General features: G+C 41.9%; 1 protein-coding gene and 1 long non-coding RNA gene across 10 annotated transcripts in view; both read right to left on the bottom strand.

Moving 5' to 3' along the window:
• Positions 1 to 8,370, bottom strand: part of GRID2 (glutamate ionotropic receptor delta type subunit 2) — a 1,020,962-nt gene extending 1,012,592 nt beyond the window's left edge. For all 6 annotated transcript variants that reach the window (XM_039542696.1, XM_039542702.1, XM_039542703.1 and 3 more), the window contains exon 1: positions 8,019 to 8,370. In XM_039542696.1, coding sequence (XP_039398630.1) covers positions 8,019 to 8,046 — 28 coding nt within the window. In that variant the 5' untranslated portion in view covers positions 8,047 to 8,370. The remainder of the gene's footprint in view (positions 1 to 8,018) is intronic.
• A 35,753-nt stretch (positions 8,371 to 44,123) lies between these two features.
• LOC120405783 lies at positions 44,124 to 60,384 on the bottom strand. 4 transcript variants are annotated; one of them, XR_005598864.1, is made up of 4 exons: positions 60,263 to 60,384; positions 59,295 to 59,498; positions 56,107 to 56,154; positions 44,124 to 44,507 (listed from the first exon to the last, which is right to left on the bottom strand). It is a non-coding gene; the product is annotated as an uncharacterized LOC120405783 (long non-coding RNA). The 4 variants fall into 4 exon arrangements; XR_005598865.1 differs by lacking the exon at positions 44,124 to 44,507 and adding an exon at positions 52,525 to 52,737; XR_005598866.1 differs by lacking the exon at positions 56,107 to 56,154.
• Between the last annotated feature and the right edge of the window lie 11,705 nt (positions 60,385 to 72,089).

The following is a 72,089-nucleotide window of genomic DNA, read 5'->3' as shown; positions in this document are numbered from 1 at the left end:
ACACTCTCAAAAACATATTCCATCCTTAACTATAGCAGAAAACCTTAAGAAAAAAATATTGTATTAAATCATATCAAAAACATTTGCAACCAGGCAATGTCTTGACTGCAGTTGGAAAGCAGCAAATTGCCTCAGGATTTATTGTTTGTTGGGATTTTACACACGCAAACATGCCCCAAGTGCAATTTAATCACTAAATGTCTGCAGGATCAGGGCCTACCACAGGTACCTAACTTTATGCATATGAGTAATCTCATTTAAGCTGAGAAATTGCTCATGAGCGGTAAGTTAAGTACATGAATATATCTTTGCAGGATGCAGCCCATCTATAGCATCCACTATTGCTATTAATTTTATATTAAGCCCCTGGTAGGATTTCATGGAGTCTTTTCATTTTCAAGGTCAAAACTGACTGGGACAAGATTTTTTTTTTTGGAATGGGGGTCTTTTTGGATAGAAGGGGCTTAAAGCTTAGAACAGGATGTCAGCGTTGAGAGTTTTACTAATTAGGAACATCACAAACACACTGGGAAAAACATCTTTATCAACTCTGGGTAAAATTCCTAGGTCCAGTTTAGTGTCACGCTATTTACACTATGTGCCCCTGTTACCAATAAGGCTAATGGCATTTTGGGCTGTATAAGTAGGGGCATTGCCAGCAGATCGAGGGACGTGATCGTTCCCCTCTATTTGGCATTGGTGAGGCCTCATCTGGAGTACTGTGTCCAGTTTTGGGCCCCACACTACAAAAAGGTTGTGGAAAAATTGGAAAGAATCCAGTGGAGCACAACAAAAATTATTAGGGGGGCTGGAGCACATGACTTATGAGGAGAGGCTGAGGGAACTGAGGTTGTTTAGTCTGCAGAAGAGAAGACTGAGGGGGGATTTGATAGCTGCTTTCAACTACCTGAATGGGGGTCCCAAAGAGGATGGATCTAGACTGTTCTCAGTGGTATCTGATGACAGAACAAGGAGTAATGGTCTCAAGTTGCAGTGGGGGAGGTTTAGGTTGGATATTAGGAAAAACTTTTTAACTAGAAGGGTGGTGAAGCACTGGAATGAGTTACCTAAGGAGGTGGTGAAATCTCATTCCTTAGGAGTTTTTAAGGTCAGTCTTGACAAAGCCCTGGTTGGGATGAGTTAGTTGGGGATTGGTCCTGCTTTGAGCAGGGGGTTAGATTAGATGACCTCCAGAGGTCCCTTCTAACCCTGATAGTCCATAATTCTAATTAGAGAGAAGAGTCTGGTTTCAAGCTCTCCCTGAGAAGGAGGTGGCAGTTGTGCATTCACCAAGGAGGATGATCCTTATAAAAGGCTACCAAAATTTGGATACAAAAGTCAGCTCATTAAACACGTTACACATGTAGGGAAACAGTCAATCAGCAGAAAAACAATGAATTTTAAAAAATCAATTAAGGAACTAAACAAGCCTAATCGAGTTTCTTCTTTTATCAAGGTATGTGTAAAATGAGAACTATTTCAGTACCAAAATCAAAATTTTAATAGAATGGATGTGAGAATTGGAATTATCCCAGCCCTACTAGAATCATATGTACCAGATGACTCCTATTCTACACATTAGAAAATGGGCTTAAAAAAAAAAGTGGGATCTGGGAGGACTTATCAAAGAAACAGGAAAAAATTTCAGAATATCTGACTTAAAGAAAAAATCCCCCAGAAACAGAAAGACTTGAACTACAATATAGTGATCTTTATTCCCTCCCGCCCCCAATTGGGGACCGAGTACACAAGCATAAAGAATGGAGGTGTTCCCTATTAAATAATGGACTACAATTCAGCACAATTAGTAAGTGCCTCTATTTTAACCAGTGAAAGTCGGAATCCAGTGTACTGTTAAAGAGTATCTGTTGTGGGATGCCAAGTATAAATCTATTGTTAAATCAGAGAGAAAGACAACTTTGTTTCTTGGCGACTCCAAGAGACAGTGTTTAAATTCCATTTCTGTTTCAGTAAAGGGAAGGGTTTAATTAAATGCCATTGTGCATCCATAAAAAAAAAAAAAACTTTTGGGGATTGTGGATACTGACCATTCATCTTTCACTGAAAAGTATACACCACACTAAGTCTAACAGGTTAGACAGTAGCATCTCTTTAAGCCCCAATCTTGCAAATTCACATGCATGAGTGGACCCTAGCATGTGTATGGAAGCCCACTGACAAGTTACGGAGGCCTCCTGCGCATGGACAGCTGCTTTTACCCACACAGATTTGATTTCAGTATTTGGGCCTTAGGCAGCTATCAAGCCCAAAAGAAAGGCCATTTAAGCCATTTAAGCACCAGAAGGCTGCATAAGCCAACTGTATATCCAGATGAGTTTCTTGCTGTTTGCCTAACATGAATTGTTAATAGGAGTTCTGAAAATGAGCACCCCATCTCTGAATAGTTCTATCACAGAGAGAAACCCTGTCCCACTGTCATGACACCATATATGGAATTAGTGTACATTAGATAGAAGGTGTGAACTACACAAAAACTACAGCTCAACAGCTTCCACACAGCTCCTGTGTCAAATTTGTCCCCTTTATTTACCAAGCACCACATCTTGTGTAAAGTTTATAGTTCACTCACAGACATCTAGTAGCTGAATAATATACTATATGTAGGCCTGGTTGGAAAAAAAAAATAGAAACCCATTTTCACAAATCATCACCAAAAGAAACTAACACTTCCTTTCACAATGGAAAAAAGGTAATGAAAAAGTGGTTGGAAAAATCACTATCCCCTTTTTAACATTGCCTCCCAATTTTCTTGAGATTTTTCAAAAATGTTGATCAACAACATTGAGAAAAAATGAAAAATTTCCACAAATTCTCCCTTTCCACCCCCAGTCAAACACACCTTTGATTCAATTTTCCACCCTCTGTAACTGAATAGCCACATTACACCCAAGCATCCGCAGGTTAAAAAAAAAAAAAGACATCAGGCAGAAAGTGTAACTAGAGTACTTATGCAAGGAGACGACCAGGAGAACAATCCATGGAAGGGTGCTCTGTGGTAACAAAGTTCCACGAGATCCCCTCTTACAGTCCTTAGACTTTCAGAAGTCGAGTTTGCCTGTCCCGTACCGGAAGTAGTCAGAAGGCCCATCCCCCAAACCTGAAGAAATTCCTAGGCAGCCCCAGGAGACCAGTACTGCGCCCATGGACATCCTGTGCTCCAACACCAACTCTGGCCCTAGCACATCCCCCCCTCCCCCCCATTACAATGGCAGTGAGACTTTCGGTGACTGCAGCTTCTCCTGGAACACTTGGGGGAATGCTCCATGAGAAACAAAATCTGGGGCTCTATCAACTTATCTGGGACATCTCCAAGGAGACAGGGAGTTGGGGGATAAAGCGCATCACCAAGCGTGCCCCAGTCCACCTGTCAGGTATATCATTAAAGCTGAGATCATGTGTGACTAAAACTGCACACTAGAAATCTTAAAAATGTGAAAAAGCACTTGCACTCAGAGTCTACTTGGAGTAGTCTTGAGGGAAGGAGAGAGAACAGTATTATGGCAGTAGCTAATCTTCACCATCTACTGTGTAGTAAGAAGGTGAACAGTACGGGGATGGTCCCCTCTGTGTACAGTTCTAGGATGATGTAGGCCATTCTGAGGCCATGTTTACAGATTCTAGAGCAACTAGCTGGAATATTCTTACTGTGTGTACACGAGAAAAATAATGACCTTCTATGAAGATACTGAAATTAGGTACTTTATTTCATTTGTGTTGAGTACAGTTGATTCAAAAAGCTCAAGTAAAAAAAATTAGTAATAGTAACAGAACAGAAGAGAATAACTTGTCAGGCAAGTTATTTTATCTGGCTATTTATATGGTTTGGATATGAAGCCTCATGCAACCAATTTTTTTTGAAAAAAAGCACTTTTCCAAAGCATGCATCTAGCAAAACTTAAGGTCAAAATCCTCCTATCTGGTCACAGTAATTTACAAGATGACTAGGCTATCACTGAGGCAATTCTTTCATGTCTAGTTTTCTGGCAAACATTCATTTTTAAGATTTTTAGTGTGAAGTTTTAGTCACACATGATCTCAGCTTTAATTTTAATATATATATTAATGAAGTTCCCAGTCTTCTTTATGATGAAGAGTGTGGTATAAAACATGGGTGAAATAAGTAACAAACCTGTAATCTGAAAGAATAGTAGTGTTCTGAATTAGAGAGATCATCTGTCAATTAGGGGTCATTACATGGTTTGTTCTTCCCTCCTCTCCCCATTTAAAAAAAAAAAAAAAAAAAAAGGTAAGAAAGGTCTTTTCCTCTAGATTTGTTTCTCTGCAAAGTCAGGTAAGGCTAGATTGGCTAAATTATTCCTAGAGGTCAGTTTGTCCCAACAGGAATATTGCTCCCTGACACTTCTGAGAATCCACATTCTGATACTAATCCAATGTCCTGGAGACATTTTAGCAACTTGTCTGGATGAATCAAGTCATCTCCACAATGTTTTGTTCATTTTCAGTCAGTCAATCTAATTTCTCTCGGTTGAACTTTTCATTAGTTTAAAGCTCCCAACATGTACCTTGAATTCTCAATTTAAGATTTCATCCTGGCATTTAAAAAAAAAAAATCACTGGTTGGTAATTCTACCCAGTTCTCATATAGGGATTGTTTAGTCTCAAAGTTGTGCATCTAGATTTGAACGCCACAAAATATTAATTCCATGTCTAATTGCTGGTTGTTAGATTTGTTAGTCAACATTTTAAATAAATAGCTATCCCATTAGATCATCTCCTCCTTAATAGCAAGTTGTGCTTTACAAGTTGTGCCTCATTATTACAGAGATTTGGAAAATTGCACTTTAGACAGATGTGAACAGTATAGAGTAGAGCATTTTTGAATTGCATTTGGTCTCTGAATTGGAGAGTTGGGAGGCATACAAAACCACAGAAACTCACTTGAACAACAGAACTAAACTTCATTGCAATAGAACAGTCATTCATGGTAACTTCTCCAGATGAATCCTTAACTTGCCTGGGCAGAATTCTTCTCTTTCTGTACAACTTTCCCCAACTTTGATTTGCCCTGAACCCTCCTTATATTGGACTTCTCTGCATGGCTCACGGTTTAGCCAATAAAGGGAAAGTCCCCTAATTATGATGAAAAATATACATGTCCTGACTAGCCTCTATTCACTCCTCCTTTCTTCCCATCAGCTTTCCTGCCCCCAACATATTCTCATACAGTATTGCCCAGAATAGCCTTGTGGCTCACCAGATAGCAACCACAAGGAATTGCTCCCCTGATGGTCTAGTTTGGATCTATACCTACCATTTTAATTTCCCCTTTTAAACAATGTTAAGCGGAGTATTTAGTTCAAAATCCTCAAGAGTGGTGGGTTTTAGGACATACCCCTCCACTTTGCACCTCACGGAGGAATAGCCTAGCCTGCTGGCTTCTGTGTAAGGAGAGTAGGTGCCCAACTCAGGCTTTGTGAATCCCTCTGGTTTTCTGAGTGTCTGCATTCCTTTGGGATTCTAGCCTTTTGGTATTTCTTACTAATGCTGAGTATTTGTATGGGAAAGATCCTGTAGCTTTTATTCAGGCAAATCACCCAAACACAGAATTGGTCCAATACCCTATTACATGGAGAGTCATTCTTGATTTACACTGACATCATGATGATAGCAACTAGGCATCAAGGTCCCATTGCACTTGGCACCATGCAGACAAGTGAAAAAGAAGACAGTCACTGCCCCACAAAATTTAAAAAAAAAAAAAAAAAGATAAGAAATCAGAAATCCGGGCCAGGAGACACACTGTAGTATACCATATAGTCACCAAATACAATCTAAAAATATATATAAGTTAAAAGGTAAAGCACACAACTTGCTAGCACATTTAGAAGTCTTATTAGAAAGTTATTTTTCAGCAGAATAACTAATCTCACTCTTAAATGCAATTTGCATACTCCACTACACTGAAAATATTCTCAACTTTTGTGTCAGTTAAAAACAGAGTTTCACTGAATCTTAGCTAACTGAGAGTTCCATTGTATTTTATAACAATTCTGAACCAATTTGACCATGCACTGAGTCACCATTTCCCCCCACAAATTCCAGTGATTTCTGTAGTTTGTCCATCTAGTGTCAGTTTTCTGTGAATAAGCGATGGAAAAAAACAATACTTTTTTATTGTACTGTATATAATATTTCAGATGGCTCTAATATCAGGGTAAGAACACAGAGTGTGCGTTCTCTCACCCCCTCCCAAACCTGAACACTGAGAACAACCTGCTTTAAACAGATCTAGTAGTCTCTCGTCACCCCTTTCCTTTCTTTCTCATTCAATCCATTTTAAATACATGATAATGTCAAATGAACTATACTTTAGAAGTCAGAGAATGAATATGCGTAAATCCTATACTTCTCCTTCCTTGTCTGTCAACCTTCAAATGATACTTCTCCGCATTATGGAGGATTTCCCTCACACACTGACACTACTGAACTTTAAGCACAAACAATGCCTATTCCAATGGTTTAAAATATACATAGCTTTTAAAAAGCACACACACACAGCATTGCCAGAACTACTGGTCAGATACAGGTTCAAAACATCTCAGGATATGACGATGGGCTCAGTTTATAGTTATTTTATTATTTTTCATACCTGGGAACATAAGAAACATGTTTCTATGAAACTGTAGACTCTTGTAGAAAATAAAGGACAACATAATGTAACATTCTTTCCAGATTCACGATCAGGCCTTTGAAACAACCAAAGTAAAATCTGCCAAAGAATCCAGCCTAATTTTCAGTACAGGGCGTGTGGGAACAGGACATTGGGAGATTATCTAGTGCTGTGGGAATGTTCATGCACTGCAAACTTAATCATTACTGTAGTACAGACTTGATCAATAAAGCTCCAGAGTTACAGACCTCCCTATTGTGCATCTTGATTTAAGAAGCCACCTAATAGTCAGGAACATTTAGAGATAGACCAAGAGAGTTACATTATCATCATGGTACAAAGGTATTTAGCCCTTGCTGAATGGGGGTTGAGATTTGAGATAAGAGATGTTAAATCAGCACACATTGGGTTATACATGACTACTGTAACACTTCAGTCAACAAAACATCTGCTGAGACTTAACTTTTTCTGTGATTTCCATGGTATTTAAGTAATTTACCTGCAATTCTTGGGGTTTTTTTGGGGGGGGTGGAGGAGTTAACATTTATGTTGTAATAACAGCTTAGATTTCTTGCGGTAGTGACTTTGGCTCAAAGAAATTCCAGGCCTTATGGGCTGATCCACCTATTATAGACCATCCAACAAGCTCTCAGAGCTGGATCTTAAACATAATGGTACTTCTTGAAAAAAAGTGACTATATAAACAGCTTTGTGAGGCTCCCTATCTACTGTGCTTCACTGACTTCCACATAAAATATTTAGTTTGTTTAAAACAAAAACAAAACAAAACAGCTGTATAAACTCTCCCTGAGCTCTGACAGTCAAACGGACCTTCTTTCCATTGCACACTTACTACAAGTTACAGAAAGTCTGCAGGCCAAATTATGCAGCTAACTTCACTTGTGCAACCCCTTTGCCTTCAGATTATGCCCTCAGCAACACCTGTACACCCGCATTAGTCTTAAGTGGGTTTGCACAGGTATCACAGAGGGAGTAAGTTTGAAGAGAATGGGGTTGCACAGCAGAAGCTGAAAGTATTAACAGGCCTGCACATCTTCTATTACTCGTGATGATATATCAAAGCCCAGAATAAACTTGTACAGATAGATGCAAGTTTTTATTATTTGCAAACTGAGCACATTTGCTGTAGAAAGAAATGAATGATATATAATGAATATAGAATCCCACTATACAATATACCCTTTTAGGGTAGTAGTCAACTTTTAAAAATGTCACTCTGCTAATGTTCCTGGCAGAAATGTTGTTAGGTTTTTATTCAGCATGAACTGAAGCCCTGCAATACTCTATCAACATTTTCCATCAACAATAAAACAATGGACCTCTGTCACAGGGGTGCATCACTCACCGCTAGTTTGGCACCTCCTCCGGGTCATTCTGGGAATTAGCTCTCAAGGCCGACACCCTGTGTGCAATTTGCATACTGTCACTCAGACTCTTGTCTACAGCTTCTCTCCCTCCTGGGCCTGCAGCATCCTCTTTGTGACTCAGCCCTTCAGCTAGGTTATTCAGTGTTCCCCCTTCCAGGGTACAGTCTGTCAGCAGGCCTAGGCAGTCTTCTCATTCATTGCCTCCTGTCTTAGCTATGCCCTTGGTGGCTGGTAGGGCAACTCAGGCTCACCCTCTTCTCTAAGTTCCAGTCCAGGGACCCTTAGCTCAGCAGTTCTGGGCTTCCTCTCTCTGTCCTCACTCTGCTTCCCAATCATCCTGGTTACTCCTTCCCCCAACTTCTCTGGAAGTACCAACTGCCTCCACCAAGGGAAAAACTGCAGACTTCCCCCCCCCCAGCAGCCCCCAAACACTCCTTCCTCTTCTCAGGGAGTGACTGCCTTTTTCCAGCAACTACCTAATCTGTAGCCCACTACCTGGTTTGATAGACCCCACCTCTTCCTGCACAGGTAAGCCTCTCTGCAATTAGCTGCCTCCAGCCTAAAGTTCCCCTGTTTGCAGCCTAATTAGCTGATTGGGTCCACCTGCTTTAACTACTTCTTGCAGGGCCTGTGTGGGGAGCTCAATCCCATCACAGTCTCCATGTCCAAACACTTTTCTTCTTAGGCGCAAGCACAGTTTATGTCAGGGCTGCCCAGAGGATTCAGGGGGCCTGGGGCAAAGTAATTTCAGGGGCCCCCTTTCATAAAAAAAGTTGCAATACTATATTCCTATGGGGGCCCCTGCAGGGCGGGGGGCAAATTGCCCCATTTGCCCCTCCCCCCCGGCAACCCTAGTTTATGTAAACAAATGTGAACATAGCTTTGTGCTGGGCATGTTGGTGAACAAAACTTGCTTTAAAGAGTTTAGAGAGGACCATGCTTGCATTGAGTTGGAACTGTTTTCAAACACAGCTCTCACTAGTTCTGACAAAGGATGAGATTTGCTGTAGGGCTTGTGCTCCGAAACACTTCAATGCTTATTGAAAATCTCACACAGACCCTTATTGATGAAATCTATGGCCCAGAATGAGACAAATGAAAAAAGTGGTCAAGCAGAGCAGTCTATCAACTCATTCCTCTGCTCAAAGGGATTAGAATGTAGCTTCAGCGGCTCTGTTACCAACCTTTCACCAAAGTGTGTACCATCAACACTGAATCTCAACACCCAGCTGAGATATCTGACTGTGACTTGCTGGAGTCTTTCCTGGCAGACTTCATGTCAGAATTAAAAGAAGCATCAGGGGAGGTTAGGGAAGCTTTTAGGTGCTCACTCTGATCTGACAGCTCACAGCAACATCTAGGCACAGATCTCCTAGTTAAGCCAGTCCTGAAACACTCAGCATCAAAACAAAACAGAAGTCATATCTGGCTGCAAGGGATATTTTACAACTGCATTTGGAAGCATATCTTCAAGCCACAGTGCTGCTTCCTCTGACTTTGATAAGGGAGAGCAAAAATATACAGATAACAATCCAGAAATAAGCAGAAAAGGTTGGCAGAGTTCATTTAGATGAACCAAGGGTCAGCAAGATACTGCCAACTTCACCCAGAGCATTCAGTAACTACACATTTAAAAAAATTAAACAGAAAGGCTCCCTTTGGAAAGGATGAATTCTCCTCAGGCAATGAAGAGAGAGTGAGACCACAGCTCTGATACAACAGTAGTTGATGTCAGCATAACCTCAATAGAAAGTGTTTTCACCACTAGTGATAAGAAAGGAACTGACACCAATCGGGATCACTATGGTTCTTCAGCTGGTGTGGCCTGAAGTACCCAAGTGGAGCCAATTACGATAGAACTCCAAGGTATAGAAACTCTTGCCAGTCAATGTCATGCTAGACGTATGGCCACTGTAGTGTTAATCTGTTGTAACTGGTGAATTTTTATTTACTGAATTTGCCCTTTGTCATAACTTGTCAAACTTTTTTTTTCTGATTTCTTTTGTCTTTCAGCAGTTCACAGCAAGTGTTGGAATACGTGTTGAGTATGGAGGTTGGTACATAGCAGGTTGGGATTCTTATCACAGAGGACACTGGGTGTGTAAAGTTGTTTGGGGTGGTTCAAGAGGGATTAGCAGCTGGGATGGAAGTCAGGGTCTGATCTTTTATTAGAGCTGGGTTAGCTTAGTTTACTGTGGCAAAGTCCCGTCTCAGTCTCCCCAGCCTCTGCTGTTTTTAGCTCTGGTGAGACCATGCAGGGGTATGCAGCCCCCTTTAGGACTCAGGAAGTCTTGTCTTCTTCTCCTCTCACCTAATTAAATTTATTTTTTTTCCTGCCTTGTGGGAGAGCATCCTGCCACTCTGCTGGGAAGGCTTGCTGCTCCAATACTCCTGGTAGCCAGGCTCTCTCTCTCTCCTTCCCCCCCCTCCCCCCAGGCAGGGTTTAAGTTTAAAGGGTCTCAGGCAGCTCAAGTTGTAACCAGCTGATCCTAGTTACCTCAGGTAGCTCCCTCAGCTATTTCTATTTTTGCTGAACCCTGCTGCTTGTGTGACCTGTGCCTGCCTCTCTCAGTTGGGAGGAGGGCCTTTTTTTACTCTCCTGGGACTGACTCCCCCTGTCTGTCATTACATAGTCTCTCTCTTCCACTATTAAAGCAAAATTAATATTCAACACTCACAAGTTGCCTTTTGTCCCTAGCTTATTTTAAGGATTTGAAAAGTAAATCAAGTAGAGAAATACTATTATTGTATTATAACATAAGCTATATTTGCTTTAGAAAAAACTCACCTGTCATGGCAAGCTGTGACAAAACTTCCATTCAAATCAGATAAAACCAGTGTTAAAAATCCTGTCATGCATCTTTAAGGTTGGTAGCTGATGTTACTTGAATAATAATTTCTCCTGGAAGGCTCTACTGGAGTTATATTAATTATTATACATAAAAAAACCTGAGTTAAAAGAATGTTATTAATGTTGTAAAGTCAAGCACGCAAAAGTTAGGAAATGTCAGAATTAAGGTTGCATTATATTACAGTCTTCAATTATATCACAACATGCTATTTCCACCTCCCCCCAATCCCTGCCTCATTCAGTACAGAGGATGGATGGTGCTCACTTAATGAACAGCTATTCAGTATTTTGTTTTCTCCTCATTATTCAATATGTGACCTTATTTGCTGCACATGATTCAAACGCTGCGCCAAAGACATATTTGTTCATTTCCTCATAGCATTTTTATGATATTCATCACTACAGTAGCTGAGTGTTTCACAAACATTAGTGAATTTATTTTCACAGCACATTGTTATCCCCATTTTACAGATGGGGTACAGACACATTAAGGTCAAAAGTTTTGGGTGTCCAATTTGAGACACCTAGGGTCTGATTTTTCAGGAGCACTTAGCATTACATAGCACTTTATATATTCAAAGCACAGCTCCCAGTGACTTAGTTGCAGCTGAATACTCAACACTTTTGCCAATCAGACTCTGGGTCTCCAGTCAGACACCCAGAAGATGAGGAACACAGAAGTGGTGAGCACTTGTGAGACATTTTGTTTAAGTGACTTGACTACAATCACAAAGGAACACTGTAGCAGAGGCAGGGATAGCATCCAATTCTCCAGAACAGCATTCCACTGCTTTAATCATGAGACCATCCTTTCTCTTCCTGCAAACTCCTGCCTGTTTCACAGAAAACTCCAGGAAACAGGCAGCCTTGCCTCCTGTTTCTCTTGCTTTCCTCAAGGGGCTCCTGCAGGAGCATGCAACCCTTCTTCCAGCTCCTTCAGAGCCCCCTGATCTATCCACACTCCATCCATGGCCCCATAAAGTTGCAAGATCTCCTCATCAATCTCCAGGTGTTGGCCAAGATGGTTATCCTTCACATCAGGAGGGAGAAACTGGACCGGGTGGAGGGGTATTCTGGAACTATGGGGTCTATTTCAACAATTTTTCAACAACATTTATCAACATTATGAAGGCATTCCACGCCAACTCAAAATGCTGCATTCAAATGGAAAATGGATTGAGTAACCCATTCAGCATCAAAACAGGTGTAAGGGAGGGATATGTCCTGTCTCCTTTTTTGTTTATGCTGGTCATCAACTATGGATTAAAACAATGAGACAGTGATACATATGGCTTAAAATGGAACAATTCAAAGCTATTTGATCTAGACTTTACTGACGACATTACTCTTAACAAAGAAGATGCCAACGGACTGCAGAAATGCACAAACCAAGTAAAAGAAGTAATGGAGAAGGTAAGTTTGAGATACAATTCAATGACATGTAAAGTCATGTTAATGGGGACTACAGGGGCAGACATCAAAATTGAATAAGAGAAACTGGAGAAGGTGGACAATTTTACGTATCTTGGAAGTACCATCAGCCAAGATGGTACCAGTTCTGAGGAAATAAGAAGAATCAGGAAGGCAAATGCTGTTTGAGTCTTCCAAATGCATCTGGCAACTCAAAAAAATCTCCCTCAAGACAAAACTGTTGCAATTGTTATCACCATCACAACATATAGCAGTGAGACATGGCAACTTACCAAGAAAGATACGCAAAAGCTGGATGCATTTCATCACAAACGTCTGAGAAGAATATTGGGAATAATGTAAAGAGATAGGAAGACGGATGAAGAAGTCAGAAAAATTACTGGACAAGGCACCCTCTCACAAATAATCTACAAAGGAAGACATCAATTGCTGGGACATGTTCTGAGAATGGAAAAAGAATGCTTACCAAATACCACCCTTGAATGTAAGCCAGAAAATGCAAGAAGAAATAGAGGAAGACCACGAATAACATGGAAATGAACAGTTCTGAATGACACCAATCACCTCCACATGAAATGGGAAGATTTGGAGAGAAGGGCAGTTGACAGACAAGGATGACAAATGTGGGTAGCCCAATGTGCAGCAAAGCATGGGATGGTCTAAGTTCCACTCATGTCTCCTGGCAGCATTCCTCTGGGCAATGGCCACTGAATCCTTGGATTAGTCACGTGGGGCTGGCTCATGCCAGCTGATTCAGACTCATGAGGCTCAGGCTAGGGGGCTGTTTAATTGTGGTATAGATGTTCAGACTCTAGGACCCTGCGAGGTGGGAAGGTCCCAGAGCTCAGGCTGCAGCCTGAGTCCAAATGTGTACACCGCTATTAAACAGCCAGTTAGTCCAAGCCCTGCGAGCCTGAGTCAGCTGGCATGGGCCAGCTATGTTGTCCCCTTCCGGTTAATTCATTTCCAGCCTTTGATCTCACTCCCACCCCTGTTTTCTCCTTTGTTGTCCCTGTCAAGGTTTCTTTCCCCACTTTGAACTTTAGAGTACAAATGTGGGGACCTGCATGGACACTTCTAAGCTTAATTTACTAGCTTAGATCTGGTAAAGCTGCCACCAGCCAGAATTTCAGTGTCTGGCACACTTCTGTCCCCCCAAAACCTTACCCTCCCTGGGCTGCCTTGAGGGACTTCACCAATTCCCTGGTGAACATGGATCCAACCCCTTGGATCTTAAAACAAGGAGAAATTAACCATCCCCCCACCAATTCCTGGTGAGTCTAGATCCAATCCCCCTTGGATCTTAAAACAAGGAAAAATCAACCAGGTTCTTAAAAAGAAAGCTTTTAATTAAAGAAAGAAAAGGTAAAAATGATCTCTGTAAAATCAGGATGGAAAATGCTTTACAGGGTACTTAGATTTGTATAGCCCAGAGAAAACCCCCTCTAGCCTCAGGTTCAAAGTTACAGCAAACAGAGGTAAAAATCCTTCCAGCAAAAAGAAACATTCACAAGCTGAAAAAACAAACATAAGACTAATCCGCCTTGCCTGGCTATTACTTACAATTTTGAAACATGAAAGACTGATTCAGAAAGATTTGGAGAGCCTGGATGTACGTCTGGTCCCTCTTAGTCCCAAGAGCAAACAACAACAAAACAAAAAGCACAAACAAAGACTTCCCTCCACCAAGATTTGAAAGTATCTTGTCCCCTCATTTAGTTTTTGAAGAGATAGGATCTGTGTGTTTCCAATAGTACACACCTTCCAACCCCCTCTGTGGCCCCACAAAGACACAGGACCCCCTCCTACTTCCTCCTGGTGCTGGCTAAGATGAACACCCATCACTCCTGGAGGAGGAAGCTGAACAGTGGAGTACTCTGCAATTGTGGGTCCTATTTCTACTCCCTCATCTGATAACACCTCCAAGGCAGGTTTATTTTGGGCAATGTCCATTGACTCTTTAGATGCCTTTGAGGAGTGGTGGGTGCTGTCCAGGATTCTCTTTTGGTGTCCGTCTCTGACTCTCCTTTTTTACCTTTGACTACACTTCCATTACTGTTTTCTCCTTCATTGTCCCCAGGACTCTCTTATGGTCTAGGCTTAGTGTTTCCTCTCTCTTAGTTGAAGGCGTGGACCTTTAGTCTTGGGGGGACTTCAACCCACCTATCCCAGTCCTGCAAATAATAAGCACCTTCCAACTTCTGCCAAACAATGAACAGGGAGCTGACAGGCACCAGCTTTCTTCACTATACAACCCCGATTCATCTCCAGAGCGAGTCAATTCTACACACTGAATGAGGCAAGGATTCTGTGGAAAAAAATAGCATAAGATCATGTAATTAAAGCCTGTATTTGAGTATTTGACTTTGCAGACTTAGTGTTCTCTTAATGTAGTTTGTATAATTTCCTAGGTTTTAAAAATCAAACTGAGAAGAAAAAAAAGAGTTCTATACTATGGAATTATATTGACATCCACATGGTTTATCAGCAAGGATGGAACCTTTAGATCCACCCCATAGAACTCTGAACTTTTGATCTAATGGAATAACTGATATAAGTAGTTGGTTGTCATCTTCTATGTGGGCCGGTACTAGAGGGAGATGAGAAAAGGACTTTGCCACTTGGGTTCACAGATATGTGCTGACAGCAGACGAATGAGATAAGACTCATGAAACATAACTTCCATTCTAGACTCTGAAGGGGGATCTTCCCTAGTGAGCATAGACTCTTCTGTGGGACCCCCGCCCCACAAGCTTGATCCCTTCTGCCCTATCCCCTGCAAACTGTCCCTGTCCCTGTGCTGTCGTTTCTCCACTTCTGGTTCCTTGGCCTAGTCCCATTCTCTACTCCTCAGGCTTTACATCCAAGTCCACGCCTTCTTGCTTAGCCAGTCCCAGTCTCCCTCTCTGGGCTCAATGTCTGAATTCCCCAATTCACAGTCCCGTCCCCCTTCACGCCCAATACCTGTCTCCTTGCTCAGCCAGGCCCTGTTCCTTCAGCTCAGCTCTTCATGTGATCCATCTCCTCTCTAAACACCCAGTCCCAGTCCTCCCCAAACCCGTTCTTTCTGCGTGCAGAAAGTGGTGATGCAATGCCCTGGCACAAGTGAATATCTTGTGCCTTCTCTACTCTCTTGTGCTGGCATGCAGGACAGGCCACAATCTAGCTCAAAATACTGCCAAAGAAATGGCACAACTGATGGACAGTCTCACTGTCAAACAATGGTGCTCTAAAAGGGATTAATAATTTGAAAATAAATATCCTTCGCAGGTTTCTGGGACAGGTAAAAATTAGCAATTGTTTGTTAGGAAATCAGAGATATGATTTCCTATCTCATCAAGTCCCTCTGTGACTCCATTCACAGCAGAGTGAGAGGAAAATTCCACAGTCCATTTGATATTTTTGCATGAACTTTGTTGCGTCGCAGTACCTCTCAGGCGGGCACGGACAAAGCCCAGCAATCAATGTGATTGGTAGCAAAGTCATTTATTTCTCTCCAGCATGCTCTTATATACAATTATGGCAAGCAATCAAGCAGTTGTTAATTGGTTAATAAAGTACACACAGGCACAGCTGTAACTTCATACGGTAATTATCATCCTGTACAACTTTCTGATTTATTATCCTGTTTACTGCCTACTTGGTAGCTGAGAACCAGCCCAAGGCCACTTAGCCTCTAACATACCCAAACATACCCATGTGCCAAAATTCCCACAATTCCCCCCTTCTCTTAAAATCAAAAAAAAAAAAGGAGAAAAGGCATTAGCAGTACATTCCCAACTTATAAAATCAATACTACAATCTACACAAGCCAAAACAAAAAGGCAAATAAAAACATCAGCTGCCTAACTAAACCGTAACAATATCTTCCCCTACTTTTACCTATTACTTCCCTCCTCCAGGTAGCCAGGAGGATTCTGCCAATGTCACAACAACGGCGGCCACACAAATAGCAAAAATACAAAAGGCAAGCAGCAAAAATACACAGCATCCCTCTGTTCTTGTGACCACACTACTGTAACTTTCCACCAAAGCAGGATAGGGAAAATGCAACCCCACATCCACATCTCCCCCTCTATTCCAAAACACACAAAAAGGCGCATGCAAAACAAAGCAAAAAAAAATTAATAACAGGGCTCATCTATAACCATGCAATTCATAACATACAACACCAACAACATCAAACACAACAAACATAAATTAACAAAAATAAAACAAATAAATAATGTAAATTCTGCAGGGTTCCCCCATTCTCTATTGTACACCAACCTGTGACAAATTTCTATTACCAATCCATCCCTCATGTGTCAGGTGATCAAGCTGACACTGAGGGGGGGGGGGGTCCTAGCAAAAAAAAACCAGCATAAACCACATAAACATCTTAACAACACCACAACAATTCTGGCCAGAAAACAAACACCACAAACAAACATAAAACATAAAACATAAATTTAAACTCCATAATAACTGCATGGTACATTAAATACTATACAGCTAACATCAATTCTCTTAAATATCTAAAAAACAAAAACACATATACCCCTACTGGGCAATCAATCATTACTTAAAATACACAAATACCCTTATTAATTTCAGGCAAAACAGGGGAATTACTTCATCAATTAAATCATTTACAGTAATACAACTGCATTTTGGCTTGCTTCTAAATTTAAAGCTATTCACAGCTAAAATTTCTTACTTTTAAATTCTGCTATTAAACACTGAAGAAAAACATCACCACTTATATGCCCTTAAGCCTAATACAATTTCAATTACATAGCACTATATACATTCTTAGCTAATGCAACAAAATTGTTCATAACCAAACAATTGCAAACTAATCTCTTTGCCTAAATTTATTTACAAACATTTCAAAAACACCAAAAACTTTACTCTTTAGCATCTTTACAAAATTCAACTGCTGTTCCCTCTAGCAATCACAGAGTTAACTTTTTACTCTGCCTTAAATTACTCGCTTGTATTCCAACAACCACCTGTCTCAACTAAATCACCATTCTAAATATCCTCTTGAATATTTAAAATTCTCAAGCTTGTGCTTAATAACCTTTTCTCTCCACTACACCCTCAAAGGTTTCCAACCTGCTTTCTAATCTCTTTATTTATTGCCTGCCCGTCTGGGCCCGATCCTTTTTTCCTTTCCAAGTTCTCTGTCTATTGCCTGCCTGCCTGGGCCCGATCCGTATTTCCTCTTGCTAAACCGTTCCTTTCATGGACACTAACCTATCCCACTATCAATTTAGCTATGAGGGTGTACCTTATAACTAGCCCCCACCCTTCTGGTCTCTTCTGTGAACAATTATCTGTACTTTCCCACCGTGGGGGCTACATTCTCATGCATATAACTTTAATGACAACATCTGCATTCAGCCTATCTATTATAATATTGGCTACATCTAATATCAAACAATCATACAACTGCCAATAATCAGCACATAACACAAAATTTACAAAAATCTAATAAGGCTAACAAAAGCACTTAACATAAAGGTACTAGAATCACATAAATTCAAAGCCATTCTTCCAAATTACCTAAATTTATGCCTAATAACACCCCAAAGCCATCCTCCTAAATTACCTAGATTTATGCCTAATAACACCATAAACTCCCCCCCTTTGAGAATACTCAACAAACCTTTGGCTGAGTTTTCTCAAACTCTGAAAACAAAAAACAATTAAGCTCTAGAAAATTGGGGTTAGTAAGGCGGGGGGGGGGGTAATATCATATACAATCCAATTAGGGAGGGCAACACAGGCTAAAAATTTTATCCAAAACACAGGACGCAGCCTGTAAAATAAACCCCAAAATCCAATCAATACCACATTTTTCAGCAGGAGTCCCAAATTTCTTCCTGCTAGTGTACAATTCTTCGTTTCTTCACCAGGGTCAGTTCTCAATGTCCTTTTAGTCAGGAATTTCTGGACTTTGGTAATATCAATAATGTGAGCGTTTTTTCTTCTTTTCCACCACCGTCGTGGTTCAGCTTCTACGGGGAAAATTACCAAAACATTATTCTGTAGTGGTTTTGCTTCTTGGAGTTGGTTTTGCTTCTTTCAAAAAAAAAAATCCAATAACACAATGGGGGCTGCAGCGGACAAGGGAGAGGTTAGCCAGTACATCACCTTGTCCTTTTTTCCTGCTGTTTAGAAGCACAATGGAGCTAAATAAGAAAAAATAGGCCAATCATCAGTAGTAGAATCCTCCTGATGTAAAGGGGTCTTTTTGCAGTAAAAATCATGGGTCCAAGCAGTCAGTCTCCTGGTTCCAGGGCTGCTAGGATCTTTGGGCAGCTCTTCCATACCTGTGAGAAGAGACAGCTAACACATTCCGTTAGTGCCTGGCAGGGTTTTGCAGCTCTCATTAGCTTTTTTGGGCCCAGTCAAGCCCCTGTGTCTAGGCTATCCGCCAAATCTTAGCTGTGAGAATGAGCTGTCTTCAACTCATTCTGTTCTTTTTCCTTCCCTGCTTGGCTTCTTTTAATCTGTGAATCCTGTGTCAGAACACCCAGCTGTTGCTGCTCATACCGGAAAAGCATAACGGTTTTCCCGGCATTGTCCCAGGCTTAGACCAGCCAGCGTAGGACGCCTTCTCCAGGCTCCTGCCAAAACAACTTACTTGCTTGTAGGTCCGAATGACCTCCGGGGCCACGGCACGAGCCTCTGCCTGCACCTCCTCTTCGTATGCCCAAAGGGCGGCTCCAGCTCCCCTCTTTCCACGATGATGCTGGAAGACCTTGCATTTGATCTAACTTATTATTAATGGCCTGCAGCTGTTGACATTTTCTTATAAAAGGCATTAAACTGGGTAAACTGAATAGGCGTAGTCAAATTGGGATAGACCTGTGATGGCACGTGTCTTACCCGAGCCTCCTTTGTTTCCAGGTCCCGTGGACACGGCATGGCTTGGGAGGGGGTGCATACGGCAAAGCTGTTTTCATAGGCTCGGACCGTAGCAGGATTAGTTAGAGCGGGGCCGAGGGCCACATTGGAGGGTAATGGAACCATGACAGGGGCAACATTATCCAGGTCGGAAGCCAAAGGTATCACCGTGTCCTCGCCACCGAAAAACTCCCTGGCTCCAACCGGCAACACAGAAGGCATTTCAGGCGTTAGGCGGAAAAGCTTAGAAAGGGCCGCCTGCACTCCTGCCTCGGCCACGAGAGTTTTTACTATCTTCTTTGTCTTATTCCATACTGGACTCAGGGAAAAGGCTTCCTCATCGCCCTGAGCCACCGACTTCCAAAGCTTGGAGCCTCCACACAGTTTTATTAAAAATTGTACTAAAGGTTCCCTTCTCTGTCCCCACCACAGCAGGCGGGATAACGTATCAGAGGGGAGCTTTTCTCCCTGCCGCTTCATAATGTGCAATAAAGGCTTCTGTGTTATCTTTTCTTCCGCTGATGCAGCGGTTCCCATGTTAGCCGCTCTGTCCTTCTCCGCCGCGACTTATAGCCGCCCTTCTCCTCCACGACTTATAGCCGCCGCTTTCCTCCGTGACTTATAGCCGCCCTTCTCCTCCGCGACTTATAGCCGCCGCTTATAGCCTTCTCCCCGCGGCTTATAGCCGCTCTCCTCAGGGCTCAGGTGCGCGCTTCCAGCACTCCCCGCCGCAGCTCCTCCGCCTGGAACAGGTCACCGACACTAGGCCTCCGACACTATCATCATTCGATTCGAATCACGTCGGGGTCACCATTTGTTGCGTCGCAGTACCTCTCAGGCGGGCACGGACAAAGCCCAGCAATCAATGTGATTGGTAGCAAAGTCATTTATTTCTCTCCAGCATGCTCTTATATACAATTATGGCAAGCAATCAAGCAGTTGTTAATTGGTTAATAAAGTACACACAGGCACAGCTGTAACTTCATAGGGTAATTATCATCCTGTACAACTTTCTGATTTATTATCCTGTTTACTGCCTACTTGGCAGCTGAGAACCAGCCCAAGGCCACTTAGCCTCTAACATACCCAAACATACCCATGTGCCAAATTCCCACAGAACGTGGTTTATATTCTCTGTTTAAACATTGCACTAACAAAGCTCTTCCCAGTGATGTTCCTTGTTTTGTTAGAGGAAGAAAGTAAAAAATGAAGCTGTTGGTTGGTTGAGTATGTTATCTTATTGTGATACTATACTATATTAATTACTAGGATAACTGCACCTATGCATTTGCTGGAATGTGTGGCTATTAATCACAAAGCACAGAAAGATATCAAATAACTAAACATCAGATGGATTATTCTTGTTTTTGACAATGCCATTATAGCTACGGATAGTATCGGTGACTATTGCTTCATCTATCTGTATATAAACTATTAAATTAAAGGTGAATCTGCATTTCTTCACATATATTCCATAGAGTTCTCTCTCCTTCAGAGACCAGTCAGTCACAGTACTGACTGGGGCCAGCATTGTTTAGTTTGAGAAGTCAAATGTCAGTCACAATCACACATGTAGACCCTACTGTTGCAGGGCCCAAATCTGCATGCTATACATTTCAAATGGGATTTACATATATTCAGCAATTGGTAGAACCAATCCTTTAAAAGCCAAACTCATGTCTATGGACAGTAAAGATTCCATGTCACTGCGTACTTTCATAAAAATAGGAGTTTGCTCAGTGATGCTAATATTATAATTCCATTCAAAAGCTATATTAATAAACCTATTTTCTTAACTACGACAGGGGGAAAAATCTAACATTCAAATCACTAGATTTTGCAATATTTCCTTTCTTCTCAGCAACTGTCTTTTACATTGTAAATGCCTCAGGGAAGGGACTCTTTACTTTTGTGTATTGTTAGTGATAAACAAATAATTTAAGGTTATATGGTTGAGCACTTTTAGCAGCATTCTGGATATTATTGTTTCACTCTTTTATACATTAGCTGCCTTCTTATTCTTCAGTAGATTTTGATTGACAGACTTTTTCTGTCTAAAGTATGTCTTTCAATAATTCAGTCAGTGACCATAGCTGTACATTTGCTTTTCAACCTTCCTAAAGTGCAGTTCAGGAGTACATACATTAACTGTGAAGATAAGTTCAGGTATCATATGCCAGAAAATTCTCATTTTCATTCTGTGGGTGAGTTTCACAAGAAGGACTTAGGTTCAGAGTTACAACGCCCAACTTTTAGGCACTCTGCTGCCAAACAGAACAGTCCCTATGCAACATGTGGGAAGACTTAGGCATCTAAAAAGGGATTCACAGAAACAAGCACCCTCAGAGGGGAGCCGCCTAAGGTAGCTAGCCCTGCCACTCCAAGGGCATTAGGCATCTAAATCTCAGCCAGAGGGATGCACCCCTCTCCACTCGAGATCCACAGCCTTGATCCCTCTCCTGGAGTTAGGTCCATAAGTCAGGTCAGGCCTTTTTCAAGAAAAACTGAGGTGGTGGTATTGGTACCCCATTCCCTTATACCAGTAGCCCAGTGGTTAGAACACTTACCCCAGATGTAGGAGCCCCAGATTCAAATCCCCACCTTTTCCTGATGTCTACTGGATCAGGCTCTGCAGGAAAGATAGGTCGGGAATGCCTAATTTGTGAATCCCACTGTGGCTAGCCGTGAATTAGGAACAGAGATGTTTGGTGGTGTCAGGACTGAGTCAACTGTGGGCATGCCCAGCAGCTGAAATGTAGGCACCTAGGGAGTACTTTACAAATGGAAACTTAGCTGCCTAAGCAATTAAGGCACCTGCAGAGTTAGGCAATAGCTGAGCAGGGGATTTGACAATTTAAGTTTTGGATTTAGGTGCCTAACCTGGCAGTTAAGTGCTTAAATCTCCCTTGTGAATACCTCTGTTTTCATAATAAATCTGTAATTGATTAAGAGTTGTTCACTGTGTATTTTTCTATGTAAATAATGTTAGTAGATTCTGTCTGATAGACACAAAGCAGTACATAGTACGACAAGATGCTACAATGACTGTCTAAGAAAAAACTTGTGAGATTATAAATGCATTATTTGAGAAATAGTGTTTAACTAAAGACTGTATTATAATGCATATGCATAATAATGCAACACATTCAACTTTAAGAACTTCAAAGGCAGGAAATGACAAAGTTAAACCTGCAGCCTTAACATTTGGAGTTGATGGCATTTCTATGTTTGTTTTTTTTTAAAACAAACATTTTGTGAGCATCAGTTTCCTTGACCATGAAATTTATAAGCTTATTGAGAAAATTCCATGCAGAGTTTACCATGCATGCTGGGAATGAGAATTCTCAATTGATCATAACTCTGACAAATTATAATCAAGTTTCACCAGAACATTCACATGACAGATATTAAACTGTGTGCTACTTCCAGCTTCAGAGCTGGAGAAGTTCAAACAAAGTTGACAATCTCTCTCATTTTAGAATTTTGGAAACAGTATCGTTTTTCGTTTTTTGTCTGTTCTATAGTGACTAAATAGTTTTTCTCCTCTCAGACATTCTGAAAAAAAAATCTTCACATAGATCAATCTTAGAAAATATTGAACAAAAAAAGTGAAGAAAATTCAGAAAATTATGAGCAACGGAACAGAGGGATTAGAATGGAAACAGTTATGCATCTTTAACTACACCTCTACCCTGATATAACGCGACCCTATATAACATGAATTTGGACATATTGTGGTAAAGCAGTGCTCTGAGGGAGAGGGGCTGCGCACTGTGGCGGATCAAAGCAAGTTTGATATAACGCAGTTTCACCTATAACATGGTAAGATTTTTTGGCTCCTGAGGACAGCATTATATTTAGGTAGAGGTGTATATTGATTGTCACTGCTGTCACTGTAATGAACTCGTTAGTATATAATTGGACAATTGCTCTCTACTGATGGAATCAGAATTGCTCAATTTTGTGTCATAGGCTCTATATTGCTAACAGAAGTTCTCCATTGTCCTTTTGAAGGAAAAGGCTCTGAATCCTATACCTGCTGCTTCCTTGCCACAATGCAGCATTATGACAACTCCAAAGTCCTAGGTGGCCATATATTTTACCAGTATTATATATATTTAAAATAGGACCTTACTAAAATTTGTACAATGAAGTTCAGGCATTCTGCATTTTGAATGGGAAACGTATGTCATGGCTGATCTGAAAAAAAGTTCTCTCTTATTTGGTCAACTTTTTGAAAATAAGGTTCAGGTTTTTAATTTAATATGTCAGTATCAGGGCACTGCTCAACCAACAGTCAGAAAAAAAGTCTAGGCTGTCATTTCCCATTTTATAGGAGCCCAAACAATGCTGCAAGTGAAAGTCTGTAATTTTGAAATGTATATCTCAATCAAACCTTGAAAAAAATTATCCTCTTTTAACTTAACCAATTAGCTGCACATTCCTGAGTCCTTCTTTAGCAGTTTCTTTAAACTTCAGTGTCACCCTTTCATGATGACACCCCTTCAATGATTAATACAATAACTCCTCACTCGACATTGTAGTTATGGTCCTGAAAAATGTGATTTTAAGCAAAACGATGTTAAGTGAATCCAATTTCCCCATAAGAATTCATGTAAATAGGAGGGGTTATGTTCCAGGGAAATGTTTTTCACCAGACAAAAAACTATATTATATACACACACACTATAAGTTTTAAACAATTTAATACTGTACACAGCAATTATGATTGTGAAGCTTGGTTGACGTGAAGTTAGAGGGTGGGATATTTCTCAGGAAATTCCTTACTGCTAAATGATGAACTAGCATTTAGCTGAGCCCTCAAAGGTTAACACATTGTTGTTAATGTAGCCTCATCCTCTACAAGACAGCACGAATGGAGGGAGGGGAGTCAGCATGGCAGACAGAGACAGACACACATATCTGCATGCGAGAGAGAGAGGCACATTGCCCCTTTAAGTACACTGACACCACTATAAGGCCTGGTCTACACTAACATGTAAACATTTATTTTTAAAAAACAGGAACAACAACTATATGAAAAAGAAGGTCAATACATATAGGGAGAAACAAAAATCTCTTTGGGAGAGTTTGCCATCCTGAGGTACAGTGGGAGCATTGCCTCGACCAGCATGGCAGCATAGGGCCCTGGTCCTGCTGCATCTAATTAGGGAATTACTGTAATGTTACTATTGTGAATGCTTGACTTTTCCTTGCATAACAAATGACCGTCGTTTAACAGCCACGTGGTGGAGGCTGCAGAGGCTGGAACAGAGTCAGACTTTATGCTTTCCAGATTGCCTGCAGCAGGAAACTTGTCCTGAGAGCACATGAGATAGGTGCCCTGTATGGTCTTGTTCACAGAAACAGACTAGACTGTGTTCAGTGTTCGCAAACATGTATCTTTGCAAGAAATCGATGTTCGCTGAACTGATGGCCTGCTCCAGAGCCGAGGCGGCCTAGCAGCCAGTGGACTCAGCAGCAGCACTCACACAGCGAACGGGAGGACAGGTGGCGGCAGGGAAGACCAGCAGGCGACGACGCTGCTTTGGACTAATGAGGAGAGAAACAGACGGATGTTCTGCAGGACCGCAGGCAGGAGCACAGAGCCCCCTGAACTATCTGCAACCACCTCCCCCCCCACAAAGTCCCCTGTCCCCTCACCCAAAATCACACAAACAGCTCTCATTCCCTAGTATGAGAATTGCTTCCTTCCTGGCTCACCCAATCCAAAATCCCAGTTCATCCCCCCTGTGTGTGTTGAGTATTTAAAAATAGTTTGCTGTTCATTACTGTTTCCGTCATGTTTCTTTGCAGAACACTTGGACAGCCACCATTACAGGGGTACAGACATGGGGGGGGATCAACAGCAGGTCACACACAGAGTGCAGTCACTAGGCAGGTCACTCTGGGAGGTGTCTGCTGCCCCAGGTCAGTCTGGGAGGTGTATGCTGCCCCAGGGTCCGCGCGCCTGGCATCCACAAATGGCAAGGCAGGCCCTTACCATGCCCTTCCACCCCCAGCCATGAGCCTCCGATGCCCTGAGCCCCAGCCAGAGCCCTCATCCCCTACACCTACTCACAGGAGCCTGTCATTCCTCGAGTGTAGAAGCGTCTGTACAAACTTTGTTAATTAAAAATGTTCCAATAACTTTATTTTTAAAACGTCTGTTGGAAGGGAAACCTGGTGAAAAAGTGAATAGTAACTGAAACAGGGGCAGGTTCAGCTTCTCTGTAAAGAGACTGGACAGTCATAGGTTACCCTGCTCTCTGAGGAACCTAGCTTTCAAAGCCTCCCGGATGCGTGTCTGGCTGAGCGTAATCAGCAGCCAGGCGATTTGCCTCAACCTCCCATCCCGCCATAAAGGTCTCCCCTTGCTCTCACAGAGATTGTGGAGCACACAGCAAGCTGCAATAACAATGGGGATATTGGCTCCATCTCCTTGAGAGGTCCGGCACACTCCACCACTATTCTGCACTTGCTCAGCCGGTAGTTGAAAGAGCTCCTGTCACTGTCCAGGGGCGCTGTAGGGCTTCAGGAGAGCAGGGGGCATTAGCGTAGGCTGGGTCCCGAGGATCACTGTAGGCATCTCCACATCCCCAACAGTTATTTTGTGGTCCGGGAAGAAACTACCTTCCTGCAGGCGTCTAAACAGACCAGAGTTCCTGAAAACACGCGCATCATGAACCTTGCCCGACCACCCGATGTAGATGTTGGTAAAACATCCCCTATGGTCCACCAGTGCTTGCAGCACCATTGAAAAGTAGCCCTTTCGGTTAATATACTGGCTGGCCTGGTGGGCCGGTCCCAGGATAGGGATGTGAGTGCCATCTATAGCCCCACCCAGTTTGGGAATCTACCTTTGAGAGCAGTAGGTCAACGATTGCGTGGGCTACTTGCATCACAGCAATCTGCACAGTCAGGGCTGCTCGCACCGGGTGTCCTGGCGCTCAGGCAGGGGGCCAGCAGTCACAGAGAGTTCAGAAAGTGCCCCTTACGCATCTTGAAGTTTTTCAGCCACTGTGATTCATCCCAGACCTGCAGCACTGCCCAGAATCACCGTCCCATAGCATGAACGTGACCCCTTTGCCACCATGACGAGGTCTGTGCCAGTCTGAGACTTCATGTCCTCACTTTCTCAGCAGCTGACTGTGGAAGAGGTGGTGTCACTGACCAGAAAAGTGCGGTAACAGAACTACTCTTGTAGTGTAGACATACCCTAAGTACATTACCTTTTTAAGTAGATCAGGAAGTTGAGACAGCAGCTGCGTCCAGCAAGCTCCCGCAGTCCTGAGCCCTGTCATGTCCCCACCCTGCTCTTTATGGAGAAGGGGTAAGTGGGGGGCAGGAGCAAGGGGGAGCGGGATACCCTGACATTAGCTCCCCTCTTCCCCCCTCCCCCAGCAAGCAGGAGGCTCCCGGGAGCAGCTCCAAGGCAGAGGGCAGGAGCAGCACATGGCAGTGGAGGCAGGGACAGCTGAACTGAACTGAACAGGGAACTTAGGGGAGTAGGGAGCTGATAGTGGGGCTGCCGGTGAACCCTGGTTCCAAGACCCCACCAGCTAGTTGCAATGGGCTGCTCTTTCTGCAAGCAGTGGTCAAAGCAGGTGGCTGCCAAACAACATTATAAGCGAGCATTGCACTAGTTTAAACGAGCATGTTCTCTAACTGATCAGCAGCGTAACAATGAAACAACGTTAACTGGGACAACTTTAAGTGAGGAGTTACTTAAGGAGTACCAAGAAAGAAAGGGAAAAAACAACAAACATGAGATTTAGTGTGACAGGTATAGGTATGTCAGATGATAAATGTCTTCAAGGAAAATTATGTATGTCAGGATGGATTAGTACTAAAACTTTTATGCTTAAGGAACAAGTATCCATGTGCAGATATTTATTACTCCTTCGGTTGAGATAGTGAATTAAAATAGTTTCATACTTTTGCACTCTTCATTGGTCAGTACTTTGGCTGGAAGAGCGTTACATGTTCTTGTGACCCAACAATCAATTTTACACTTTATCCTCATAGATCTTCGATACTCTTTCTAAGACAAGTTCTCAATATTCATTGTGATGTAATTACAGAAACTACCTAGTTTGCATTTAGGGGTCTCTCTCAGACTAAGTCATGTTATATGAATAAGTACTTCTTAAACGGATCAGAAGCTAGTATGTGTTGTTTTGAACACAACCAGAGTCAAGTGAACAATGTATAGGTAGCCATTTATTTTGTGAATTTAGCATCTTTTTCTGTTCACTAATTGGCCACAAATAGATTGTGACTTTTACTAACTTGTTTTCTATTCTAAAATTACTTGAGACATATTTTCTGTATAAAAAAAAAATGTATCCCTTGGATCATTATGACCTATTCACTATGACTTTTTTCAGCTATTTGATATTTGTGATTTAACATTCAAGCTGTGTGATTCGTCACCTTAGTCTCACAAAATTAATTCTGATCCCTGATAGGATGAACTAACCTACATAAAATTATTTTACTTCCTGAAAAAAAAATATTGAATTTCATCATTACATGAATTTCATTTGGGGCTGGATTGTAACTTTACAATCTGCTCTGAGTATGGGACAATGCATACTTACAATGCCCTAGGAGCAGACAAAGGCTATCAGAGAATCACAATTCCTCCTCTGCTAACTACTTCGCTGTAGGGTGGGGGAAACAAGTTATTCCACCTCTTTACATGCACCAACATATTCTATCCCATGTGTAGGGAGTGGAGCCAGGACTCTTCCCATCCCCACCTCTCTCTCTGCCCACTTGCTTGCAACAAGATGTACTGAATGATTAGGCCTGGCTTTCTCTACCCCAGCTAGCATCACCAACTGAACAGGGCCAAACAGGGGAATTTGTTCCTTCGGACTGGTCTTTATGTTTGAGAAGGCCTGTGTTGGCTCTAATTCCAACTATGAACTCAGCTCTGTAAGACCACAATGGTCAAAGGATCAGTCCATTAGTGGGGTAAAAGGTGCTAGATTAAGATCCTTGCACTATGATATTCAAATTCCCACAAATTCTAATTAGAAATGAGTTTTAATAAATTCAGATTGTTTATTGGTTAGATCTTTTTTCCTTCACATGATATCCATCTACACAAATGGCTTTAGTCACCAGAGAAATTTATCCACTTTCACTGCACACAGTGACTATACATTGCAGTATAGGACATACAGTGAAGAAGAATACTGTGCCCAATTGAAACTGTGGGAAGAATTTTAAGTTGATAGAATCACAAATTGATATTTGGCATCACAGCTAACAATATTGCTCTTGCAAAAAAGGGTAATGAGCTTTTTAATCATCATAAGTAGTCAGGATTTCAGTTTTATATCTCCATGGAAAGACAACATCTCATCACAGAAGAAATAATTCTATTGCTTAACTCAGTGATACCATTTCCATAAACACCTCCTGTCTTAGTCATTTTCATAGAAGTTTTAACCAGGCCTGACTCTACTTAGTTTATGAGGTCTGGCCAGATCACAATACAAAGTTTTTTTCCTCTGCACACTGCCTTTAAGGCCCCAATCAGCAATGTATTTAAGCACATGCTTTAAGTACCTTGCTGAATCAGGGCCCAAAAGGGATTGGCTAAACGCTACTTAAATAAATAAGACATCATAGAATACATTAGAAATTTGGTATCAAGCAGGAAGAAAGGTTTAATTGCAACTGGCAACACCTCCACACCAGGAACAGTGATTTAAATTAAAGTGTAGATCACCCGACATGTACCAGGGCACGTTTCTGATTCTGATTAAGTCAAAAGGCAAAATTCCCCGACTTCACCCTGATAACACCAAAATTAGCATCCGGGCTGCCAAGACTCACATCCCATGAGACACACACACATGTGGCAGCCCTAACATCCCTGCCTGTATCCCAGTGGAAAGGGTAAACAAAATGGGGAGTTCAGAATGAGAGGCACAGAATGGAGGCGGAAGAGCAATATACCTGGGGCTGAAGCTATTCACCCTTAGAAAATGGCAACAAGTACAGGATGCTGCAGCATGTCTCCAAACCTGTCTTCTACATTCTACACTGACTTCCCATAGAATACTGAGTCAAGTACACCTCTACCTTGATATAACGCTGTCCTCGGGAGCCAAAAAAATCTTACCACGTTATAGGTGAAACCGCGTTATATTGAACTTGCTTTGATCCACCGAAGTGCGCAGCCCCCCCGGGAGCACTGCTTTACCACGTTATATCCGAATTCATGTTATTTCAGGTCGCGTTATATCAAGGTAGCGGTGTACTTGATCCTTATCTTCAAAGTGCTCAACAGCCTGGACTCAAGATAGCTACAAGATTACTTACAGCATTATGAGGACGACCTTGGTCTGCAACTTCACTCTGAAGGCACAATAGGCATTTCTACCACAAAGGGAAAACCAGCAATCCTCCAGATGTCACTTCCACTGCCCCACATCTGAACTCAGGCAGGGAACCACCCAACATTTAAAGGTGCAATATGCAGAATACAGACTCCTAACAACTTCCCTACATTTACAAAAGTAAACATACCACTAGAACCAAACTTCAAAGAAACCCAGAGAGACTGAAAGAGTGGGCTGCAGTCTACAAAGTGTGATTCAATAGAATAAAATTGTATGCTTAGGGAAAGGGAACAACACATACTTGCAGACTGTTCCATGGAAATCAGTGAGACTGAGAAACACCTATGGAGAAAACTGAGGGTACGTCTACACTACGGGACTATTCCGAATTTGCATAAACCGGTTTTGTAAAACAGATTTTATAAAATCAACAAGCACTGACTGGTGGGACCGCATTGTGTTGCAGGTGTGGACGATTTCCAGCATGGAACTTTGTGACTTGCTTGCCCCTGCCCTGAAACGCCATAATACCAAGATGAGAGCCCTAGACAGCTACCGGTCAGTCGGAATCAATTTTGAGTTGGAAAATCTACTGTGGGGCTGCTGTGATGCAAGTAGCCAAAAAGCACTACTAAGCTGCTTGCTTGGTTGTGACTCTGGGAAACGTGCAGGCCATAGTGGATGGCTTTGCTGCAATGGGATTCCCTACTGTGGGGGGGGATAATGGATGGAACCCATCCTATCTTAATGCCTGTCGTTATCCTGGGGACCCAGCCTACCCCTTGATGCCATGGCTCAAGAAGCCATACAGCAGCTGCTGGACAGTGGTCAGGATCTGTTCAATTACAGGCTGAGCAAGTGCAGAATGGTGGTGGAATGTATTCTCCACAATCTCTGTGAGTAAGGGGGAGACTTTATGGGGGGGGGGGGCTGGAGGCAAAATCACTGGCCCGCTGAATCAGAGAAGCTTTGAAAACGAGCTTCATCAATGGCCAGGTACAGTGTGACTGCTGTGTTTGTTGATGAACACTGCTGCCGTTCCTGAAGCTCCACAAGACGCCGGAGCATGTCAGTTTGATCACGCAGCAGCCCCAGAGTTGCATCCCGCCACCGCTGATCTTCCTGCCCGCCACGCTGATTTTCCTGCCGGTCTTCCTGCCGCCACCTCATCATCTCGGTCCCCCTCCTGTCCTCACCATCCCTCCTCTGTCCTCCACGTTCACTGCCTTCTTTCTGTATGAAACCACGTCCTTCCACTCATTCTCATCAGATCATTCATTCATTGCGTGTTCCATATAATATCTGAGAACATCTCTCTCTCATCTTTCTTTTTCCTTCCGCTGTGCTAGCTAGCCTTTGGGATTTTACAGAACAATGGTTATACTCTTTCACAGTGAAAAAGCTATTCACCTTACATAGCACATGTGATTTAGATCTCACAGACACAGGTCCAGGCATCAGGATTCAGCTGCATGCGGCCCATGTAAGCACTGTCTCTTTTAACCAGGTTATCCTGAACGATATCACTTTGCTGAGGATACACAGAACAGAGAAGCGCGATGCTTCTTGAATGCCAGCAGTATTACTTGCTACATGCATGGCATGGTAAAGTCCTACCACGGTGGGCAGAACAGTCCTCAGGGCAAATCAATCATTAAAAAAGCTTGCTAAAAACACTGGGCTGGGAGCAGGGTAATTCCGTCAGGTGATAAAAAGCCCCCACCTCGGAATCCACAGTCAGGGGTGGGGTACTTGTCAGCGCCCCCCAAAAAATGCAGCAGAGCAGCATAGAAGGCATGTTTTTTTACCTGCCCCGGACCTTCCGTTTGCTCTTTTGGTTTTTGGGTAGGGCTTGTCTGCTTAACTTACTTTTTCTCTGCACTGCACCCTGCTGCTGCCTGCAGTTTTAAGCCTATAGCCTTCTAAATTCTTTTTTTCATTTGAGACTGCATTGTTAACTGTGCTGATGAGCTGTGCGTGGTCACCTGTGATGATGAGCTCTCCACGCTGTCGAGCAGGAAATGAATTTCTACCTGGCCAGTGCATCCGAGTTGAGAATGCTGTCCAGAGGTCAGTGGTGCACTGTCTAGTGTGGATTGTTTAGGCGTTAAATCGGTTTTACACGTGAAAAACGATTAAAAACGCTCAGTAGACCAGGCTTGAGTCAACTAAATATAAGCCTGTAGTGAACCACTGCAAAAAGACAAAGTCAGGTCTATTCTCAGATATATCTATCACAAATATCCCTTGTGTGTAGTTCATTCAACTGATTTTGCCCTTTTTTTGTGTTCACAAATTAACTGCAAACATGCTTTTCTTTTTTTTACTGGTTTGTTCTTTTTATAATTATTAGGCAAATAAATAAGGTGAGATATTTCAGCCCATCAGTTACTTTCAATAAATAGTTTATGTTTATTAGTTCAAGTATTTGCAATTTGCACTGTGTGACTAGCCAGCTAGGCCACATTGTATTGTTTCTGTTCTCTTAAGTGGAAGGTTCTCAAATGCATAAACAGTTTCCAGTACTGCCACTGAATACTTCTGGAGGAACTAATCATATTAATAGAATTTTAACATAGTTGTAAGAATATTCACAATAGTTTCTCTTTTCACATACATACTTGCTAACAAGGATTTGTGTGCCAAGAATGTTGGCAGAAAATTAATGAAAAGGTAATGTGCATGTGACATTACACTCCATATTCTTTATGGATGTATGCTTATGATATGGATATGGCATAACAGATATTTTATGCAAGATGGGTCTTGTAAGGTATCATCAGAAAGGTTATAATTTACTCAATGTGATTATCCAATTTGTATGCCTGTATCATTTCTGTATCTAAAGTTAGGAATATTGACTATGTAACAATTACAACTGTGTGTGTACTTGGGAGACACCCACCAGACAACAGGCCATCAGCCTTGATGGACCATTAGGAAGAAACAATAAGACTTTGAAGATACTAATCTCTCTCCTTCCTGAGAGGTGTCCTGGAAGTAGCTGAGACACTACTAGGTCAGGTTGTCCTGTCACCTGGTACTAAACACCATCTTGGACTTCTAGTAATTTTCCACTAAAAGGAGTGCGAGGTCAAGACTGGAAACAAAGGCTTCCTGCCTTATGTAAATCTTAGGCTATGTCTACACCACAGCTGGCATCAACGCTCCGAGATCGATCCACTGGTGGTTGATTTAGCGGGTCTAATGAAGAACCACCAAATCGACTGCATATCACTCTCCAGTCAACCCCTGTACTCTACCCCTGACGAGAAGAGTAAGGTAGGCCAACAGGACAGTTTCTCCTCCGCGGTGTAGACCCCATGATAACTCGACCTAAGGTACGTCAACTCCTGGAGTTGCATAGCGTAGGTCAACTTACTGCGGTAGTGTAGACATTGCCTTATGTCAGGCAAACAAGACTCTTCTTCATTGCCTTCCTGCCCAAGAAGAAAGACTGCTGAAAGTGTCCGAAGAGACAAAGGAACTGAGCTGTGGGAAAGGCAAGGGCTGAGTCCAGACTAAGACAGGAGTCTAGTCTGCAAAGAGAAATAACTGGAACTCTAAGCTACATAAACTCTGTGACTTGCCTAAAACAACATTTAGGGTGAAAAATTACTTCTTGAAATGGGTCTCTGTAAGATCTTAAGCTTAGTATGCATGTTTTGTTTTATTTGCTTAGTAATCTGCCTTGTTCTGTTTGCTATCCCTTATAATCACTTAAAATATGCCTTTGTTAGTTAAAACATTTGGTTTTGTTTATTATTAAACCCAGTTTGTGCAATTTATAACTGGGGGGGAGGTGAGGGCAAGAAGTTGTACATTGAGGGAGGGGGTAAATTTATGAGCTTACATTGTATAGATTTCTCTACAGCACAAGACAATACTATTTTGGGTGTACTTTCCAGAGGGGAGCTGCACTTGAGTGCTTGGCGATCTCCTAGCTGAGTCCCCTCATAGAGAATTGTTTGCAGACACTGTGTGGTTCTACAGCTGGTGCATCCCTACCTGTGTGTATGTGTGCTGCCAGAGGTCAGAGAGCCTAATTCAGGAAAAGAGAAAGCCCAGGTTAATGGAGCAGCCAGAATCAGTGAAATCCCAGTACATCAGGTGGCATCCCAGAAAGGGCGGGGGGGAGGTCTAACCCGTCATAGCGCTAATTCAGCATTTTCAGTTGAACAAATATTGTATTTCTCCAGCAGCTTTTGCCTAGTCTATACTGTGCACAGGGTCTTGGAATTACATTGGAGGACTGGGATATCACCTAACAGTTGATAAAACTGACCAGCAGTGTAATTTGTTGTGCAAAGATTTCTATTACAAGATGATGGAAATTCCTAAATCAAGTGACGCTACAAGAATAGACAATAGACATTTCAAGTGAAAAATAAGTGTATGTGAACAGAAAAAAAAACTTTAAAAATAATGGTAAAATATTTTACCCTAGGAACAACCAAATGTTATAACTCTCAAATTTACCCATTTCTGAAAAAAATGTCTGTTTTAAATTATTTGGGGGATAGAAATGTCTTATTTTTATGGCACTAAGTCAGAAAAGAAAAACAAACAAACACACTATGCTGGCAAGGAATGGTCAAAATGATAATTATTTAATTTTGTTGTCCATTCTGATGCTGTGTGTGTGTGTGTTACATTTATGGGACTATTTGTCTCCCTCTGCTGGCTCATTTGGCACCTAAAATCGCATATTATTTTGAATGAAAGATTCTGTGAAGCCTGGTGGAAAACAAGGCTGACTTTGATTTAGACAATCCCATTTGAAATTTACAAGAAGAGTTGTATTATTAGCAAGGGACACTTGTCAGACAGTTTTGAGCTCCAAATGTAAACCCTAATCTTGTGGTGAACTCCACATGGTCTCAGCAGTCCACCTGTAGGGAGCTCATTGCAGAATCAAGGCCTTAGATTTTGTGGAAAAAGGTGCATAGAAACATTTAAATCACGTGTTTTAGCTCTCTATAAATACATCAGAGGAATAAATATCAGGGAGGGAGAGGAGTTATTTAAGTTAAGTACCAATGTGGATACAAGACCAAATTGATATAAACTGGCCATCAATAACTTTAGATTTGAAATTGGGTGGAGGTTTCTAACCACCAGAGGCGTGAAGTTCTGGAAGAGTCTTCCAAGGGGAGCAGTGGGGGCAAAAAACCTAACTGGCTTGAAGAATGAGCTTGATAAGATTATGCAGGTAATGGTATGATGATACAGCCTACAATGGCATGTAGCTGATCTGAGACTTCTAGTAGCAAATATCTCCAATGGCTGGTGACAGGTCACTAGATAGGGAGGGTTCTGAGTTACTACAGATAATTCTTTCCTGGGTGTCTGGCTACTGGGTCTTGCCCACATGCTCAGTGTCTAACTAATGGCCATATTTGGGGCTGAGAAGGAATTTTCCCCTGGGTTAGGTTGGCAGAGACCCTGCATCATGGGTCACTTGCAGGTTTAAACAAGTATAAATGATGGATTATCTGTAACTTGAAGTCTTTAAATCATGATTTGAGGACTTGAGTAACTCAGCTAGAGGTTATGGGTCTGGATGGGTGGGTGAGGTTCTGTGTCCTCCACTGGGCAGGAGGTCAGACTAGATCATCATGATGGTCCCTTCTGACCTTAAAGTCTATGAATCTATGCCCCCGAGTACATTTTTTTACTAGTTCCTGTGAGAGATATGCACCACGCTTTGCCCTACAAGGCCATTATGATGATATACCTACATGGTGATAATCTCACAAAAAATTTCACTCACAAGAAGGTTAGCTCTCTTTAAAAGGCAAGATAAATAAAACAGGGTTATGAAGATTGACTCCAGCAAGAATGTGTCCAACAGCACAACCCCATCACCCTAGAGTTTTCATCTGTAGACATATACATTAAGGATTTTGAGGGCAAATTACTCCTCAGTCTGCCTTATTTGACCTTTTTAAATGGCTGACCTTTTTCTAACCAAATGTGTACCTTTATTTGACTGACCTTTACCTTTTCTGCACTAGCTTGGTTCCCCAGCACCACCACCTGTTAAACATGTTATGAAACTACATCAAATAGTCTATGATAAGTGCAGAAAGGAGCTGATAAGGATTCAAATTAACAGCTGCTATATTAGGGTGAAACTCTATTGTGGTGCTTAGGCCAGGCATCAATTTGACCTCTGACATTAGTCTAGAGAGACTGACCAAAATATTTTGAAAAAAGAGTCTCAGCTAAACAAACAATGTAAAGCCCAAAGGAAAACAATTAAAGAGGATGAGATATGTTGAAATAGATCTGGGATACTCTGGAGGACAACAGCAAGCAAAATGAAGATAAGAGGACAACTGGTAATGAGATGACAAGAGAAGCTGTCCCTAAGGGGGAGTGACAGATTAGTAGACAGACCTGATGGTATCTTGAGAAAGGAGCATAAAAGAATTTTACTTGGAATTCTGCTAGAGTTGGGAGTTAGCAAGAAAGGTTGTTTGTTTGTTTACCATCCATTACATCAATATTATGCAGATATGTTCCCAAACAAAACTTCCATGAAGCATGAGCGAAGGTTGACAGTGTATTTCACTGGAATACAGCTCATACCCTAATGAAATATTACTCTGTCTTTAACATAAGGTTTAAAACAGGGGTGCTGGAACAATTTTTTTATAGTGAAGGTGCTGAGAGCCATTGAACCAAACTGTAAACCCTGTATATAACTGAAACCACTTTAAGCCAGAGGGTGCTGCAGCACCCACCACACTCGTAGTTCCAGCACCTCTGGTTAAAAAGGTCTAGAAATGAACAATGAAACAATCCTGCCAGCTACCCCATAGCCATATAATCCTTTGTCACTCACTATCAGCCCAACAGACTTCAACTGCTACCCAGAACTGTTTCACTGCTGACTTTATTAAGGGTGGGATTGCTGCTCCCAATGAGCTAAACCAGCATGGAGCAGTCCTGAAAATCCCATCCTAAATCTGTAGTAAAGATTTCAAAAGTAACACAATCCCAGGCTACAATTAGTTTTGCCAGAACTTTCCAAGTGTGATATATTGGTGAAATGGAAGATTATTTTCAAGAAAAGAACTGGAGTATTTGATCTATGTTGTATTAATTTAGATGGAATATATAGGCCCAAAAGTCACAGCTGCTAACATGACTCTGAAACTATCCAATGTTAAACAAGGTTCAGGCTGCTTAGTACCATGGCAAACCCCATTAAAAATCCTTTTAATCTCTTATTCATGACAGAGAAAAAGCAGGAAAACAATGAAAGCATATGAAAAGTAAAGTATTAAGTAAGACTTTCATTTTAACAATGTCACTTGTTCCCTTTCTTTTTAGCTGGAGAGAGTCTTTAGATGGGAAAATACCTCTTGTTTGGCAGTGTCTTAGATAGCATTAAAGATGGTAGTAACTGTCCTTTGAGGGAAAGAAAAGAAGTTAGTTGAGATGAGCTGGAGCTGTTGTTAAAGACTGAGCCTCCTTCCTTTAAGGCAAAACAAGATGAACACCTACAAAAAGTATGGGGGAGAGAAAAGAACAGCAAAGACAGAAAATGAAGCTTCTGTCTCTTTGACTCACTTTCAACCTTGCTGCTGGAAAACCACAGGCACGGCACACACAATCTTATCAACCACTCTGAGACCTGGCAAATATTTACCAGCATCAGGTTTCTTACAGCATTGCTTTTACTCTTTCAGGATTACGAATGAAGAGTGTCCAGCATCCCAGGAGATAGTGGGGCATGGCAGCAATGATGCTGCAGCTCCTGCCTTCCCCTTCTGTCAGTCAGCCAGTGTCACCTTAGCCAGCTTTCTCCCAAAGTCTCTCTCGCTCTCTCCTTTTTTAAAGACTCTAAAAGGAAGTGATCGTGGAAAATCCCACCCTCTTATTATTTTGTCTACCAATTAAGTCTAATTTCCAGCACATCAATTTTGGTTAATTGATTTCCAGTTTCATGTTGTTGTTCTTTACCTAGCATGATCTTAGTAGAATCCTTGAGTTTTATCAGCAGGCCTTTTTGTTTGGATCAACTCAGTCTCCTTTTCCAATCAATATTTATTAGGATAGGTTATTGTGATGTTTTATAAACTTTCACTCACTCTTTACAGTCAGGCTCACACTTGAGAGGGTCATTTTGGAGGCCCAGTTATTGCAACACCCATTTGATATTATTAAACATGCTAATTACAAAGGTTCTAATCCTGCAAGCTGCTCTGTGCAGCTTGCATCAGCACAAGGCTCCATTGACTTCAGAAGCTCCACATGCTGTGCCTGGACGTAGTCCTATGCTCAATTTGCAGGATCAGAGGCAGGGCATTACTGCTTTATTTAAGTTAATGTAGACCTTGAATCTTTGTATTTTAAGCTATATGGTGTAGCAACAAATATATTCTGGGGCAGATCCCCTGCGTGGTTGGGCTTCACTCACTGTAGGACCACAGATGTGGGACAAACATGATTTCAAGTCAACTTTACAATCCCCTTATTCTGGGGCCAGGGACAATGCCTGTCTCCATTATAATTCAGAGCAGCTTTCAGGGTACTCCATCTTACACTTGGCTGCTGATCAGTTCAAGGGCGAGTCTGGAAGCTGGGGATTGATAGGGCATAGCATTCCACAATACCTATGTTCAAGAAGCTATGACAGCACCGTAGAGTAACTAATGCCAGTTTGATTCTTGCGAAGTGAGGGCAGGGGGAGGAAAGAACCAAATATACTGTAGATGTCCTCTTGGAAGAGGAAGTGAGAGCATGCTACAACATCTCCTTTCCTCTTCTATCTCTTTTCAGAGGGACACAGAGTAGGCTGATCTCTGCTAAGGCTTACCCCCTACCTGTGAGCAGTTTACTCTCACTAAAAGTCTGAAGCAAGAAAACAAGAAGGCTGTTGAGCAGGTTTTGCAGAATAGACCAACTTGTTTTCTTTGAGGAACCTGTAGAGAGGATGAACAAATATAATTTGCCACCTGCCATTTCCAGAGGAGAGAGTATTTCACTCAGTGGAAAAGGACTTGATATTTGGGTTGGTAGAGACAAAGGTTACATTTAGTTCTTGAATTCTCTTTAGAATGCGCACTGCAGAAAACCAGACATAGCCTCTGCCCAAACTTTAAACTGAAGTACTGCAAGAACACCTACTCATTTTTCCAATTACCAGACAAAAGAAAAATCTTCTGAGAAAGCTTCATTCACTCAAGTTTTCACATGTGATTTTGGAGACACAACAGGCTGTTAGTTTGGATAAGCATTTATATATTTGGGTTCTTACGAAATCCAGACTGAACTCCTGCACCTTTGGAATATTTAACTGAAACTCTTCTTCAGAGATTAAAAGGTGTGACCTCTACACTATTTCCAGTCCCTACTAGCCGGAGAAGCAAGAGACCAAACTAGAGTTCAGATAGCTTTCAAACTAGTGCTTCTCAATTGTACAGCATCTAAATATCTGACAGCCCAGAACAAGCTTGGTTTGCAGTAAATGGGAAGTACATTGTTTTGAGCACACTTAAGTAACACAGGTGAAGAAGTCTGACAGAAATTCAAATCTCATTGCACTGTGAAAAAATGAAGCAGAAAGAAAAAAAGGCAAATGAAAAAGTAGGGTGAGAGATGAAATGTGCAGGTTGAGTCCATTGCAGAGGGAAGTTTGAGCTGTAAATAGAAATCTGAGCCTAGATCCAGATCAAGAATTTGGATTCAGGCTTTTTGGTTTTAACACAGACCTAGAAAGATATATATGCAGTAGGTCATCTATAACACCAATTTACATCCAACTGAAATCAATAGGATTAGGGAGCTGTAACAGAGCAACTGCCACCTGAGCACCACATCAAGACTAGAGGTTGTGATTCAGCTCCCTGACTCAGTTTCCCTTTGGACTAAAAAACTCCACATCACAGTCCCACAGTAGTTAAAGCACTTCCTGTCTGCCATTCTAGTTCTTTTGTCCTTGCACACATTGGTCCTCCAGGCCGAATCCCTATTTGGTATCTCTCTCCTTAAATCAAGAAGTCTTCTTTACACAGCTAGACTCACTTTCATGTTTCTCCTTGAATCAGGAGTTCATCCCTCCAGGTCCCAACTCAAATTCACGGTCTTTCTCCCAGTTTGATTTGGGTGATCCCAGCCCTCCTTCCCAGAACAGTTCAGTGCTTTCTTTCTCTGTGCTCTCCTCTCCCCTTGGTCATAAGCCCTCAGCCTTCCTTTTTGGAGCTGGGTTTAGTTCAGATCTTCTTTTACACTCCCACTTTAGTCAGGAGTCTGCTCCCTACCCCTCCTTTCTGGAACTGGGTACAGTTCATTGTCTTCCTACAACAAACCTCTTCAGCCTACAAGAACCTGTAACTACTTCCTGAAAGTGCTTCCATTTCCCCACTGGCTCTTTATAGAGACAGCCACACACTATCAGCCCCCATAAGGCTGTTAATGAGGCACAGCTGGGCTGGGCCAGCTCCCCTTTAAAATGCTCAGTCCACCCTTGTGTCAGGCGTTCTCAGGAGCCATGAGGACCAGCTTCAATATCTAGGGGTTCTTCTTAGATTTACAACACAAAACTGGCTCATGCCCCCTCCTGGGAACTTGTGAAAACAGAATAGCTCCCCTGGGCACCCTTAATAGGCACTATTCCCCCTCTTGCATGCTGTGAGTGCATATAACACAATGGCAGTAGGGAACACAGCATAAGTGAGGGAAAACACAGCAACGGGGACTCAGATGATGCAAACAATAATTAAAGTGTCCACCTCACAGTACCTGGGCAGGTGTTCTTCACCTCCGTTTCCTGCATGCTGGTGTGAAAGTCCAGTGGACAAATGTCCCTTTAAAACATCGCTCCTCTCTTCCGTCCACTGCAGCCCCATCATGGTTTGTTGTGAGAGGTTAGCCAAACTCCAGAGTCCTGGGGTGCATTCAGGTGGGTTCACCTCCAGCCCCTGGGGGCAGGGGTGAATGCAGCTTTGGTACCTGTCTCTCACCTCAGCCACTGCTGCCACTTCTGCTTTGTTGCCGCCTACTGTGCTGCCCCCTCTGACCAGGACTGCTGCACTCGGAGGAGGAGGAGGAGGAGAGTAATATAGGATGCATCCAAGGCCATCCCTCCCCCCAGCACTATGCATGGGACATACACTTGGGGAGTACTAGGATACAATAGGTGTTTCCCCTTCCTCCTCTACCACATGGCTTGCGGGGGGAGGAACTGATGAGAGGAGCCAGCCAGAGAGTTCAGCCGGCCCCCGGCTTCGGCCAGTAGCCAAAGCAGAAACCTTTGGGCCTCTGGAGATTCCTGTCAACACTTTAGAATGTTCCGGATTTCTCCACCCTGTGCTGATTGTTCCAACCCTCCCTTCAATTCACCTTCACTCTACACATGCCACTATTACCACCTTTTCTCCCCTGCCTGTCCCCCTCTCCTTCCTATTTAGCTGATCCCCTCCTAAGTAGGGCCCTATAACAAAAGAAAGAAATTGTGGAACTAACATGCCATTAGCTGCCAACACATTGTTCACTGTGCTTTCATATTACACCCCTATATTTACATGATTGTGTCATTGTTTCCCAATACTCCCCTGTCTGCCTGTGTCCATCTGCTGTCTCTTGCTTTATAATTAGACTGGAAGCTTTTGGGGCAAGAGACTGTCTTTGTGTTCTGCAGTTGAATAGCACCCAGGACAATGGGGTCCTGGTCCATGTCGAGGGCTCCTATGCACTACAGTAATACAAGTTATAAATAAGAATCACGCTACTATGTAACATTTTGAATGGTGTCACCCTTTGAAAATGCATTTTACATTATAGGAAAAAATGGTTAATGAATTTCACTTTGTTTTGGGAGCCCAGAAATAATGAGAGACCTTCATATAAACCTCAAACCGTTTTTTTCTTCTCTACTGTAAATTATTTTGTCCATACATGATTAATACACAAATAAAAGTCTGGTTTAAAGAAGCACTCTGAAGTATGGATATTTTTCTGAAGTGTATCCAAACTTACACAAACCTTAGGCTGTAAAATAATAAATATTAATAAATACTTAGAAGTTATATGTATTTCATATCTTCACATCTCTTCACAAACATTGGGCTTGATGTTGCATTCTTTGTACACTCAACACTTTCATCAACTTCATCAAAGGCCAACTTGTGGATAACCCTTACAGAAAGGAGGAGTAAGTCTCTTCCTTTTTAGCTCCTGAAGTTGCCAATCAAAATAACGTCTTCCGCCCTCTTCTGAATGCAGGGAGCGCTTCCTGCCCTATGAGTATTTGATAATCCGAATGGGACCGCTAAGTAGGGTCAGAGTCATGGCCCTTTCCTTCTCTGCTGGACAGTAAAGCAGGCTGGATGATTGTAGAAAGGAGTATGTGTAGTCTCCTGCTAACAGGTGCTGTGACTGCATACCTGATATACTCTCATTAGGATGACATACAAAGCTCTGTAACATCTCCAGTAAGGGCCTGTGATTAGCAAGCACAATCTCACCGTTTGTGTTTGGGATGGACAAGGAATGCAGGATAAGATTCCCTAACTCACTAATCCTCACCCCATCACTGTGGGGTAGGTGTCATTATATAATGCCTGCATCAGGCTGCCCGGGGAGTGGGGGGGCAATTTGCCCCAGGCCCCACAGGGGCCCTCACGAGAATTTTTCGGGGCCCCTGGAGCGGGGTCCTTCACTCACTCTGGGAGCCCTGGAAAACTCCCACGGGGCCTGGCCCCTGGAGCTTCTTCCGCTCCGGGTCTTTGGTGGCAATTTGGCAGCAGGGGGTCCTTCCGCTCTGGGACCCGCCGCTGAAGTGCCCCGAAGACCCACGGTGGGGGGTCCTTCCACCCCGGGACCTGCCGCCGAAGACCTCTGGGCGGCCCTGACCTGCATCTGTAATTTTCACTCCATGCATCTGAAGAAGTGGATTTTTTACCTACAAAAGCTTATGCCCAAAGCAATCTGTTAGTCTTTAAGGTGCCACCAGACTCCTCATTGTTTTTGTGGATACAGACTAACATGGCTAACCCCTGATACTTGTGGAGTAGGTGCTATCCACATTTTGCACCTGGGAAAACTAGGACACAGCTGTTAAGTGACATGCTCAAAGTCACGCAATAAGTCAATGGCAGAGCCCTCCCACCAGATATATAAGGCCAGAGCCAACTGTCAAATTATATTATTGAATGTTTAGGTATAAAAACACTTTTCTTCCACCGGCTTCCACTACTTTTTTATTTTGGCTAACTAGTCGAGTTACCTACTCTCTAATTTTCACTCCATGCTAGTCAACTAGTCCAGTTACCTACTCTGTTCAATACTCGGCCTATGAAGACAATGCAGTATGGGAAATTTTAATAGGATAGCAACTATTTCCATCAACTACCTGTAAAAGAAATGTGCATCTACCCAAAAGTAGGAAAACATATTTAAGCTCTCTTAAGGCCAACATAAGAACTAGACTTGACTGAGAAAGACCAGTTGAAAAAAGCGTATCAGATGATTGAAATTGTAGAGGAAACAGCAAGCCTGTTTTTTGTTTGTGCACACTCTAGAAGGACATTAACAATATCTAAGGGAATTAGGAATCCCATAAAGAAGAATTAAAACCCTGAGGAAAACAATTACCTGCATTATAGTAATTGGTAATTTTATCCATTAGTGGCTTGCATTTGGTAGATGCAATAAGTAAAGTGGTAATTTTGGTAACCTGCAATTCATTACTGTGAGCTCATAAAGAAAAACTAAATTCTCAGTCTGGTCTATAGAAACTATCTGACATCAGAGATTTATAACAAAATACTGTTGGCTGAAAAGACCTATGTTCATGGCCTATCTTATTAATTATGTTTATTACCTCAGGACTAACCCAGAATGGGGACCCACTGTGCTAGGCACTGCACAAGCACAGAATAATAGGGGACCCTTGCTAAGAGCTTACAGACTAGTTGGACAATACAGATAGAAGGTGGTGAAAGGTTAGGGCCAGTAGTGCCAGTCACAAGAAACCAAAAATCTTGAGTCATCCTAAAAATCATGAGATTGACTCCACAAATCATGAGATTCAAAAAAACAAACAACCATGTTTTTAATTTTTGGGGGGACATTTTAACTCTCCTCTACGCCTCTAGCAATGTGTGTGTGATAATTTTAGTCTGGATGTTCCCATATCAAAAATAGAGAGCTGGGGTGGAGGGAAGGCATCTATCCGTGTGGCAAAAGGAAGAGTACTTATGTTAAGTTTATTGTACACAGATATAATATAAGTACTAAGTGGAGAGCTCTAGAGTGTGATAAAGCTACCATATTATAGAAAAACTTAATACACACATTTAAAAATACACTGTACAAGGCATATTAAATGGAGCTGGAAAATAAATATCAAAGAAACATGAAGGTTTCAATTTATTTTTTCAATAAAGATTTATGTGAGCTATGCAAGAATGTCAGCCACATTTCAGAGCTTTCTATATTTCACTCCAATAACTTACAATCCCTACCTATTATTTTGAAACAATTGTTACAAAGTATTCCAAAAATAATTTTAAATCATTCTCCTTCGTATAATTTTGATAACTACATCAATATATACATTATTTTGAGTTTACTTAATTTCAAAATTAATTGTCCAAATAGCTAAGAATAATTCATTTTTATTTTCCCTCCCAAGGCCCCTGAAGGCTTCTCCATTTCCCTGAAACAAGCAGCACCCCCAATCCACACCATTAGTTCAGCCCCCCTCAGTATAGCCCCCTACTCCCAGTCCTCACTCTGCAGTTCAGGGTTCCTACTCCCAGTCCTCACTCCTAGGGTTCTTTACCCCCCCAATCCCCTCCCAGGCTTGTGGGGGCTGCTGTGAGGTCCTCTTTTGTCTTCCTTTTCATGGGGGTAGAGGGGCGCATCTCCAGGGGCTGTTCACATCCCTCTTCCTCTTCGCAGGCTGGGTGCTGCAGGGGGAAGAACAGAAGCACTATCTTCATGTATTTCTCACAGGAGGAGAGACAGAGGAGGGAAGGGAACCATGCTAGGCTGTGGCATTCTTTCCTCCCTCCTGTGAGAGCCTTCCAAGCAGCGTGGAGAGACTCTGCTGGCTCCCCACAGGGCTGAACTTCACCAAGGGGCCAGCGCGCCTCATGTCATCTTAAGACAGGCTCCAGACCCCTTCAAAATCCGAATAGTGCAGGACCTGCCCAGAGAGTGAATAATATGATGGCAGCAAACGGCATGCTCATTCCACATTTTTAGGGAGATGGGAGGGTTATTTAGGAGGGAATAGGGTAAATGGAAAGAAAAGTGAAGAGAGAGGGGACATTGAAGGGAAAGGGGGTCAGGGGAGAGGGCAGGAGAGAAGAGAGACAGCTGTGGAGTGAAACTTGGGGAAGAGACTGTGAATGAGGGGGTTGGACAAGCAGCCAGTAAGCACAGAAAGCCCAGCCTGAACTGCAGAAAGTTGTCTGAAGGGGTGAAGGTACCTGGTTTGGCTGCTTCTGTTCCTACCAGCTGGTGTCTCTGGGCTGGTTACTCCCTTCAGTATTCCCCCAAGGCCACATGGCAGGGGGAGGGAAGACGCTATGTGGCTACTCGTTTCCGTAGAGATTTCTGAGGGATGGTCTCCCCTGCGCAGTTCTGGGTCCAGCAGTGCTGAGGGCAAGGAGGGAGCTGGCCCCTATTTTACCCTCTCTCCCCCAGAGCAACAGTCCCTACTTTGACTGCTTGTGAAGTTGTTTCTACCCTACCTGTCTATGGATTTACTTGGCCTCATCACTGTAAGGCCTAAGCACCTATTAATATAAATGTACTCTCACCACACCCTTGTGAAACAGGAAACAGTTAAATATGTCTGGTTCTTACATTTTAATCATAACTGAGAAGTAAACTGATAACATTGATCAGGGAAACTGAATCAGAGAAGCTGAAGAAATTTGCTCCAGACCACAGCGATGGTGGTAGTACTAGGTTTTGGATGAAGGAGTTCCCAGGTCCACACTCAGTCCATTAGATCATCCTGCCTCCCAACTCAGTATGCATTGTTCTCTCCCTCATGTTGCTGGAGTGACTCCCTGAAAATTACTTAGTGCAAAACACTGCCACCCTTATTCACAAAGACTGCTTGCAGAGGAGTAAGTTACTGTGAGCAAGGGTATCACAATCAGAGCTTTAGATTATAAGCTCTTTGGATCAGGGACTAGCTTTTCATAATGTGTGTATGCCTTCAGGCACTACCACAATACAAATATTAAATGATACAAAGTGTAAAATCAGTGATGCTCAGCTGAAAATCAGGCCTTCGGTATTCAGTGCTGGGTTCTGGCTTAGACGAGCAAAATTAAATAAATAACATCTCACTTTTTATGTGGCGTTAGCTGGCTTAAGTGTTTCCTGGGAAACTGGCTTCACAGTTGAAAGAACGCTGGTCCAGTCTTATATATACTTATTGTTCTCAGAGTGTTGAGAAAGATGTTAATTATTGTGAACATATATGAACATATTATTGATCAGAATGCCAGTCAAACCGCTTTCACCAGTTCAGCAACATGAATTTTATTTAACCAAGTTGGGTGGGCTGCATTATACAGTACATTAGATTTAATGTTGAATAATATGACACTGCGCATTAAATTTATAGTGCAATTTACAGATGAACTTTAAAGAGCAAAACAATGGCACCATAAAATAAAATAAAAAAATGCATCTTTTATTAGTTTTTTATTGCTTAAGAAATTGACCTATAATAGCATTGAGCCAAGTAAGATGCAAACTACCAAACAGACCTAATTGCAGAACTTCCATATCCCAATAGTTGAGTGTGAGATCATGGAGTGGAAGAGGGGCATTATCAATGATTTCTTCAAGACATACCCAAATGAAGGTGAACAAATACAGGGTATTTTAAAAATTAAACTGGTGACAGCAGCAGGATGTTCAGATACACTTAATAACATTATATATGGCAATGCATTGCAGTAGGATTTTTTTTTTAAATAGCAATTAATTCTGAAACAGAACCTGGGCACAGAGTCTGATATCTATCCCTCTTCACCAATATCCACCAGTATTACGGAGCAGTAGTAGCTGTTCACTGTTAAGGTTACAACTATGTTTCTATGTGCTTGCTTTTATCTTTGCTGTAAAACACACACACACACACAAATATTTCTGACCTCAAAATTGGTAGCCTGTGTCAAAAAAAGAAGCAGATTTTTTTCTACCAATTTTAAAGTCAATCAGAGAAGGGCTTCATGAATTAGGACACTCCAGAGATAGGGGTGTAAACTAGAGATCAAAAATTTATATATTTTGCAACAAAACTTAAGTAAAAAGACAAAGCCTACTTTACTGGATTCCCCTAGCTGATATCTAGTTCACAGGACTAAATATTATTGGATTTAAAAAAAAGTTACTAACATTTTAAATAGGAAGACACCTATGGATTTTCAGCTGTGAAAAGGCATTTTGCAATACCCTTTCACTCTAAGGGTAAATCTAGCACTTTATCGCTTTCCAGAGATAATATTGGCCCCTCTGCACCAGCAGCTGGTGTAATTCCTAGAAAATGCCAGTTTTATAATAACTTTGTGGCCCACTGCTGGTACATTTTAAAAACATTTCCCGTCAGTAAATACTATAGGCAACATGTGGCTTTTAACTTAAACTACAGTTACCATATGGAAGTGTGCAGACTGCCGCTGCACAGCAGTGGCAGGCTGTAGCGGAATTCTCTACACTCAATCACCCAGAATTCCTTGAGGGGCTCTCAGGAAGACACTTGGAGCAAAATACAGTGTTTTCCTCTACTCTGGCTAAACAGTGCTTGTTGATGAAGAACAACGTGAAGCTTTACCCTTTCCTGATCTCATCTGGGGGGTGGGGGGAACTATTGTTCCCAGAGATTTCTTGTCCTGCCTGCTTTTATTGTGACTAGCCCTACCACTCATAGGTGCTCATTCTGTGGGTGCTCTGGGGCCTAAGCACCCACCGAAAAAAAATAGGGGATACACAGCACCCATGAGCCACCAGTAGGTGGCAGGAGCACATACATGGGGAACAGTGAAACCGAAAGGTGGAAAGGACCCACCGACTAAACCAAATGTTTGAATTTGGGGAGGCTCCTCCTCTCTTTGCATACCCATATAAAACAAGACACAATCTATCCCTGTGTGATTTTTCTTCAGCAATACAAGACCCCAAAGTCATGAGGTAATAAATAACTTCACCTCCCATTTCAATTAAAGCAAAGCTACATCTACACTACAAGCAGGGGGTGTGACGTCCAGCTTGCACACACACACTTGCACTAGCTTGATAAGAGTGAACACGAGTAGTGTAACTGTGATAGCGCCAGCATGAACCCACTGATTTCAGGGAGGTTTGCACTTGGCAAGGCTAAGCCATGCCACTGCCTCCTCTGCTCATGCCACTGCGCCTACACTACTATTCGTACGCCTGCTAGCTCAATGAGAGCTCGTGTGAGTATGTATACGTGAGCTGGGTATCTTGCCACTAGCTCACAGTGAAGGTGTAGCCATAGAGTGCACTCTGCACCTCCCAGGATTAGTACCATGCTGGTGGGATATTACTCTGCATGGCACATATGCAGGTTTCTGAACTATGGCTGTATCCCAGCATAATTTCAATTGTAAGCTCTTTAGGGCAGGGGGCATATTTTTGTTCTGTGTCTGTACAGTACCCAGCACTGTGTTTGGATCCTGATCCATGACTGGTGCTCTGAGGAACTACGACCATACAATTGTCATTATAAGCAAAAAAAGCAGCAAAACAACAACAGATGAAATACAGCCTGGAAGCATTTTATTGCTGGTAGAAAAAGGCCTTATTAGGGAAAAGTATCTTTATGTCACAAAGCACAATTCCAAGAGAAAATGTAATAATGTAGTTTAGGTAAGATTTTAGCATTCATTTCACTAACTTAAATGTAATAATATAGGTTACTAATAATATCAAAATGCAAAGTTTTGCTAAGATAACATGATTATAGATCTATTTTGCAACAACTTGAATATGACTATTGTGTTGATCTGGTTATTATGATGCTCTTGCCAACTTAATAAAATTGGAGTTTTAAAAGATGTATGTTATTCATAATAAATTATAGGATTTATTTTACCTCCCCCACCCCCCACCTCCACTTTCACAAGATTAGAATAAAACCTCTATTGCTTTTAATATAGATTTACTCCATCTTTGTAAACTTAACACCACAGCAAAACCTATACTCGGTACAAGGTCTTATCCTTTAGTATTATCTCATTATTGTAATGAGCACTAGTAACACAATAGCTAAGGGTTTGCTAGCATTTTAATTTTAAAACTTTATGTTCAGCAGTTTATACCCTGGATGGAATAAGGAATTCTGAACTGAAAGATGACAAACTGTACATGGTCAAGTTTTCAGCCAGCCTCATTAGATTGGTTGGAAAATGTTTAAGTTCATTCCCATTTGTACTCATAAATCTGAGTTTTGCATGCACAAAACAAATCCACTTACCTGTCTCGCACTATAAACAGACTAGCTAAAAATTTGCCCAATGATGTCAATCTGCAATTTTTTTTTAATTATTCAGATTAACCCCCTTCCTTCATTTGGCTGTTTTAAAAGATAGCAAAAATATTTTTCTTTCATTTCTAATATTATTTTCCACCTTGGAATCCTAAAAACAGATTTACTTTCTGAAATCAATTTTTCAAGTGTTTAAATTAGACTATCACAGTTTCTGAAAACCAAAAGAAACGATGGGTGTCAGGTTTTAAGGTTTTCACAGATTTTTACTCTGCATTCTATATTATGGATCCATAGGGACAGGTTCAGTTGTCATTCTACCCACCAAACCCAGTCACCGATGTCAATTCTGCACACAGGGCCCCCATCTAGTCCCCACTGTAGTCAATGGGAGTCTTTTAATAGATTATAATAGGAGTTGGATGGGGCCCACAGGATACAATCCTGCTCCCATCAACACCACAAAGACCAATTGCAACAGTTCTACACAGGAGGGAAGGGGCACAGGCCATAGAATAATCTGCAGAGTCTCCATGTGCTTTGGCAGGTACAAGAACGTATCTTTTACCTTTCTCTCTTTCACCATTTAACCCTGTCTTACCTATCAGACCTCCTAAGTTATCAAGTCAATGAACACTACCTTCACCCTTCCAGTGGTGGCAGCTTCGATCTCACACTCAGCTGCTTCTCTCTCAAGCAACGTCATATTTTATCCCATGCTGCCCTTTATGCATAGGATAAAACTCTGCATCAACATTCATAAAGCTGCTCATCCTCTTTTAAATATCCCCTTAAAACCCTCCTTTTTTGTCACGATGCCTACAAATTAGTCCTATCTGGCATTAGTTAGGCTAATTCTTGACCTGGGACTTGCAGTTCTCTACTAAGAACTTAGTTTGTTTTGTTACCTCATTGGCTCACCCGTCCCTTTTGTCAGATTTGTCCACCATGTCCTGTCTGACATGTAAACCGCAAGCTATAGGGCAGTGACTATCTTATTAGTAGTCCATACAGTGCCCTAAACAATGGAGCCCTGATCTTTCATTGAGGTTCCTAGGTGCTACCATCATCATAATAATAATAAATAAATAAATTCAGGATAGAATTTAACCTTAACTTTTTTGCCAGTGTGGATACAAAAAAAATCAGAGGTTTAATATTATTTGAACACATTTGGTAATTTAGTTCATCTCAACTTCAGTTCCTCCTCTCTGGGTATACTCTCGGAAACACATATGGTACTCACTTAGAGACAAGGGCCTCAATCCTCAGATGCATTCAAGGACAGCACAGCACAGCTCAGACAGGCTATGTGCACAAAGGCAGCTTTGCACTCCCCTGATTCTTGGCCAGCTGGGTGCCAGGGCTTTAGGACTGCATTGTCCCAGTTGAGTGATACAAAAAGTGTTCTTAATGCAGTGGGGAAGTGAGATAATAGATTTTAATTATATCACTCCATGACATCCTGCTCAGGTCACCCAAAACTGTGAGCCACTGTATTACCACTCTGCCTCAGCAAGAATGAGTTTTGCTGCTACTAAGCTGTATGTCAGCACTTTGACACACTAGCTCGCCTACCTTGCCAGAAAACTCTTCAGGACTCTGCCAGTCCAAACCTTGCCTTGCAGGTAACGGTCAGAGAACCCCAATTCCTGATTTCTCCAGAGCAGTCTTCCTGCAGTGTCCAGTCCCTCTCACTGGACACTCACAGAAGGTTAGTTATCTGCCTCCAAAGAGGCAGAGCAGACATCCACCTCTATGGTTCCTGAAGACCAAACACTTCACTTCATTATAACACTGAGATCGTTTTGTCATATAAAAAAAGAATAAGTGTATTAAACAAAGAACATAGGTTTAAGTGATTTCAAGTAAGAGTGAAAAAGCTATGAAAGGTCATGATTTCTACTGACTAAAACTTAACTTCAAGTTAGGGCATGGCTACATTTGCAGATGTAGAGCACCAGGAGTTAAACCAGCCCTCAGAGACAACAGCAGGGAAAGCGTTGCTGTGTGTTTACACTCAGCTGGAAGCACACTGGGGTGGCCACATTAGCAGCTCTTACAACGCCACAGAGAACAGTGCACTGTGGTAGCTATCCCAGTGTGCAAGTGGCTGCAGCATGCTTTTCAAATGTGGGTGTGTGTGGAGTGAGAAAGGGAGTGTGTTGTGTGTATGTGGGGGGAGAGACAGTGTGTTTTGGGGCACTGTCTTGTAAGTTCAGACAGCAGCAAGGGGGAAACCCCTGCCCCCACCTCCCCTCTCTCTCTCTCTCTCACACACACACACACACACACACCTACCTGCATCAGCAGCAGGAGCATTCCACAGTAATGGTTTGCTTTGTTCCAGAGCAAATAAATATGCCGGATGTCAGAAACGGAGCTTTGAAAGGGGATATCTGCATGCCTGCAGCCAAGTTCAAAACAATGACAAGAGTGGCTACTTGGCTTCAAGGGATTATGGGACATTTCCGGTGGCCAATCAAAGCGCAGTGATGCAACTCGTCGTCCACACTGACACCCAGGCATTTCAGCCAGGGTGCAGCAAGCTCTATGCTTCTTGTGGAGGTGGATTACCAGGAGCGCTCCAGCTGCAGAGTCCAGGCACTCTAAGGCTTTGGCTACACTTGCATTTCAAAGCGCTGCTGCGGCAGCGCTACCGCGGCAGCGCTTTGAAGCGCTAAGTGTAGTCAAAGCGCCAGCGCTGGGAGAAAGCTCTCCCAGCGCTGTCCGTACTCCACCTCCCTGTGGGGAATAATGGACAGCGCTGGGAGCGCGGCTCCCAGCGCTGGGGCTTTGACTACACTGGCGCTTTGTAGCGCCGCAATTTGCAGCGCCGCAGAGGGTGTGTTTTCACACCCTGCTGCAGCGCTGCAAATTTGTAAGTGTAGCCAAGCCCTAAGTGTCTTACCAGCGTGCACACCTCAGCAATTAGGATGCCGGGGGCTGATTTAATGCGCGCTAACTTGCAGGTGTAGCCACGGCCTTACAGTCTTTGTCTAAGTAGGTTTTTCACCTCTAGTCTGTTCCCAAGGACTTCAAACCCCTTGGCTGAAGGGCTGTCAGAAAGAGAGAAGTGAATAGTCAGACCTAGTGATTGAAGCAGCAGTGGTGATGCCTAGTGGTTCGGCCAGGGACCAGAGTCAGGGTGGAACAAGGCTGGAGCAGAAAGAGGCTGCGAGAACCCCCAAGTGGCAGGAGATACTCCCAGCAAAGTAGTGATGTTGAGCTGACTCAGGTGGCTGCTCTCATTAGGAGCCTATATCCGTAGCCTGGGGGTCACCAGGTTAGACCTTTGCCTGTGGATTGGATGAGCCATGGTTGATTGAAGTGGAGGTGTCAGGTAATCAGGCTGAGGGATGTCTAATCACACTCAGCAGCGTTTTTCAGGCTGAGGCAGTACTCATCGGGCTCAGAGAAGACTCACTACATTGATACTTCTTGTGTCCCTCAGGTGATGGATGGCAAAATGGCTTTCTATTTATATTTCCCAAAGCCAGTGGTCTTTGTTTCAAGAGCGAGGAAAGCTTCCTAGGGGAACAGCCTTCATCCCGCATCATAATTGCTAAGTGGTAATCTCCCCGACTTGCTAGTTTGATGGCTTTGTTTATCTTCTCTGTAAATATGCTTCCATTGTTTCTTGTCTTGCCTTGCTCAATCTACATTGGAGACACAGTCAAGATGAAACATTTCTTTGTCTAGGACAGGCTGGGCTTATGCACTGCTTGCCAAACACCCTTCAAGATCGTATTTCCAGCACATCTACAATTCTTTATATACCACCAGTACCTACATCATGCAATAATATTAATAACCAGTCTGTTACCAGTTTGCATACGATACCTTTTAGATACAGATTTTAATCGGCGAATTGGGGACAATCAGCATTCCAGGTCAGATTTGAGTTATGGTATGGTGTGCCTTCTGCCACTTGGAGTATGAGAGTCAGGAGCCCCTCACTGCCCTAACATTTTTGCTGATTTTCTTTTTGGTCTTCCTTAGTTGTAAATGTGTCTCATCTGTGCATTCCTTCCTTTCTGCCTAATTCAGGATAAAGAAACAGCCCTGCACTGATAGCTCAGACATCTAATCAAGCTTTGGTTTCTGTTTTAATTCATTTCTGAATAAGAACACAAGCAATCCCTTTTTGTTTGTGGTTCTATGCCTTTAAATAGTCTTCTGGGAAGGAGTCATTGAAGTGTGTTCTGTAAATTCAGAATTAACAAAGCAAAGCTAAAGACACTTCGGTCTGCATCATAAGTTATAGCTATTGTCTGGAGAAAGGTCCAATTTCTTTCCCGGGCTATCTAATTTTATAACCTTTCAGATTTCTCTTGTTGATAAGCCTGGGAAGCCTCTGTAATTATTGATAGTCTCCACTAGGCTAAACTGCAAATACAGAAGATAAACAGAAGCTGTGGCTGAGTTAAATGAATTTTATAATTTTACCAAGCTGACTCGGGGTTGGTAGGTGAGTTTGCATTAAATATTGCAATAAGGAGGGAGTCAGGTAAAGGTCAAATATATATATGATAGCTCTAGAGTTTAAATTATATCATCATTGCAACAAGTTTTAAAAGCACAAATGTCTGGATATTTAAAAATTAACTAGAGTTTTATTTTACTTTATTTTTGAATTTCCATTTAAAGAGAGACTGTTTGATGTATATCCTATTTTTGTTGTAATGTACATAAAAACCACACAGAAAGCCTATAGAATGTGTTTCTGGTATGCCTCTTAGCACTTAATATTTTTTACATTATTGATTGGCTCTAAGTGGTTCTACATCTCTTAAAACAGTGACTTGGGACACTAACTCTCAGTTACAAGAAGTACCTTTCATTTAGTGGGGCACTTCACTTTGTGTTTACTGGAAAGATCCTGCATTGCTTCAAGATGTCTCTTGAATGTTACATCTTTGCTAATCTCTGTGATCTGTTTATTTACATCCCTGCTCTTATGAAGGAAAACTATTATGAGTCTCTTCAAATAGAATAAAATATTTGTTATGTAAAAGAAGTATATAAACAGACTTACTTGCATTCTGTCTTCTACTTCAGACAGGAAAAAAATGCACTTTTTATTTGCATTGTGATGCTGTAATATTTATCTGATACGTCTGAATTATTTGTCATTTGAATTTATGGTTCCATGTGACACACACAGTTATGGAAGACAGTGTTGTTTGCTGCTTGGAGAAGCAGACTGGAAACAAGGACTCCAGGACTAGTTTCTGTTCTCAGTCTTGCTGACTTTCACTGATTTGTTTATGTGACCTTGGGGAAACCAGTAGAGTTGCTTGTAGCCAAGTCCAGGTGTGATAGGAGAGAAGAGGGAAAGAGGTCCTATGCAGGGGCCATTCATAATCTTGTAACAGAGCAAAGGCTTTCAAAATATCACCACAGAAAAAATTCTACTTTAACTGAAGTTCTGCAAATATTGCAAAAAAAGCTTGTGTTAATCATTTGAATTTTTAAATATATTTGCTTTGACAGTGTTAACATATTTTTATGTTTACTTGTCTTGAATATTTTAGCAAAGGAGTTGATTGGCAGGAATGCCTGCCAGAAGCAGTGAATTTTATGCAAATGTTGCAGAATATTTGTACAAAGAAAATTTTGAGTTTGTATGGGTTTTAAACTGGGACTATTCTTAGCAATCCCACTGCAGTCTTGGACTGCTTTTGCAACACATTATTAGAAGACAATTTGCTTTCAGTTCTTTAACACTTAATTTGCATTTTGGGGCTCCACTAAAGCAGTGGGCTCAATTTGGGCACAAGACCGAATGCAATCACTATCACTGTTTGGAAGGCAGGAGTTTTGATTTGTTTAATGAAGGACATACGATGAAGACAATTCAAAATGGATTTTTCAGATGCTAAAAAGAACAGAATAGACTTATATCAGGGTAACAAAGGGTCCTTTTAGTTACCAACCCTTTTATTAATGAAAACGTGAACTACTGAGATATAAATAACTCTTTAAGAGAAGAACAAATACATAAGATAAGGGTGGGCAAACTTTTTGGCCCGAGGGTCACATCTGGGTGGGGAAATTGCATGCAGGGCCATGAATGTAGGGATGGGCAGGGGGTTCGGGTGCGGGAGGGAGTGTGGGATGTGGGAGGAGATGCGGTGTGCAGCAGGGAGCTCAGGACAGGGGGGTTGGGGTGCAGGCTCTGGCCCGGTGCTGCTTACTGGAGTGGCTCCGGGATGGCAGTGGTGTGCAGCGGGGCTCAGACAGGCTCCCTGCCTGCCCTGGCCCCGCACCGCTCCTGGAAGCGGCCGGCACCACATCCCTGCGGCCCTGCAGGGTGGGGAGGGGGCAGATGGCTCCGCATATTGCCCTTGCCCGTGGGTACCTCCCCCAAAGCTCCCATTGACTGTGCTTCCCCATTCCCGGCCAATGGAAGCTGCGGGGGGCGGTGCCTGCAGGCGAGGGCAGTGCAGGGAGCCCTCTGCCCCTCCCTCCACCCCTCCAGGGGCCGCAGGGATGTGATGCCAGCCGCTTCCAGTGGTGGTGCAGGCTCCATGGCGCCACAGGGGTGGCAATCCCATGGGCCAGATCCAAAGCCCTGAGGGGTCAGATCCAGCCCACGGGCCATAGTTTGCCCACTCCTGGGATAGAGCAAAAGTGAGGGAATATAAATTATGGATTACATACTGTATTTTTATTTATTTTTTTTAAAGAAAAAACCATTGATATAACTTTTGTAGTCAGGTAATGACATTTGGCTCATTTTCCTTCAAATAGTTCATTTAACCCAACATAAAGAGTAAATCATTCTATTTCTCTTAATTCTTTTATTCTGGTCAAGAGTCCTTTTAAAAATCATTCCTATAGGCAACAACAGGAAACTTGTGTACATATGGAGCTCTCCCCTTCTGCTGTGTTTCTCTTTTCTCATACACTGCATGATTAGTCAAAAGGAGCTACACTGCAACAAACACACTGAAGAGCAAAGATTTACACAGAAGCACCTAGATAAAGTACAAGATCCAGCCATCGCAGTATCAGTGACTTACCAGATCAGGAGAGCACAAAGCTTCAGCTTTCACCAACTGAAATCAGATCTATTGATTGAAAACGCAATGGCATCAGAGCCAATCATTATAACATCACAATCTGTGAATTTCCCAAAGTAGAAAAGAAAGTCATTGAAAATCCCATTTAACTTGGCCTTACTAACACCTTGGGGCAATCTACTGCAGATGGTAACCATTATGGCTCCAGGGGAGATCTCTGAACTAGCTAAACAAATGACTGCAGGCATACCTGCACCTTTGGATTACCTGGTCTGAACATTTCATAACCGTGTGATAGCTGCATTTTACCAGAAATCCCTCCCATCTCTGGAATATAATGGAAGGATGGATTGTGTTCAATTCCTGGCTCTGGGACAGACTTCTTGTGTAACCTTGGACAAGTCACTTCATCCATCTATGCTTCAAGTTCTGTTTAGATTGTAAGCTCTCAGGGGCAGAGCCCCTCTCTCTCTCTCTATATATATATATATCCTATAGCACAATAGGGCAGCAATCTTGGCCGGTGGGTCTAGGTGCTAGGCAATAATAGCCACGAGGTACTAGGTAATAATAGGTAGTCTCTAGTCTAGATAATAATAGTATCTTTGAAAATAAATTTTGTATGTGTGTAGAAGCATGCCTGGAAACTACCTGGCTTCAGCTAAAAGGAGATAGGCAGTGCAGAGTTTTCTCTTTGCACTCAACACAGAATTGTGTTGGTGCCACAAGTGCAGGTGCACACTGCTTTATAAATTTGAACCAGAATGCTGTTTCATGTTAGTATGGAGTCATTAAGGTGCTTAATCATTAAAATGGTGTTTCTTGTTTAGACAGTTCTAATTTTGAATATCCTGGAGTGATTATAAATCCTGGCCTGCTTCACAGGGACCATTCTTACATCTCTATTACAGCAGATGAGCGTCCAGCTTATCATTCTGAACCTCTTTCTTTGTCTCACAAACAAACACATCAGTTTAATCGGCTTCTAAAGTAATCATATGTTTTAATTTCTCTAAGCTGAAAACTTCCTTTAGCATGAAAATTACTGGGATACAATCTCAATTAGATTAACCAGCACAGTCTTTTGTTCCATTAATTTCATTATTTTCAAGAACATTGACTTGTACTTTTTAATAGAGTTTCTAATTGTTTTACATCCTTCAATGTTTATAAATATCCTTACAGAAAAATAGAATAGCATTTCTTTTTGCTCCTTTTTATTGATCTATGAGTGCTTAAGGAGCTGAGTATTTCTTCTATTGTAATAATTACTTATATTACAAGTATTTATGATTCTTAGTTTCTTAGGGACAGATTCTGCAAATATTTACATCTTGGTACAGAATATCATAGGTTTCCCTGGCTGTGTCTGGTAAACAGAGTCCTAGTCCCAGTGCAGTTAGCTCTTAGTGGCAGACGCTCATATCAGTGCAGTTAGCCCTTCACTTTTGGGAGAACCAAATCCACGTAAAACACTTTAAAAGAAAGGTAAATACCGGTAACTAATGTCTATACTGATGTCATTTTCTCTCACCCACTCTTGAATTGTCCGTATTCTCAATTATGAAGGATAAAATTGCTATGCATAATTTATTGTTTTTAATGTCAGCCTGATGACTTACTAAGACACTTGCTTATACTAAGAACAGTAATTTAAGGCATTTAATAAATATCAATTAAGTTGCAACTATTGCTGAAGCTAATGCATAGCCCTGCTCCTCATTATTTTGAATATACCTTGTTAAAGAGCCAAGGTCTTGTCTCTTTCCCATGGGAAAAGTGTCACTTCATATTGTGCACTTGAATTTATAGAAGCAATAACTCATGTGAGCCAATGTTTCAATTAAAGTGCGTCATACGAGTATCAAAGCACTTCTTTCTCGTCTCACAGCTATCAAGGTTTCAGTCTCAATGGATCTGTGACTTGCTCTACATTACACCTCCTTTTCTCACATTATAAGTTATATTCTTCAAAGTCAAAGTTCTGTGTGAGCTAAGTATTTCTAGGTCACAGAAATAACTGGCATAAGACACATGTGGTACAGGACAGTTTTACTTGACATAATCGGTCCAAGACAGGCAAGCCAACAGTATCTGTACAAAAGGAGATTTATTCACTTATGTTCCCAGAGTTGATGAGGTGACCTGCACCTAATCAATCTTTATGTCAGTGTCTTTCCATCACAGTAATGAAACATTAAAATAATATACTACCAGTTACTGTATATGACTCCTCTGACTCCTAACCCTTGCATTTCTTGCCAGGATCAAATTCTAATCATCATTATCCTCCTCCTTATCTTTAAGCCTCCTGCTTGGAAGGACTCCCCAAGTCCTTCCCTCCTTCTGCTTCCTAATAGTTTTCAAATCTGTTCTATAGAAATAACAAATTAATCTCTTCTCCATATGCTGGGGCTAGATTTGTTGTGTGTTTCAGAATTTGGCTGTTATTTTAAAATTAGATTTCTTTTTTTAAAAGCAGATACAGTTAAATAAAAACAAAGAAGAAGGGGAAAAAACAGCAACGGAAATGCACCTGGCCCAATGTCCTGTTTCGTCTACATCTTTCCAGTTATGTGTAAAACCAGTTTAATGGTTGTGACACAGATTCTCAGTTCATGTAACGCAGCACCGCTCCTTTGACTTCAAGGGAGACTTGCTGATTTACACTAGCTGCGGATCTAGTCTGGTGTTTCGATTTGGTGCCTTCCTTACTCCATACTTCCTACTATTCCCCTATCCATTCTTTTGTAATCCAAGGAAAATCTCTGCTTTATTTCACAGCTATGTCTGTAACCAAGGTAGCATCAAAGATACAAACAACAAAGTTGTCTCCAACCTTTTTGAGCAATGGTACTATTTTACCAGACTCAGAGTCCAGCTTTCCCGATCACTCTTCCCTCCCATTCAACTGTGTGTGAGAATACAATGCTGAATTTTGAAGCATCCACTGCTAAATAGGAAGTGGCAATGGTGATTTGCTAAGACTTCAATAAAGAAAATTAATAAGGTAGGAAGGGGAAGTTAGTACAAAAACCAGAAACAGAGGTACTGCTATGTGTACCACTGTGATAATAGGCCTTTGTCTTCAGGTTAAGTGGGAGACTACGCTTGATCACATTGCTGATTGCAGTCAAACCGAGCCTCATAGCATCTCTCACCAGTTTTCTATTTGAGAGACCACCTACCTTAGAAAGATATTTCTGAGCTTGTTAAGAAATATTCCCATCTGTACTGATCTGTCTTCTGTATGTCACTCTCAATGTCATATGTGACAAGAGATATGTCTTGTCTGTAAAGGAGGAAGATATTTCTGGAAATCGGAGATGATTTTGCTCTTTTCTGGTAATGCTTAGTTTTCTTTTGTTCCAGTCCATTCTCTGGAAGATGTTCTGATGGAAAGAAAAAGTTCTTTTGTCATTCTTTTATTTAGATTCTGATCTTTAATCTATCTCAGGTTCATTGTGTAGCTCTCATTTTGGGAACTATTCTTAAAATCTAAATCATATCACTCTGCTGTTAGTTTACAGAATCATCAATCAAATATCATGCTTGGTTGGGTTTTAAAAACCCTCTCTTGTGGATAAATGCTTTACTAATTAGCAGAATATAAATTAAAGATGGTCTGAAGCAGACTTAGATAAAGGTGCTTTGTTTTATTTCTTCAGTACCACAGTTATTCAATAGAGTTGGTAAATTGCAGAGAATCCTGAGTGAACTGTTTTTGTTCTCTCATGTGGCAAAATCCAGTGATGTAACCAGTGCATGATTTAGTAATGCAATTAAAACTGAACGGTCTGGCAGTGACCACACTAAGAAAGAAAGTGCATTTTTGCAGTGAGATAGCCAGCACATGATAGCTCCTACTAGAGTTCACCCTGACAAGCTATAATTGAAGTAACATTAAAACTTGTCCTGTCTTCACTAGGATTTTCCAGTGCGTTAACTATCGTCCGTTAGCTACCTCGTTATAAAAACACACCTAGACCTAGAAAGCCATGGTATCTTTCCCCAAGTCTCTTTTATCACCTTCCTGGAATAGAAAAGTAATGACTAAGTTTTGCCACAGTTGCATTCAGCAGAGGCCCTTCCTCTTTCTCCCCTTTTATAAAAAAGAGAAGATGGGAGTAGAGCATTCTCTAAAATAGCCCCTTACCTTTGGAGTGCTCTTCTGTCAACATCCAAAATAGTCTATTTTTTTTTTTGATCCACCCAGGTACACCGCAGAACCCATCTCTTTCAGCGGGCATTGGCAGGTGGCTGAGGGCAGGATCTGTGCCTAGTGAGAAAGTGTGATGGACATCTTGAAGCTGTATAGATCACATCACTGGGGATTAGACAACCTGTTGGAGGGTAGGAGGAAGAGGTACTGCTGCTTTGGCCAATTTTGACTTTATATCATCTGTATGGTTGTGTTTTTCAGTATATTTCAAAGGTACCCAGAGATTTGGAAGTGTGTGGAGTTTGTGCAAGAAAGAAATCTAAGATTAATAAATAAATAATATTCTGGAATTGATAGATGTTATGAACAGCAAAAGGTATATTATCAGGAGAATGCTAGTCCCTCCTTCCCCCTTTTTTCTCTTTAGCATATTGACTTCCTTTCAACCTACATTAAATTCTCTATTTCTGGTGCAGCAAAGGGGTATGTCTCTCTACAATACACTTTTGCAGAGTTTCAAGATGAAATGCAATTTTGTCTGTAAAATGTAATCTGCCTCTATTACATTTACATCAATATCCTGCCATGCATCTTCCAACCAACTATCACATTTCAGTTAGAATCATAGAATATCAGGGTTGGAAGGGACCTCAGGAGGTCATCTAGTCCAACCCCCTGCTCAAACCAGGACAATCCCCAACTAAAATAATTCCAACCAGGGCTTTGTCAAGACTGACTTTAAAACCTCTAAGGAAGGAGATTCCACCACCTCCCTAGGTAACCCATTCCAGTGCTTCACCACCCTCCTAGTGAAAAAGTTTTCCCTAATATCCAAGCTAAACCTCCCCCACTGCAACTTGAGACCATTAACTCCTTGTTCTGTCATCTGGTACCACTGAGAACAGTCTAGATCCATCCTCTTTGGGACCTCCCTTTCAGGTAGTTGAAAGCAGCTATCAAATCCCCCCTCATTCTCCTCTTCTGAACAATCCCAATTCCCTCAGCCTCTCCTCATAAGTCATGTGCTCCAGCCCCCTAATCATTCTTGTTGCCTTCCGCTGGACTCTTTACAAGAAGGATGTGGAAAAATTGGAGTGTGGGGCCCAAAACTGGACACAGTACTCCAGATGAGGCCTCACCAATGCCGAAAAGAGGGGAATGATCACATCCCTCGATCTGCTGGCAATGCCCCTACTTATACAGCCCAAAATGCCATTAGCCTTCTTGGCAACAAGGGCACACTCCTGATTCATATCCAGCTTCTTGTCCACTGTAATTCCTAGGTCCTTTTCTGCAGAACTGCTGCCTAGCCATTCGGTCCCTAGTCTGTAACAGTGCATGGGATTCTTCCGTCTTAAGTGCAGGACTCTGCACTTGTCCTTGTTGAACCTCATCATATTTCTTTTGGCCCAATCCTCTAATTTGTCTAGGTCCCTCTGTATCCTATCCCTACCCTCCAGTGTATCTACCACTCCTCCCAGTTTAGTGTCATCTGCAAAGTTGCTGAGGGTGCAATCCACACCATCTTCTAGATCATTAATGAAGTTCTGAAGTAGTTATATCTCCTGCTATTATTTCCCGCTTTCTTCAGTTTTCTAATTTTAAAATATAAGACCAGATTCTCAGGTGATGTAAATTGGCATAGCTGCACTAAAATGAATGGAGTAATACTAATTTACATAAGCGGAAGATATAGTCCATAAACTGCACTTTCTTGCCATTGCATACACAATATTTGATCTCTTTCTCTGATGCAGTAAAGATTTTCATCTATTGTTTGTTTTTCATCTCATCCACTTGACTAAATATCTAAACTACTATCTCATTTTCCTGAGACTACTACTGTTTGATTCTTTTTTAAACAGAAAACTACAAAAAGTTGTAAGCCAAAATTGGCAGGATTTACAATTTTACTGGGTTTGATTAACACTGTACTGGTTCACAACCTGAGGTCAGGTGGAAAATAGTAACAACATTTGTGAAATTATCTCCTCGGCTAATTTTCAGCCTGAATAAGGCCTGGCTTTTTTAAATATCTAAGAATTTAGGGTGGGATTTTCAAAAGTGCTCAAACTCCCATTGACTTCAGTAGTAGCAAAGTTAAGTCATTGCTAAGCAATTTTGAAAGTTCTTTCCTTGGGAAACAGCTTACATCTTCCAGGTGCTTATGTGTAATTTGGCCTTAAACTGGTTGTCCTAATAATCATGAGTTCAGCGTTGTCTTGAGTCCTGCTAATCACAGATCCTTGACCAATGAATATAGTTAGACCACCAATACCAATTCCTTACTTGGTATGAAGAAGTATCAATAAACTTTATTTTTTCAAACCAACCATTTTTTAAACTACTTTTGAGCAACAGGCATTCCCATGCAGGCTTATGGGGCTTCTGTAACCAGTGTCAGTACGATGCAGTGACTAATACTAGTAAACTTTATAGCTTTAGACCAAGATTTTCAAAAGTGAAAAAGCAGAACTGTGCAAAATATTACAAAAAAACCCCACTCCTCAAAGACACAGGTTTCTGGGTTTTGTTAAAAATGCAAGGCTCAGGCTATATTTGTTCAAAAGATTCTCTAATGCTCATGAACCTTTTGTTCAAATCTGGGCCATTTTATGGTTTTCCATTAAAGCATGCAAAATTCATATTTTCCACAATTCCAATGTGTAACCAGATAAAAATTAAGCTGTGTTTACTGAGTTTCAGTTTGAGGTTTGTTTGTTTGAATGCAAAACTCAGAGCAATATTCAGGGGGTCTGAATCACTGACATAGTTTGAAAATGAAGAATGTTTTATAAACCTCTACAAAGTAAAACCACAAAGATCTTGAACAAAACAAAAAAAACTTAGCGACACACCCACCACACGACCCACAGCCAATTTTGCCAGCAAACCCTGCTTATTTGTTTGAAGTTAACATCACAGTTAGTAGTAAAAATGAAATCCCGTATTTATCCAGAGATACTCTGTAGGATATATAAGAAAGAATTAACACTACAAAAAGCAAAATAACTCTGCAATATCATCTCTTCCCTTCACCCAAATATTACATGTTAACGTTTTGAGATAACTGTTCAAAATCATACGATTCTTTTCATTCATGCATGAGCCACACTGGAATCTATTTACAGAGCTATATAAAGTCTCGGAATGGTCAGCTAGGCCAATGATCTGTAAGATTCAACCTCATTAGTAACTTTAAAATGAATTACATACAGTTTACTAGGAAGAATATAATAGGCCTAATTCTTTGTTATACCATTTTGCTATTTCCGTGTCCACTCTCTGGATTTCATGTCTCTGTTCTCCTTAATAAGAAGACTATCACAAAATTCTCCAGTCTCATCTTCTACCATTTGAACCAAAACGGGCTAGTCATAAACAGCAGACTTTTAGCTGTACTTTTGGGCCTGTCGATCAAAGAGGAATAGTTCTATTTTGTTATCTTAACTATTAATGAAATGTACTCCAACTCAAATGGGGATCCAACCTCCACTGAATTCAACTTATGTACTTAAAGTTAAGCACATGCTTGAATGCTTTTGCTGGATTGAGCCAAAGAATATTCCTGTTTTTCATCCCTTTATTCTAGCGATCTACTTCCTCATCTTGCTTTTGCTACTTCTACAATCCTTAATCTAACTTTTAGCAATGATTGCCTGCTTATGTAACCCACATACTTTATACTGCAGCATTTGACTGTTTCTCCAGGGAAGAGGAAAAGATGCAGTAGGGATGAGTTCTAGTTCTTAGTTGGATACTCTATGTCTTTGCACATGTGCAAAGAACAGAGTAAAACAATTCAGTTTGAAAGACACAGAAACTTCTAGAACAGGATGTGGCAGTTACCAGGCACACTCAGTAGCTATTCTGAAGTTGTATAGTTGTAAGTTTTCATTGTGGGGAATCCACCTAGCAGGTCATACTCTAGTCATTCTCTGAGATGAGCCAGTCAAAGGCAGGGGAAAGGTGGTTATAAATAAAGGAGTTTAACACAGCCCTTGGAACTTAGTGTCCAATTGACAAAGGACCAAGAATTGTGTTTGGTGTGAGGGCTGGGTCCAATGCCTGTACCATATTGGGTATAGCTGAGTTCTATTGCAGGTTTATTTACTAGGCAAGCCCTCCATTAGGATAATGTTTTGTCCACCGTAGTGTGATTTTTGGACCTAGAGAGAGAGCTGGGGTGGCGGAGAAGTATTTGTTACCAGTAAAGGCTACAGAGCCGGGATGTAGCTATTAGCTAGCGGCCCTAAACTAGAATTTTGTCCCGGTTGGAAAGAGAGAGAATGGGGCAGCACTCAGTGAGGTGAGGGTTTGTGAATTCTTGCCTGACTTAGCTGGGTTTAAGGGGAAGAGCTGGTGTCCCAACGAGTGAGAGTTTTATGAAGATCTATGGAATGGGTATTTTATACAGTGACCCAAAACCCTGTACGACTATGGATACAGGCTACAGACATCTGTTTCACCAGCAACTGAGAGCCCCAGTCAGCTCTTAGCCCAAGGACTGGAATGCTGCTGGCTGCGAAAATCTCCAAATGGTCCGTTTGCTGACAGGGTTCTGAAGTGTTTGAACGGACTGAGATGCTGCCACGTCTCAAGCTCTGTCAGTGACACACACACTACATACTATGGTTACATTATAAAGCCTGAGAAGTCATCTCTGAGAAGATTAGAGGGAAATGTGTTTTGATGTATATGCTGAATACAGAAAACATTGAAACTTTATATTTGAATACATGTACCAGAAACAAAAGGGGGAAGTCGGTATAAGGAACATCAGTAGATTTACTCTAATTTTTTTAAATTATTCATAATATTCCAAATACTATTTACGTTTTATACTAGGTACATTCTGTTTTGCAAAAGTAGAATTAATACAATAGCTATCAATAGTTACTTATATAACATCTTAATGAGGTTGAAGCATTAACATTAGCTAGGCAGAGTTATACCACAAAACCAGTGCAAGTTAATTGAAAAATTACTTATAATCACATTCCTTAACAAATATAATAGATTTGATAAGGGCTTAATGAAACCCCATTAAACCTGCTGAGTGCCCTGCAATGAACCTTAAGCTCTCTATTGAATCATGAATTGTTCAGCAGATCAGATTGGAAGTGGTTTGAAGGATCACACTTTCAAAGGTGCATGTTTTCAATGTATTAATATGGTCAGGCAAGAAGGCTTACAGAGAAGAGATGGGAAATTGAATGTAAACACAATGATAATAGCAGAACAGAGAACAAAATGAAAATTTTAAATAGTTGTTCTTATTCTCACATAACTGCCAATGAGTTTTACTTTAAATAAGTGCCAGAACATGGTAGTCCAGAGTTCTGTTTTCTTAGGTTAGATTCTACATCAAGAAATTTTCAAACGTATCAAGTTATGTATATGCATAAGTGTTTGCAGGATTAGGGCCATATTTGACTATAGGAGGAGCAAGTAGCAGACCGTATGTTTAGGTTCCCTAACATTTTCCAGTGTAAGAGATTCTTGTGACCTTTTCTTTAGAAGTTCTAACATCTTTTTTTGCAATGGGACTTTGGAATTCAACCAAAGGAAAGCCCTTGGGCTAGGGAAGTGCCTTATCTTTGTCCCATGAAATTCCATTCAGTTTTGTTGAGATATAAATTGTTGAAAATCATCATAGGGCTTGGCTACACTTGAGAGTTGCAGCACTGGTGGAGGCTTTCCAGTGCTGCAACTTAGTAACTGTCCACACCTGCAAGGCACATCCAGTGCTGCAACTCCCTGGCTGCAGCGCTGGCTGAACACCTGGTCTGCTTGGGGTGTAGCGAGTGCAGCGCTGGTGATCCAGCGCTGTTATTGGCCTCCAGGGTATTAGCAGATATCCCAGAATGCTTTTAACTAAATTACTCTCTTTGTTTTGTTGTGAACTCGGAGCTCCGGTGCTCCGGGAGCTGCTTATCTAAAAAACAAACACAGCTCCTGTTTGCTGTGATCAATCTGTACCTGACTGTGAACAATCAAATGAGATAACCCCTGTGAATGAGGCAGGCAGGGAGTGAGTGTTTGCTTGACAGAGAAACAGTGGGGGCAGAGGGGAGAAAGGGAGTCCGTTGGATGCAGGCTGTTTGCAGTTAAGAGTTAAGAGTAAGGGGTCGGGAACATTTTCTGATTTTGCAAGGCAGGAAGCTAACACACAATGTTGGCTCCAAAAATCCACTCTCTCTCTCTCCCCCGCTCCCTGTCACACTACGCCCCACCCCACCCCCCTCTTTTGAAAAGCACGTTGCTGCCACTTGAACGCTGGGATAGCTGCCCATAATGCATCACTCCCAACAGCGCTGCAAATGCTGCAAATGTGGCCACACACCAGCGCTGGTAGCTCTGAGTGTGGCCACACACCAGTGCTGTTCCTACACAGCTGGATGACCAGCGCTGTAAACTCCCAGCGCTGCAACTCTCAAGTGTAGCCAAGCCCATAGATGGTGAACCATCATGCAAATTTAATGATAATGGGCTCTGTGACTCCTGCTGTAGCAATAAGTAAACAAACAAACAATCCTGTATCTCCACGCCTTGATGTTATGTTCTTTACACATAGAATAGAATCCACTTAATTAGCATCTGATAAATGTCACACCGCCTAATTGGGATTACTACAAGGGAGCAGATTCATTACAATATATTGGAATGACTAAACAATGGATAAATTGTACACCTACTTGTGACAGACCCTTAATTAGAGCCTTACTGGTGGGCAGCACAGGAAGATCATCATTGTTTATCCACACAGAAAAAGAAAGGCCTGGGAATAGATCTAATTGGTGAGATTGTGATTTTATATGATGGATCTGGCTTTCATTTTGCTTTACCTGAAACACTGTGTGTCAAGAAATGTATAGAAGTGAATGAACAGTACCTGTTAAATCACTATTCTTATTCATCAGCGCTGCTAATTAAGTTGCCAAAAGGAACTGTTTTCATTTCACATTCTCCATGGTTATACCGTGTCTAACACGACTGCAAGGAGTACAAACAAATGGGTTACACACTGCATTTTCTTCATCTAAACAGAGGAAGCCCGAGTCTTTGCTCCCATTTTCTATGATGTTAGAATAATTGGCAATAGAGACAAAGGCAAAACGAAAAGAGAAAAAAAGGAAAAGGAAGACAAACATTTTATGTAGGCAAACAAAATTTTGCTATTGGTTCAAAATTGTGTTTACAGAGAACCAGAAATATGGTTCAGTTTGGAACTACAAAGTTAACTAGCTAAAACTAGAGCCTGTTATCTATATTTTATTTTTTCACTATATTCAAACACTGGCAAATTAAAGTGATCTCTAAAAAAACCAGAAGTACCTAGGAATGCTAAGGGCTTGGAAAACATAGCAGAAAATAATTAGAGGATAGATACAGAGAAGATGATCCCAGAACACTGACTTCACTTTCTAGTCTCTGGAAGGAACTAATGAAATAAAAATGATTGCAGAGCCATAATTTAACTAGCTTGATATTTCCCATACATCACCACTAAAGGGAGCTGAGCAAACAGTTCATCAACACATTTGTTATAAATGTTGCCTTCACAGACTGAGTGATGACAGCAGCTTGAAACCATCAGTGATGTGGACTAGATTGTAAAAAGTGAACAGCAATAACTGTGGCAACTGCCCTTTCTTATACATTTCTGTATACAGAATAATCAGTTCCCAATATGTATAATCACCAATTGGAAAAAACTATCTAGTTTCCCTCCTCTCCCCCCCCCCCCCCGAGTAGTTCAGATTGTCAGAAACTGCAGACTCGGCTGAGAAAGTGTGTCTCCTGTCCTTCCTGAGCACGAGTTAGGTTCAGACTGTCAGAAACACTACCCACATGGCCCCACAGTATGCCAACATTTTTATGGCTGACTTAGAACAATGCTTACTTAGCTCTCGTCTCCTAATGCCCCTACTCTATTTGCGCTACATTAATGACATCTCCATCATCTGGACCCACGGAAAAGAAGCCCTTGAGGAATTCCACCATGATTTCAACAATTTCCATCCCACCATCAACCTCAGCCTAGACCAATCCACACAAGCAGTCCATTTCTTTGACACTACTTTGCTAATAAGCGATGGTCACATAAACACCACCCTATACTGGAAACCTACTGACTGCTATACTTACCTACATGCCTCCAGCTTCCATCCAGGACACACCACACAATCCATTGTCTACAGCCAAGCTCTAAGATACAACTACATTTGTTCCAATCCCTCAGACAGAGACAAACGCCTACAAGATCTCTGTCAAGCATTCTTAAAACTACAATACCCACCTGCTGAAGTGAAACAACAGATTGACAGAGCCAGAAGAGTACTCAGAAGTCACCTATTACAAAACAGGGCCAAGATTGTCACTAGCCATTACCTTCAGCCCCCAACTAAAACCTCTCCAGCGCATCAAAGATCTACAACCTATCCTGAAAGATGATCCCTCACTCTCACAGATCTTGGGAGACAGACCTGTCCTCACCTACAGACAGCCCCCCAACCTGAAGCAAATACTTACCAGCAACCACAAACCACAGAACAAAAACACTAATCCAGGAACCTATCCTTGCAACAAAGCCCGATGCCAACTCTGTCCACATATCTATTCAAGTGATACCATCATAGGACCTAATCACATCAGCCACACCATCAGGGGCTCATTCACCTGCACATCTACCACTGTGATATATGCCATCATGTGCCAGCAATGCTCCCTCTGCCACCTACATTGGCTAAACCAGACAGTCTCTATGCAAAAAAATAAATCTGACACCAGGAATCATAACATTCAAAAACCAGTAGAACACTTCAGCCTCTCTGGCCATTCAGTAACAGATTTAATGGTGGCAATTTTGCAACAGAAAAGCTTCAAAAACAGACTCCAACGAGAAACTGCTGAACTTGAATTGATATGCAAACTAGATACAATCAACTTAGGCTTAAATAGAGACTGGGAATGGCTGAGCCATTACACATATTGAATCTATTTCCCCATGTTAAGTATCCTCACAGCTTCTTGTCAAACTGTCTTAAATGGGCTATCCTGATTATCACTACAAAAGTTTTTTTGCTGACAATTCATCTTAATTAGCCTCTTAGAGTTGGTTGGGCAACTCCCACTTTTTCATGTTCTCTGTATGTATATATATCTCCTCACTATATGTTCCATTCTATGTATCTGATGAAGTGGGCTGTAGCCCACAAAAGCTTATGCTCAAATAAATTTGTTAGTCTCTAAGGTGCCACAAGTACTCCTGTTCTTTTTGCGGATACAGACTAACACGATTGCTACTCTGAATACATAGGGGAGTTCACGTATGTAACCAATCCAATCCCTATAAACATAGCTCACAACGTAAAAGTAGACAGCAAAAAATCTATCCTAATGCTTTTTGCTGATGATCAGTGTATCCAGCTTCAGTGAAATTTTCAGACACAAATTGTCGTTACAATTCATTTTTGTAGAAATTTCAAGATTTTAAAGGGTACATGTGAGTACAATTGAGTCAAGAGGTTTCTTCTTATCTTTGCCTTCATCTTGTCCCATCCATCAGAGTTAGTGGCTCTTGTTTGTCTGTGCTGTGAGGTAAGCACATGCCATCAAAGGGTGTCAGGACATCATCAAAGTGGCTACCCTCCTGTGCAGGACAGTGTGACCTAGTGGCCAGAGTCAATAGGGTGGCCCTTCAGCATGGGGCATCGTGGTCTAGTGGCCAGAGCCATTAGGGCAGCCCTTTGGGGCAGCGCCATGTGGCCTAGTGGCCAGAATCAATAGGGCTGGGCAGACAGCCCTCACCATCTAGGTTCCCACAGCTGCTGGCTGGCGTGAGTCAGTAACAAGCTTGGGCCTTGTGGTAAAAGGGGAACAGGCCAGTGATGGGGCTGGTGGCAAGGGGCAGGGGGATCTGGTGCTCCCTACCCTAATGGATTCCAGTGGGGATCCTAACAAAACATGCTGACTCCGTTCCTGATACCACAACCAGACCAATGTCTGGGTCCCCTGGGCTACTTCTTACCATGTTTCCCAGCTCTGTAGTCTGCAGATCCTCCATCTCCTCGTGGGTACACTGTGGGCAAGGTTTCCGGAAACTCCTTCCTCCCATGGGCCTTGCAGATGGGCAAGTACTTGCAGCTTCTTAGCAGGAGCCTGCAACACTCATCTGCTCTCCTCCCCAGTCAGCCCAATCTGAACTGGGCTACTCTTTTTATAGCCTTTTTATAGTCATGTCCAGCAAGAGTGAGGGGACATGGCCTTCTCGGCCCATAGAGTATGGTTAAATGCTGCAGCACCAGTGCAGGGTAAGTGCACCCCATCACGGTCTCCAAGCAGTCCTGTCAAATGCATCTTCCCAGATGACACCAACCTTCTTCGTGTCTTCCTTTAGCATTTTAAGCCACCTTTTTCTAAGTCTTCCTAGTGATCTTTGTCCCAGAACTGCTGCATTCTCTGGCTAAAACGTCCCACCATCTCACATGACACAGGCATCTCTGTCTATACTCTCTCTTTGCATCATGGCTACCCTAATCACAATCTTAAACACTTTGCTCTTTAGTTTACTGGATATATTCTTATTGCAGAGAATTCCCTTCAACTCTGTCCATTTACAGCTAGCACTTTTTATGCGGCTTCTAACATCTACATTCCCATTCCCATCATGGCTCAACAGTGAACCAAGGTATTGCTCAGACTATACTCTGTCATCTATTTTTACTGGCTTCAGTTGTTCCTCTCAATGAAGCATTGGATATATTCCATCTTTTGTTGGCTGATTCATAAGCCATTTTTTCCTAATGCAGCCCTCCGTAGTTCTAGGTTCCTTTCCAGTTCATTTTTATCTTCATGACACATCATAAGGTCAATGGCAAAAAGCATGTTCTGTGGAGCCTCTCCGCTAATTTTCTTTGTTAAGGTGTCCATTATAATCACAAATAGGAAAGGCTGATTCTTGACCTAGCCCTACCGCACAGTGAATTTCTCGTTATGGCCGCGATTGCTTCTCACTACTGTTGTACTACCCCTGTATGTCTATGATAAACATATCTCCAACGGATTGTACAACCATAGCCACCACCCTAACAATTCTCTAGGAACTTTGTTGTAAGTTTTCTCTAAATCCATAAACACGAAGTGAAATTCCTTGCATTTCTCCCTGTACTTCTCCAGCAATAAGCAGGCTGCAAACATTGCATCCATTGTTGACCTTCCTGGTATAAACCCAAATTGGTTGTCACTTACTTGATGCTTCAGCTCCTCCCGAAATCTTCTCAATAATTCTTTCCAGACATTTCATCATGTAACTCATTAATTTGATGGGTCAGTAATTACTACATTCTTGCACATGTCCTTTACGCTTGAAGAGAGGGAACAAGGCACCAAACACCTGCCTTTCCCACACCCACTTTCAGTTAAGAGCAACTCCACCACAAAAAGGCAAGTGGTAGGATTTTAGCAGTCAGAGGCTATATGTTACGATAACCACGAGTCATTTTCTAGGGAGTGAGAGCTTGTCCTCAAACCCACTTTAACCAATGAGGCTCTTTAGGAGTTTCTGACAATAGTTTATTTGCTGAAAAATGCAGTTTTAGGTCACAAACTATTCACAAATTCATGTCGACTTTATCAAATAGCTTTGGCACAAAGTCAGTGGAGGCATGTGATATTATCCAGTGTACAATCTGGACTGATGGACAGTTGTCTCTCCTCTCTGGGTGCCTTTTACACTGCTTCATTTTGAAAGCAATCACTCCTGGCCTGCTCTCAAACAGCCTCCAGCATGTAAATTAATCCCAGTTATACTGTATGA

Source organism: Mauremys reevesii, linkage group 5 (genome assembly GCF_016161935.1).
Source record: "Mauremys reevesii isolate NIE-2019 linkage group 5, ASM1616193v1, whole genome shotgun sequence".
Classification (NCBI taxonomy): Eukaryota; Metazoa; Chordata; order Testudines; family Geoemydidae; genus Mauremys; species Mauremys reevesii.
Note: the sequence above shows the minus strand (reverse complement) of the source record. Positions and strands in the feature narration are given on the sequence as shown.